Source organism: Amaranthus tricolor, chromosome 12, assembly GCF_026212465.1.
Source record: "Amaranthus tricolor cultivar Red isolate AtriRed21 chromosome 12, ASM2621246v1, whole genome shotgun sequence".
In the NCBI taxonomy this organism is placed as follows: Eukaryota; Viridiplantae; Streptophyta; class Magnoliopsida; order Caryophyllales; family Amaranthaceae; genus Amaranthus; species Amaranthus tricolor.
This window is the reverse complement of record NC_080058.1, coordinates 13,790,605-13,862,693: the sequence shown is the minus strand read 5'-3', so window position 1 is coordinate 13,862,693 and position 72,089 is coordinate 13,790,605. Positions and strand designations below refer to the sequence as shown.

At 34.5% G+C, this 72,089-nt stretch overlaps 3 protein-coding genes across 4 annotated transcripts; 1 reads left to right on the top strand and 2 right to left on the bottom strand.

The window, feature by feature from the left end:
- Positions 1 to 6,519: 6,519 nt before the first annotated feature.
- LOC130828601 (uncharacterized mitochondrial protein AtMg00860-like) lies at positions 6,520 to 6,918 on the top strand. The gene has a single exon (XM_057694565.1). The coding sequence runs from the start codon at positions 6,520 to 6,522 to the stop codon at positions 6,916 to 6,918; it is 399 nt and encodes a 132-aa protein (XP_057550548.1).
- A 25,629-nt stretch (positions 6,919 to 32,547) lies between these two features.
- Positions 32,548 to 45,364, bottom strand: LOC130828813 (vacuolar protein sorting-associated protein 32 homolog 2-like). Of its 2 annotated transcripts, XR_009047395.1 has the most exons (8): positions 44,994 to 45,355; positions 39,042 to 39,141; positions 38,648 to 38,733; positions 38,339 to 38,430; positions 37,582 to 37,696; positions 37,293 to 37,488; positions 33,553 to 33,682; positions 32,548 to 32,930 (listed from the first exon to the last, which is right to left on the bottom strand). XR_009047395.1 is itself a non-coding variant. In XM_057694817.1 (7 exons), the coding sequence occupies exons 1-6, from the start codon at positions 45,066 to 45,068 to the stop codon at positions 37,297 to 37,299; spliced, it is 660 nt and encodes a 219-aa protein (XP_057550800.1). In that variant the 5' UTR covers positions 45,069 to 45,364; the 3' UTR covers positions 32,548 to 32,930; positions 37,293 to 37,296. The 2 variants fall into 2 exon arrangements, 1 of the variants encoding a protein (XP_057550800.1); XM_057694817.1 differs by lacking the exon at positions 33,553 to 33,682 and having other exon boundaries at positions 44,994 to 45,364.
- A 6,495-nt stretch (positions 45,365 to 51,859) lies between these two features.
- LOC130828812 (exocyst complex component EXO70A1-like) lies at positions 51,860 to 71,699 on the bottom strand. The gene is made up of 12 exons (XM_057694816.1): positions 71,226 to 71,699; positions 71,038 to 71,133; positions 65,989 to 66,194; positions 63,026 to 63,265; positions 61,463 to 61,601; positions 59,956 to 60,168; positions 58,346 to 58,551; positions 54,813 to 55,013; positions 54,616 to 54,715; positions 53,150 to 53,265; positions 52,921 to 53,067; positions 51,860 to 52,206 (listed from the first exon to the last, which is right to left on the bottom strand). Exons 1-12 carry the CDS (start codon positions 71,415 to 71,417, stop codon positions 52,089 to 52,091), a joined length of 1,974 nt encoding a protein of 657 aa, XP_057550799.1. The 5' UTR covers positions 71,418 to 71,699; the 3' UTR covers positions 51,860 to 52,088.
- Between the last annotated feature and the right edge of the window lie 390 nt (positions 71,700 to 72,089).

Sequence of the window (72,089 nt, the reverse complement as noted above, 5' to 3'; positions counted from 1 at the left end):
TTTGATCATTACAAAGTCACCATGAGGGTATGCATACTTTACCTCTGACGACCTGCATAGGACGAGCAACGTCTTAGGTCGGTGGTTGCCTTGGGATTTGCTCTCCCAAGTGTATTCCTTCAAAAGGATTGGATTTTTTTTATTGAACGACCCAGACAGGACGGGCTACGTTACAAGTTGGGATATCTAGTAATGAATGTATTAGAGCCTTTGCATGCTAGGATGAACACATTGCTTGTATTCAACCTATTTGACAATTGTATGTAGTCTCGATGTGTTGGAATTGTTCTTTGGAACTTGCTACTTGCTGTCATATGACGACTAGCAGGTTGATTGTAGATGGGGACTGGAGTGAGGGCTCAACTTAGGACCCGTTATCATCAAGACAACATTTTCTTATATAATAAAATAATGAGTAGTAGAAATTTCAATTATGTAACAAAATTTTAGTTCAGTTTCGTTCTCATTTCGTTATTTTTTGCTTAACTCTATTTAGAGGTCAATAGGCTCTCGAGATGTAAGATAGTATTTTTCGTAGGTTTGCTACCATCGTATGTTTGTTTCTGTTTATTCATACTCCTTTATCGATGGAACGTTGACGATCCTAGAGAAGATGTTTCTATAGTGTCCGCTATGTGAACCGGGATCATGTTTTCATATGATTTTCCGGGACACTTAAGTCGGGCCTTTACACTGAGAAAGAAGAGGAGCAAGGTTGTAACACCCCATGATTTATCGGGTTTAAAAAGAAAATATAATACGATAAAAATAAATAAGATTATTAAATTATATTATTTTACATATATAATTATAAGAATAAAGTAATTAAATTTTAACGGTAACGAGTTTTATCACGTACGATGTCATCGCGTAATGTTTCTTTTCTGTTTTAACAATATCATAATAATTACTTAATTAATTAATTAATTTTTTTTAAAAAAATAATAATAATAATTAGGGGAAATTGAGGGGGTGGCCAGTTGGTGGAGGCATGGGAGGAGTCTTGTAACTCCTCTCATAATTATGTATTATGGCACAATTATGGCCATTATCTTAAGTGCCTATTAACCCTTAAACTCCTTTGATTTTCCTCACCATTTCAAAACTTCAAGTAAACAAAAAAATTCAGAAATTCTTTCTCCCTTTTTGCTCCTTGAATTCGGCACATTCAAAAGGAAAAAAAAATTCTTGTTGTTCAATCCAATCTTTTGATCAAAGGGTAAGTTTAATTGAATTGTTAATTATAGATTTTATATACAAAGATTTCTAAAAAGAATTATATTTTATGTATGATGATATCCAATGACTTATAAGAGGGTTGAATATTTTTCTTTTATATATGAAAATTTTCTGTAATAATCCTTTAATAAACTTTAATTTGTTAAAAAGATTAAGAAAAGAACTTCTTGATCAATATTCTTTAATTAAATTTAAACTTGTTATAAGAATTAAGAATTAAAGTTATATTAATATTTAAATAAATTTTATGGTTTACTTTTCTCTAAAAAAATTTCAATTGTTAGATGAAATTTAAATGGTATAAACCAAGTAGTGTAGTTATTCAAGAGATTATAAATCCTTTAGCAAAATTTGATTTGCTTGAAGGATTGTGTTTATACATATACGTTTTGATTTAAAAGGGTGATTTGGGTTTTACCATTCTCTACAAAATTTTAGTTTGTCAAGAGAATTAAGTATTTAATTTAATTATCATAATTTATGAAATTTTAAGTTTCTTGAAAGATTTTGTGAATGTGATCTTGTTAGATGTATTTTGGTCATGGGATTTAAAAGTTAAATCATTTGAATAATTTATATATAATAATAATAATAATAATAATAATAATAATAATAATAATAATAATAATAATAATAATAATATTAATGATAAAAAAATATTCGGGCAGCAGCTGTTCTGTCCCGGTAAAGGTGTCGATCCGGAAACGTTAGTCGTGTTCTGTTATTGGTTTGTGTATCCGATGCGTTAAAAAACTCGTTAAACGCTTGAAATAATTAAAAATAGTAATTGGATGTTAGAAATTATAAAATTTAGTACCCAAGGTAATTGATGTATTCTAGACGCAGTGGTGAAGTTGGATTTTTCATTTGAATTTTCTAAACTATCCGAAATGGCCAATAAAGTTTCTGGTCAGAAATTAAATTTGGAATAATTGGAAATTGGATGAAAACATTTAAAATTATCAAGTCTTAGTAATATCTTAGTAGTATGGAGTGGATTAAATATAAACACGTTCTAATACGTGACCGTTTTGTGTGTGTGTGTTATTTAGGACCTCGATTCATAAGAGGGCGAAATTCTTATCGTGCTTAAACGTTGTTTGGTTGCAGTGCTTAAAGGTACACGCTTAGACCATACTGTTTATGTGGTTGTGCAAGTAGTGTTGTTTCATTTCTAATCGAGGCATTGTAAATCACATAAGGATTAGACACCTCAAATAATATGAAATAATTAATTGAAAATTGAATTTATGTGCTTGTCACCCAAAGGGGTTGACGTTTGGTTATGTTACCCAAAGGGGTCAACGATTGGTTTGGATTATTATAATTATTGTTCCCATGGCAGTTTTGGATCATTATGGTCACCATGGGGGTATGCATACTTTAGCCTTTGGCGACCCGAACAGGACGGGCAACGTCTTAGGTCGGTGGTTGCCTTGGGATTAGCTCTCCCAAGTGTATTCCACCAAATGGATTGGTTTTATACTTGAACAACCCGAACAGGACGGGCAACGTTTCAAGTTAGAAATTATCTAATAATGAATGATTATACTTGAACGACCCGAACAGGACGGGCAACGTTACAAGTTGGAATTATCGGAATTATGAATGTATTAGAGCCTATGCATGCTAGGATGAACACATTGCTTGTTTTTCAACCTGGTTGATATTTGTATGAAGTCTCTGACGTGTATTGAATTGTTTCTTTGAAACCTACTGTTTGTTGTCTTACGACGACTAGTAGGCTGATTGCAGGTGGGATCTGGAGTGAGGTCTTGACTTAGATACTGTAATCATCAAGACTATGCTATTATCTTTTGTATTAGATTATGAGTAGAATGAAACTCTGTATTTATGTACCAGGAGAAAGAGTAGTTTTTCTTTTCGCTTCCGCTACTTCAATTAGTTGGTTTAGAGGCCTTTAAGCTCTCCTTTAGGCTCTCAAGTTGTACGTTAGAACTTCCGCTGACTTATTATTTTTCACGCTGGTACTGTTTTTGTTTTATCTATATTTCTTTATTGACGGAACGTTGACGGTCCTAGAGAAAAGTCTTCTCTGAAGTCCAAAAAGGTGAACCGGAATTTGTATTTTCATATGGATTTCCGGGTCACTTAAACCGGACCGTTACAATTGGTATCAGAGTCAACGTTCCTCAGATGATAAAGGAATAAACAACCTTAGTAGAGAGTTGGGAAGTAGTCCTTAGGGCGTAAATTTTTTATATGTGTTTGTGTTGTATATTGTTAGGTGATAAGTAATGTTTTATTTTTGTTCTTTCGTGTAGAATTTGGAAATACGAATAGGGAAAAACACCTATGGACTCGCTCACCCCCAGTGACTCTAGGGAAACACCAATGTTTAACCTAGAGACTGTCTGAAGAGAAGTCTCTAATGATGATATTTGGAGAATAAGGGATGGTGAATGTATCCGGGATTATAGGGAAAGGATGATAATGGTTAAAACATAGGCCGAAAGGGTATGTAACGACTTAGAGTTGGACCTAAATAGGTTGTATCATATATCCAAGACTAGGAAGGGTGTAGGACTTACACAGGGGGAGCCTAGTAGGGATAATCATCGAGAAGAACCCTTAGAAGAGGAAGAACCCATAGAAGAGGGAGAACTCAACTTAGGGTATGAACCTGAACTAGCGGTGAAACCAATGGAGGAACGGATCTTACCCGATCTGCCACGAGTAGAACCCGAGGTCCAGGTGGATAGTGATATTGAGATGTGGGAGCCTAAGCGGGAAACACCTACATATATGGAGATTCCCAGTGAAAATGAGGAAGAGAATTAGGGGTCGCATTATAATCTTTATGGTTATGGGAATGAATTTGTCAGGAGGTGGTCAGAGGAGGAGGACTCCGAGGAGGAAGTGGAAGAAGCACCAACAAACTACCCTAAGGGTTTTGACAGTGAATTTGAAGGAACATCTTTAGGTTCCGGTTCTGATTCTGGAGAAGATGCTGATGATGAGGATTTCGACATAGCAAGTTATGATGAGCGTACTGACTTTTGGGATGCTTCGCGTTAAATGTTTTACTTCTCTTCTTAGTACCTTTTGTTTCGCTTGCAGAAGATGCCTCCGATTTCTAGGAAAAGACTGTCTAGAAGCAGTGCTAACTGTACACTTAGGAGTTTAGTAAGAGCTCTTGCGGATGTTGGCACTCCACGAGAGAGATCTGTGTCGGAATTAGCCTCTGATATGAGTAAAAGGATTAGTTAGAGCAAACCCTCGACTTTCAATCGTAAGGGGGAACCATCGAAACTCGAGCTCTGGTTAAGGGATTTTGACAAACTTTTTGATGTGGTTGAATGCCCATAGGAACTGAAGGTCAACCAGGCTGCGTTTTATTTTGTTGGTGAGGCCGACTATTGGTGGGAAAACAGTAGATCTGAGTTACTAGAACAAGCTGATGGAGTCCTTAATTGGGATTTGTTTAAAAGGGTTATGCGAGAGAAATTCTACCCTTTGCACGTGAGAAAAGATAAGTCAAACGAGTTCGCTCGTTTGGAGATGGGAGACATGACTGTTGATGAATATTACCGAAAGTTTGTGGAATATATTCAGTACTGTCCTGATGATGTTCCCACTGAGGAGAAAAAGATGCAGCGATTTGAACTAGGATTGTCATATGATATTCAAAAACATATTGGGAGCGATCACTATAACACCCTGGAACAGATGTACAAGCATGCATCTCAAATAGGAAATATTCTGAGGAAGGAGAAAGAAAAAGAGAAGAGTAATGTCCTTGAGAAAAGGAAAGAGGTTGTAGGCCAGACATTAGGAAATTCGTCGGACTTTTATCAGAAGAAAGCTAGAACTTTCGGGAATTTTCAGGGAAGTAGGTCTAGTACAAATTTTGGGTTTAAGGGAGACGGAAAGCCTGCTAAGCCATTACTAGACAGAGATGGCAATGAAAGGAAGTATTTTTGTAGCAAATGCAGGGGAAATCATCCGAGAAAGGATTGTGATGGGAATTTGGTTGAATGTAATTTTTGTCACAAAAGGGGACATAAGGAGTATGAATGCTACGTTAAGAAAGGGAGTGGAAGTCAACAGTCGGGTGGGCAACACCGGCAGCAGAATTCAAATAACTCCGGAAGGCAGGGCAATCTGCATTACAGAAATAGTAATCATAGAAATGTTGCTCAGAGGTTTCAGCGACCTTTAAGTGGGGGACCATGCTAGGTGGATGGAAACCGAATCGAAGGGTCAGGTATGCAACGTGGGGGTAATCAAGTGGGAGGAGTAAATGCACAACCGATTGGTGGACGGGTATCTGCGGTCAGTGCAAGAGAAGCTGACCAAGCAACGGATGTAGTTACAGGTACGTTCACCATTCATTCTGTAGCTGTTAATGTACTTTTTGACTCGGGTGCAACATGTTCATTTTCATGCAAAGAGTAAAGGAGTTTAATTTAGGAACATTTGAAAAAGCTTCTTATATAGTGGTTGTTCCATCAGGAAGATTGTACAATTGTGATAGATTGTATAAGGAAGTGCCTTTAAGAATAGGGAAGGTCATTTTTCCTAGTGACTTGTATGTGTTAGATATGGAAGGCTTAGTGGTAATTTTAGGGATGGACTGGTTAAGAAAATATAAAGCCACTATAAAATGTAGGGAGCAGAGAGTGACACTAGAAGGACCAAGAGGAGAAAAGGTTAGATATCGGAAATTGCAAAGACTCATGAGGCAAGGACACCCTGTGTACTTATGTCATACCAGCCAAGTAGGGAAGAAGGAGGAGGATCCTAAGAATATTGCGGTGGTGAATGAATTTTTTTGATGTTTTCCCTGATGAAATTCCCGGCATGCCACCTCAACGGGAAATTGATTTCACAATAGACTTGGTGTCTGGGACGGGACCGATTTCTAAGGCCCCTTATCGCATGGCTCCGAAGGAATTGGAAGAATTAAAGTCTCACCTTGAGAAATTGTTGGACAAGGGTTATATCTGACCTAGTGTTTCCCATTGGGGGACTCCAGTTCTTTTTGTAAGGAAGAAAGATGGAAGTCTGAGACTATGTATTGAATATAGGGAACTAAATAAGGTGACCATTAAAAACTAGTACCCGTTACCCCGCATCGACGATTTATTTGATCAATTGAGAGGAGCTGGGAGCTTTTCAAAAATTGATTTATGATCGGGTTATCACCAACTAAGAATAGCTGAAGGGGATATATATAAGACAGCTTTTAGAAAACGTTATGGACATTATGAGTTCACCGTGATGCCTTTTGGGTTGACAAATGCTCCAGCCGCTTTCATGTGTTTGATGAATCAAGTATTTAGTGCGTATTTGGGTAAGTTCATGGTGGTCTTTATTGATGACATTCTGGTCTACTCGAAAGACCGGGATGGCCATGAGAAACATCTACGTTTAGTCCTGCAAACTCTGCGAGAAAATAAATTGTGCGCGAAATTGTCAAAGTGTGACTTTTGGTTGGAAAGGGTCTCATTTTTGGGTCATTTTTTTTCGAAGGAGGGTATTTCGGTCGATCTGGCGAAGGTAGAGGCAGTTCGAAGCTGGTCGTCACCTAAGAACGTCACCGAGGTACGGAGTTTTCTAGGCTTAGCCGGGTATTACCATCGTTTTGTCAAGGATTTCTCACGCATTGCTCGGCCTATGACTTCGTTGATGAAGAAAGAGAAGAAGTTCGAGTGAACTGTTGAGTGTGAACAGGCCTTCATGACCTTGAAGGAAAGGTTAGCTACGACCCCTGTTCTTACTTTACCTGACCCAAAGTTGGATTATACTGTTTATAGTGACGCATCAAAGAAAGGGTTGGGTTTTGTACTGATGCAGGACCGTAAGGTGATTGCTTACGCATCACGACAACTGAAAGTACATGAAGTTAATTACCCTACCCATGATCTGGAGTTAGCTGCTATAGTTTTTGCTCTCAAGATATGGCGGCATTACTTGTATGGCGTTAAATGTAGGATTTACACTGATCATCAAAGTCTGAAGTATCTCTATACCCAACCGGACTTAAACATGCGACAACGTTGGTGGTTAGAATTGATGACAGATTATGACCTGGAGTTCATATATCATGAGGGACGAGCGAATTTGGTGGCCGATGCATTGAGTAGGAAGTCTAATCACTCGTTGTCTGCCTTGGACGGAGTAGAAGAGTTGCATCGGGATTTTGCTAGACTGAATTTGGAAGTGGTACGTAAAGGTGAATTACCTGGATGTTTGAATGCCTTGGCTATTCGACCTTCGTTGTTTGAAGAAATTTTGAATTCCCAAGATAAAGACCCGAAACTGTTGAAGTTAAAGGAACAAGCACGGGAAGGAACAGCGGAGGGATTCCTTGTTCATGAAGATGGCAGTTTGAGGTTTAATGGTCGATGGTGTTTACCGACGGGGGAGGAATCTTTGAAGGAACGTGTCCTGGATGAAGTGCATTGTACGAAATTTTCAGTCCATCCGAGTGGTGATAAAATGTATCAAGACCTTAAGCTAATGTTTTGGGGGTCTGGGATGAAGAAGGATATTTCGGATTATGTCTCGCGCTGTTTGACTTGTCAAAAGGTTAAATGTGAGCATAAAAGACCAGGAGGTTTACTGCAACATTTGGAGATACCGGTACGGAAGTGGGATGATATCTCTAAGGATTTTGTTGTGGGTTTACCTCGGACGAAAGCAGGAAATGATGCGTTATGGGTCATAGTGGTTCGTTTGACTAAATCTGCACGTTTCATTCCTATGAACTGTCGTTGGGAGATGGAACAATTAGCTCGAGCTTACATTAAGTATGTCGTGCGATTTCACGGTGTGCCCCGTACTTTTGTGTCGACAGAGATACACGGTGGTTGTCACAATTTTGGTAAACCTTGCAACAGACAATGGGCATTACATTGCTTTATAGTACGTCTTTCCATCCGCAGACGGATGGGCGGACACAACGGACAAATCAGATACTAGAAGATAAGTTGTGCGCTATTGCCATGGAATGGCAAGGGTCGTGGGATGAACATTTGGACCTGGTCGAATTTTCTTACAACAACAGTTACCAGGCATCTATACAGATGGCTCCATTCAAGGCTTTGTAGGGATATTGACTTCATGGGCCCCTTTACATCGTCTTATGGGAACCGGTACCTTTTTGTAGGGATAGATTATATATCTAAGTGGGTGGAGGGCACTACCTCGCCTACAAATGATCACAAGGTAGTTATGAAACTTTTTAAAAGCATAATTTTCCCTAGAGTTTTTGTTCCCAAGATAGTCATAAGTGATGGGGGGTTCCCACTTCGCGAAGAACGAGCTAAAAAAGTTTTTGAAGAAGTACGGAGTCGTACACAAGGTTGGTGCGCCCTACCATCCCCAAACTCAAGGGCAGGTAGAGATCGCCAACAGGGAGATTAAGAAGATCCTAGAGATGGTGGTTAACCCGAGCAGGAATGATTGGTCTCTCAAGTTAGATGATGCTCTTTGGGCACCCCGTACATGCTACAAAACCCCAATTGGAACCACCCCGTTCCGGCTGTTGTACGGGAAGTCTTGCCATTTGCCAGTGGAACTAGAGTGTAGATCTTGGTGGGCAATCCAAACCCTCAATTTGGACCCTGCCTTATCCTATGAGAAGCGAGTTGAGCAATTAAGTGAATTGGAAGAATTGAAGCTAGATGTGTTCCACAACATGCACGTCTACAAGGAACGCACTAAGCGTTGGCATGACCAACGGATCCTTAAGCAAGAGTTCCATGTAGGAGACAAAGTACTACTTTTCAATTCAAGAGCAAATTTATTCCCGGGAAGCTGAAATCGAGGTGGTCTGGGCCGTTCGAGATCCTACAAGTATTTCCTTATGGAACAGTGGAGCTGAAAGATCATCATGGGGGTAGTTTCATTGTGAATGGGCAACGGATAAAATTCTTCCATGAAAGCAGACTTCACGAGGTCAACATGGTCGAGCAAATCAAGTTAGTTGATGTTGACGTCGAATGAAGGGTGTATTCCTTGGTTTAAAAAGCATATCTGATCTTTAAGGCATCATTCTATTGAGTTCTGTTGAGTTTGAAGCATCTAGCTTCGTTTTGGGTTTTGTTTTGTGTTGATTTTTGATTGATGGCCCCAACTAAGTCGAGCTAAACGACGTTAAACAAAGCACTTACGGGAGGTAACTCGGTTTTCCTTTGGATTTTCTTACTCAATACAAATTGTCAAACATGCTTGGTTTGGGAGTGGAAGTATCCTTTAGATCGAAGTAGAAAAATGAAGGCATGGAGTGAAAGGCAAAAGGTTCGAGACGAGGGAGAAAGCCTGATAATACCGAATGAAAAATCATTGGGGCGAATGGCTATTCCACTCGGGCGAATGGATGATGTAATGAAATTTTTTTTTATCAAGTTCAGAAAATCTTCTGCAAAAGGCAAATAATGTGTCATTCGGGCAAATGAACATCTATTCGGGTGAATTGTTCTTTATTTCAAGCGAATGTGCTTCAAAGATTGATGGGAATTTATTTGATATTCGACCGAATAGGGCTTTCCATTCGACCGAATAGGGCTTTCCATTCGACCGAATGGACCCCATTCAGGCAATAGAAGTCCATTCGGGTGAATGCGGCTACTGTTCTATATATACCCCCGTTTTCACTCGACTCCTCCATGTAAAATCCCATTCTCACTACAAGTCTCTCCTTCACAAACCCCCAACTTACTCCGCTACTCCACCACCTTCCTTCACCACTCTCACCTCCAACCCACCTCATACACCACCATGGGACCCCGTAGGAGCTTGAGACTGCCATTCAAGTGATCTAGAACACAAAGGGAAGGGTCCTCCTCAGGGGTTGCAAGGGATAAGCAACCACAACCACAACCACAACCCGAACATCCACAACGTCTCCCAGGCCAAGAACTTTGGTTTGACGACGAGTATAGAACGGTGGTCTTTGCATCTTTGGAGCAGTTTGAGCGTTTTCAACGCTTAAAGTACGTAAAATCAATTTTACCCAGTATTTAGATCTTCAATTTTACATCGTATGGGTATTTATGATAATTTTGTTGAGCTGTTGACGGCATGTGGCCTTCAAAACTGGGCAACTATGTGGCACCCCACTCACAAGCTTTTAACATAAGAGTTTCTCAGTTCTCTTAGCCGATGCCAACGCGAGGATAGGCTGCATTTGTCCTTCCGGCTAAGGAATACAACCTACTATCTTGATTATGCTACCTTTTTTACTGTATTTGGTTTTGCTCATGAACCTATTCCGAATAAACAACCGTACAATGCACGTGTTTCTGAGTTGTGGCCTAAGATTGTTGGCTGGCTTGTTTATGCGAATAGAAACATTTATGCTTCTGATATGCACCACCCCGTCCTTCGAATGTTTTTCAAATTTGCTCGTGAGACGTTGTTCCCTTCTCCTAGCCATCACCTCGTCCGAAACCAAGAAGTGCACATATTGCACCGCTACCTTGCACCACACGCCGACTCGGCAATTAGCATTCCCATGCCCCTATGGAAATTTTTGAACACCACAGCCATCCTGGACGTTAAAACTGAGTTATGTGTAGGAGGGCATGTATATCGCATTGCTGAATTCTTAGAAGTGATCAATCTAGTGGAATTTAGTGATAGATTTGCAGTCAAACCACCCTCCACGAGCAGTGTCTCGTGAGAGCTGACCAAATCTATACCGACCCTCTACGATGGCGGTACCTCAAAGACCGAACCATTCCCCTCCCTTCTTACCACTTGCCTCCCCTCTTACAATTTGCCAATTTCTACCTCATAGAAGGCAATGTGCTGAGGTACGCAGTCGACCCCCCTCCTCGTCCTCAGACCCTCGCTATGCGCGATCGCCTCAGCGGCAGCACCCGGGCCTCTACTTCAGCGGTACCGGATGACGAGGATTCCGAGGATGAATCTGAGATTATGTCCTCCCAAAGTCGCATTGAGTCCCGACTTGACCAAGTCCTCACCGCCTAGGCCCATCACACTGCCCGGCTCGATCACCTAGAGCAAAACTTTGAGCGGGCTGGTTACCCGTGGTATGACTTCGCTTACCGCTCCCACATGGTCGGCGAAAGCATGGCCACCCCCTCTTGGTACCCCCGACATGACAACTATTATGAGATATCCTTTGTCCTCTACTCATCATTTTGTTGTTTGGCTTTCGGTCTTTTGCCCTGTATGGCTGCTGGTATTGTTGTTGTGTGGTTTTGCGTTGCTTTTTTGGTTAGTTCTGCTTTTTGGTGTTGTTTTCAGGTTCTTCCACTCTCATCCTTGAGACGAGTTCCAGCTGTTGTTTCTGCATAATCATCGAGGTGAGTACTTGTTTCACCTACTTTTCGATACGACCTGTTGCTCCTGCTTGAAAATCCAAAGTTGTTAGTTTTTAGTGTATATATTTTTGTTTTTGTTTGCTTTTCTTTTTCTTATATATGCTTCTGAAACAAACAAGCAAGCTTCTGTTGTGTACTATATAACGGTTATATGCAAACTCGTGTTTTCCTAGCCATTGCCTGTTTTGGAATTGAGTTGATTGACTGCTTTCCACTTAACTTGGGGGATCTTTGTTTGCTTGCTTGGTGGTTTGGATGACTACCTTTAGAGGCACATTTCGACTAGCCTGTGAGGATTGAGCCTCTTTGGACTCCTTGCGAGTTCCATTAATTTTGAGTGCTATTTAGGAGATCTAAGTATTGTGTCGGTTCTTCTCCAGCATAGTCGACTTTTCCTAAGACCAAAGATGATAACACGTTCGCTAGAATTAAGCTACATAGCCAAATAGCCTACCTTTAACGTAATTTGACTTTAGGTTAAGCCAAGTTTTTGCCTTTTCCTTTTCTTTTGTAGCCACATTAGTTAACCTCCACATGAGCCAAATGTTCCCTCTTTTTACCCAAAGGATAGCTTAGTTATGGTGGGGTCGTTGTGTGCCACAGTGATTTGTGGGCTTTTGGTTATGATATTGGTTGTTGGTTTCGTATGACTCTATTCATTTTTTATCCAGCTCATGTTGTTTCCCCCTTCATCTTCTCGTGCTTATTGTAGAGATTATTCATACATGTTCTGTGAGTGAGGAGACCTTCCTCTTATTCTTCATCGAGACTTACACATATGTATTCATTTGAGTGAGGAGGTTATTATTTCATTTGGGAGATGAGCTTTGGGAACACATGTGATGAAATTTAAATTTTTTTTTTGATGGTGTTTGATGATGGAGATCATTGTGCTTACATGAGATTTTTGGGTAAAAATAGTTGTTGGATATGGTGTTTATTGGTTTGTCATGAGCGACTTACACATATGGTGTTTGTTTGCTTCCCGACTCATCTTTAGTTGGATGATTATGAGCGAAACACGAACCATAATCAAACACATGAGCGTCGTTGCATATTTCTCACATCTTTTGAGAAATGACCCCAGAAGCGTAGAGTTGTGACCTCTCTAGGTAGTGGGTGGCATAGCCTGTATTGTAGCTTACCTTATGATCTCAAGTCTGTGGAAAGCGTTGTTCTTCTTGGTATTATGCTCTCCTGAACCCATTGTACTTGCACACCTATGGCTAAGAAAGAGTTTGCACACACACAGCTTGTAGTGTTTAGTTTCTGCTCACCTTGTTTCTTTTTGCTTCAAATTTTTTTTGCCTTGAGTTCTCTCGTTGTCATGATGGTTGGTTTGCTAGGGACTAGCAACGGTCTAGCTTGGGAGAAGTTGATGTGCTCATTTACGAACACGTTTACTACCGCTTTATTGTGCCAAGTTTTATGCTTTTCAATCGTTATTATGCACATTACGCACGAATTTTACCTTGTTCTTGTCTTTGGGGTTCTTTTGTGGTTATTTCAGGAGATTCGAAGACAACAAGGTCAACATCAATACATTGTGAGACGTTGGCACGCATATCGAAGACTTCCCCGGAGAACACACCGAGCTTGGAAGCCTCTAATCACTAGTTGTTACTCCATTTAGGTTAACCAAGACACCATTCAAAAAATTGGTGTGGATCTTGCTCAAGTTAAGAGAAAAAAGAAGCTGAAATTGTCTATTCAAGCTCCATTCGGCCAAATGGATAAGACATTCGGTCGAATAGCCCCTGTTTTCTCAAAAAAGATTCACCAAAGCTGCTGGAATAGGCGAATGACACACCGTTCGGGCGAATGGTCCCATTCGACCGAATGGACCTTTCATTCTGGCGAACCAACCACAGAGAAAGTTCCTCAAATTATTCAAACATCTAGATCGGGCGAATTGACCTATTTTCTGCGGGAACCATATTTCTTCTCAAGCCAAACTCAAGGGCATTTTTGGGCATTTGAATTTCCTTTACTTAGAGGGTATAAATACCCCACTTTATGTAGAAACAAGGGGAGCAAGCCCTAATACATTCTCTAATATAGCTTTATTACTTAGATTTTTAAGTAAAAACCCTAGTTTATCATAGTTTTATCATCTCAATCTTTTATTTCAAGTCTTTACTTTCTAGTTTGGATTTCAATCTTGATTATTAAATCTTTGGCACCTCCTAATTGTAGCATCAACATTTGGTTGTAAGTATCAATCTCCTCATTGCTTCGAGTTCATTTAATGCATTTACTTTGAGTTCATTTATTGCATTTATTGTCTTGCCTTATATTTATTGCTCATCTAAAATAGTTTCTACATTACTTTTACTATTGTTGGTTTCTTTTGATCACTATTATCTATGGTTTTTGTTCTATTGATTATCATTGTTTCCTATATTTCAATCATGTGTGAGTAGTTCTCCTTGGGGATTGACTAGTGAAACCCTAGGAATGTTTATGCTCTTTATTGTTTAGGATTAGGGAAAAGATGATAATGATTAGTTCTTGAAACCCAATGCGAATCTTGTCCTGCAACTCCTCCAGAGACATAGGGCGATTATAGGTCGTTCGTTGTGATTTCTGGAATCACCAACTTCCTCTTGTACTCTTGGGTATCTAGACTAGTTATTGTTTGATTTCCTCTTACCCAATATATGCTCTTTTAAGATCGCCTTCCTAGGGTGAATCTAATCTCAACCCCTTTTTCTCCCCTTTGATTTATATTGTTAATCGCTTGTTATTTCCGTCATTAGTTTTAGATGCTCTCCACCCTACAAAAACTAGTTATGTTGCGACGCAGAGTTTATTGTTAACCTTGTCCTCATGGTTCTATCCCCTACCCCACTATACTTGTGTAGTGCGTAGGTTGTTATAAGTATTATTTGGTTCAAGGTTTAGCATAGACGACTGTGAAAATCTTGCTATCAATCTCCTATATGAGTCAAACCAACTCACTTTTCTGCTGTGTCTTAGATAGACGGCTTTGGAATCATCCATACAGTACGGACAAGCGTGCACGCCAGAAATACTCCACCCCGACATCATCGAATAAGCTGGAAAGTCATTGATTATCCACATTAAAGTCGCACGAAGCTAAAAGTTCTCTCTCTTAGATACGTCAAATGTTTGGATCCTATCTTCCCACAACAGCTGCAACTCGTGTATCAATGGCTGTAGATACAAGACAATCTTATGTTTTGGATTGCTGGGACTCGGGACGATCACTATTAAGAACATATATTGTTTCTTCACGAACATATACAAGACAATATTGTTGTCCCAAGTTCCCAAATGGATTGAAACCATCTTTACACAACCCTACTCTCACATTTCTTGTCTCCCTAGAAAAATCCGTATGGGTCGTGTTGAATGTCAACCAGGCTTCACTGTCTGAGGGGTAACACAACTCTCCATCATCTGAATGGTGCTCCGCATGCCACCTCATGTGACTGGTAGTAGTCACAGAAGCATACAACCGTTATAGCCTAGGACCGAGAGGAAAGTAGTGAAACCGCTTTCTAGGGGTCTTATTTGTTATCCATCTAGAAACCTCACAATCATCTTATTGTGTCATACTCGCTGTGGGGCCCTAATAAATCATACATCCATTAATTAACAGTCAATCTTCTTCATCGGCAATCCAAAGCCGAAATTTGTTTCTTTGTATCATATAAACTAGATGTCATCCGATTATCTTTTGGCAACTCTTCATAATCAATTGACAGATTTCATCATAAAGTATCTCAGGAATACGAAAGTCCTTCTTCAGACTCGCTATCCTTCCTATTATCGTCATCTGAGTAAGATTTTCACAACCAGGGTACAGAGGTAAGTTGGCGGCTTTTAACATTTCAAAGAACTGTCTTGATTAAGGATTCAGATCTTCTTCAATATGTAAGGGCGAGTGTGGTACATTAGCGACAACAGCATCACAATGAGGTAGAAAATGATGATGTGTATCAGGAAAATTACTCGTGGCTGCATCGTACACCATTTGTGCTTACGGATTTTGAACTGTGTTTTGTTGTTGCTCTACCGGAGCCAACACATTTATTGTTGCACTTTCAGAACATATATGGAGGTACCAATCGTAGTAGTTTTCAACAAAGCCCTTCTTTAACAAATGATATATAAAATAAACATATAGTTCGTAATTTTACAAAGAATGATTTCCGAATCAGAGCTTTAATATTGCGCAATTTTGCGAATGACATCCTTAAAAAATAAACACATTGGCCGTAATTAGCACAAGTGCCCAATTTTAAAGCTCCAATTCGCTAATTATTCTTTTACTAATTTTAGTAAGATTTTATTGTTGCAACTCAATATAAATTATTAACACGATGCTGAATTTCATTAGATTTCAGAAACATATTTTCATCAATTCACTAGTGGAAAAAACCTCGTTTGCTGCGATTTTTTTGCCATTATTTGCTGCGGTTTTGGCCCCCAGCAATAGTGATAGCAGCAAAATGTCCTACTTTAAATGCTGCGGTTCAAAACCGCAGCAAATAAGGGCATTATTTACTGCGGTCATGGGCTAAAACCGCAGCAAATAATGGGTGTTATTTGCTGCGGTCATGGGCTAAAACCGCAGCAAATAATGGGTGTTATTTGCTGCGGTCAGTGGTAAAACCGCAGCAATAAGTGTCTTTTTTTTTTTTTTTCTTTTTCCGTTTAATCCTTATAATAATGCAATAATATTACAATGTAATAACAGTGATTAATCCAATGATAATCACAGATAATCAACATTAATCTCTTTGTAATAATAAACTCTCGCTCGTATATATATATAATATAATATGTACGTACATATATATATATATACATTAATTAAATAAACTATAAAAAATAATCAATACTAATTACAATTTATCAAGGACAAATATTAGCAAGATACACGGCAATCTTGTCTTTTAATTCGCGCATCTCTTCACTTCTCAAAGCGCGTGTTTCCCTCAGAATGTCGTTTAAAACCTATATTATAATATTAAAATAAAAGCTATTAATATAGAAACATTAGATTTTACCAATAATATATTTAATTAAGAACGTAACAAATACTTACGGCATCTATATTTTCGACTCCAAATTCCTTCACGGAATTTATAATATCGTCCATAAACTTCAGCGCGTAGTAGCCGCAGTCAACGGAAGAAGGAGGTTGTTGAAAGCACTAAGAGAAAATAGAAGTTAGTGTCAAAAACGGTTAAAAACGCATAAAATCGCAACTTAACACATAACTTCTAGAATATGACTATGATTTTCAATTAACTTCTACACAATAATATATACCAAATAGTGTTGTGTGCCAAGTTTCGTGCAAAACAAACAAAGTTTGAGCTACTGTACGCGCGGAATTGACAAAAACGCTTAAAAACGCATAAAATCGCAACTTAACTTCTAATTTCTAGCATATGACTATTATTATCAATTCTAACCATTTCAACACAATAATATATGCCAAATAGTGTTGTGTGCCAAGTTTCGTGCATAACAAACCAAGTTTGAGTACTTTACGCGCGAAATTGACAAAACCGCTTAAAAACGCATAAAATCGCAACTTAACTTCTAATTTCTAGCATATGACTATTATTATCAATTCTAACCATTTCAACACAATAATATATGCCAAATAGTGTTGTGTGCCAAGTTTCGTGCATAACAAACCATGTTTGACCTACTTTACGCGCGAAATTGACAAAAACGCTTAAAAACCCATAAAATCGCAACTTAACTTCTAATTTCTAGCATATGACTATTATTATCAAGTATAAACATTTCAACACAATAATATATGCCAAATAGTGTTGTGTGCCAAGTTTCGTGCATAACAAACCATGTTTGACCTACTTTACGCGCGAAATTGACAAATAAAAACGCGAAATTGACAGCATCAAACTAGTGACCAGACCACCTTGCACGACACGTGGAGACCAAACCTATGCATCCAGGACCTAGGCTAAAGTGGAAATGGAATCTTGGTACTTGGATCTAGCTATCAAGGTCCTAAAACCATTCTAACAATCCCCGTGGACTCCTAGAAGCTGAGCCGAAGGAGGGCTGGTCGACAGTTTGCTAGATCAGAATTTTGTTTAAGTGTTTGTGGTTGTTTTGTGTTCTTTTCATGATCATTTGTAGTTTTTGACTGTGTCATTAATCAAAGCTTACGCACAACATTAATCCTTGCATAACCAAGGCCTTAATCAGCCCCGGTTTCGCATCAAAACCAAGTTTAAGTACTTTACGCGCGGAATTGACAAAAACGCTTAAAAACGCATAAAATCGCAACTTAACTTCTAATTTCTAGCATATGACTATTATTATCAATTCTAACCATTTCAACACAATAATATATGCCAAATAGTGTTGTGTGCCAAGTTTCGTGCATAACAAACCAAGTTTGAGTACTTTACGCGCGAAATTGACAAAAACGCCTAAAAACGCATAAAATCGCAACTTAACTTCTAATTTCTAGCATTTGACTATTATTATCAATTCTAACCATTTCAAAACAATAATATATGCCAAATAGTGTTGTGTGCCAAGTTTCGTGCATAACAGACCATGTTTGACCTACTTTACGCGCGAAATTGACAAAAACGCTTAAAAACCCATAAAATCGCAACTTAACTTCTAATTTCTAGCATATGACTATTATTATCAAGTATAACCATTTCAACACAATAATATATTCCAAATAGTGTTGTGTGCCAAGTTTCGTGCAAAACAAACCATGTTTGACCTACTTTACGCGCGAAATTGACAAAAACGCTTAAAAACCCATAAAATCGCAACTTAACTTCTAATTTCATATACCTGACTATTATAATCAAGGGTCGTCATTTTTTATGCATCGTCGATTATTATCTACCCACTTACATTTGAAAAGACCAATATTGAAAGTAGAGTAGTCAAGCTCCCATATTTCATGTACCCGCCCGTAGTATACCAATTTAGCATCAACCGGCGCTTGATCCTTCGCACTCGCGTAAAATGTAGATGACGCCAAAATAGAAACCCCACTATTCTATAGATACGATGACTTCTTGTCTTGACCCTCAGTCCAAAATGTGAAGCCATTGACATCGTAACCCTCATATTTGTTGACATCATCACGAGGACCAAAAGCTAACCACTTAACAATTTTGGATACACCCTTGAGTTCTTCGCATATTACTCGATTATGAAACCAATTAATAAACGTCTTGTTATGCAACTGCATCAATGCCCTATCCCCTTTAGAAGGATGTTTTGCGCGCAATATATCAAAATGCTCACTTAAAAAAGGATGAACTTCCGGAATATGATGCAACACATACAAGTGTGCTTGTAGAAGGCTTTCTCGAGGAGGTGTGACCGATTTGGAGCCAATTGTTCCTTTTCCCTCAAGCCTTCCTTCATGTTTAGAGGTGGGAAGTCCAATAGTCTTTGCCATGGCCAAATACTCGGCTATAAAGTTACTAATCTCATCGCTCACAGTGCCTTGAATCATACTCCCCTCGGGTTGTGCTGGATTCCTCACCTTGTTTTGTAAAACACCCATGTGTCTTTCAAAAGGATAACACCACCTTAAAAAAACTGGACCCAAAAGTTTGATCTCACGAACGAGATGGACAATAAGATGAACCATTATGTCAAAGAAAGAAGGTGGAAAATACATCTCAAACTTGCATAAAGTTACAATCACGTCGAGTTGAAGTGCATCAAGTTTAAAGGGATCAAGAACTTTACTACAAATTGTGTTGAAGAACGAACATAGCTCGGTAATAGCATATCTCACATGTTTTGGCAGTATTCCACGGATTGCAATTGGTAAGAACACTTGCATCATTACATGGCAATCGTGAGATTTCATGCTTCCCAACTTCAGCTCACCATTTAGGCTAACAAATCTCTTCATGTTGGATGAGTACCCAGACGGAACCTTAATGCCATACAAACACTCACAAAATGTCCGCTTCTCTGCTTTAGACAATGTGTAGCAAGCTAGAGGAAAATAAACTTTGTCATTAAGCATCTTCTTCTTACTGCCACCAACTTCATCATCAGCTCTATTTCTTTTCTTACTCACCTTAACATGTGCCCACAACTCCGGACGAAGACCCTTACATTCAAACCAATCTCGCACGGCCCTAACATCTTTTGTCTTACCCGGAATGTTCATGAGAGTCCCGAGTATGGCATCGCATACATTTTTCTCTATATGCATAACGTCAAGACAATGCCTAACCTGTAGATCTCTCCAATATGGAAGCTTCCAAAAGATTGATTCTTTTTTCCATAATCGGCCTTCACCTCCTTGCACTTGCCCCGTTTTACCAAATACAGTCTCAACTCCCTTAACCTGTTCATAAACCTCATAACCGGTCAACGGTCGACGAGCTACACGGTCCTCAACCTCCCCATTGAACAACTTCTTCTTCTTACGATATTGGTGGTCTCGTGGGAGGAACTTTCGATGGTGCATGAATACGTGTTTGCACTTAGGAATCCACGTGGATTCCATGTCATCGATACATATCGGGCATGCTTTCTTCCCTTTGTTCTTATACCCCGATAAGTTGCCATATGCCGGAAAATCATTAACGGTGCATAAAAGCATTGCACGCAAGGTGAACTCCTCATTAGCATATGCATCAAACACTGAAACGCCTTCATCCCACATCTTTCTCAAATCCTCAACGAGAGGTGCAAGATACGCATCTATGTCATTGCCAGGTTGTTTAGGACCCGAGATAAGAAGCAAAAGCATTATGTACTTACGCTTCATACACAACCAAGGTGGCAAATTATAGATCACTAAAAGTACCGGCCAAGTACTATGTTAAGAACTAAGATTGCCGAATGGGTTCATTCCATCCGTACACAGTCCGAGCCTTAAATTACGAACCTCATCCCCAAAAGTCTTATGCAACCTATCAATACTCTTCCACTCTGGAGAATCAGATGGATGTGTGAGCAAGTGACCTTTCTTCACCCTATCTGCATGCCACCTCAAATTTAACGCATCTTTCTTTATAGAAAACAAGCGCTTGAATCTAGGTATTATTGGAAGATACCACAATACCTTAGTCGGGGGCCCTTTAGCATCCCGAGCCCCTTTACGCTTATAGATTGATAACCCACACCTAGGAAACTCTTCTAAGTTCTCGTTTTCATTCCGATACAACACACAATCATTCGGACACGCATGAATCTTCTGGTACTCTAAGCCGAAAGGACACATGAGCTTTTTGGCATAATATGTCGACTTTGGAAGTTCATTTCCCACAGGAAGCAACTCACCTAACGCTTCTAATAACATTGTGAAACTAGCGTCACTCCAATTGAACTTTGACTTAATGTTGAAAATTGTCAACACTGCTGTTAGTTTGGTGAACTTTGTACATCCAGGGTACAAAGGCTTTTGAGAAGCCTCTGTCAACAAGTCAAAAACACGAGGACGTTTTCCTAACTCATCCTCGACTCCCTCCATCATCTCATCAACACGATCCACATCCTTATCGACATTCTCTTCATCTGTCTCATACCCATCAACATGATCTACTACATCCTCATTGACATCGGCCACATTATTGACGTCCTCAACAACACTTTTCTCTTTGTAAACTCCCTCCTCACCATGCCAAACCCAAACATGATATTGAGGCCTAAACTCACGTCGAAGTATGTGCTCCCTAAGGATATCAACACTATCTACCTTTGATACATTGCCACAACTGACACATGGGCAATAAAAACCAACTCCCCCCGTCCTAACTTGATGTTCAACCGCAATACTACAAAATTCTAATACGCCATCAATAAATTCCGACGATTCAATGCTTCCATACATCCAAGAACAATCGTTTGTCATCCTAATTAGTGTGATTAATTGATTCAAAACAAAATTAATACACAACTTTTAAACATATATACTTAACGAACTCTAAATAACCACAAAATTAAGTAATAATCATTCATTTAACACTAATTAATCCAAATAATAACACAATGTTCATTTAACACTATCCAAATGATGTTTATTATAGTAACTATAATTAATAATATTCAGATAAAAAAAATAAAAATAAAATCACATTCATAAACTTGGACAACTAATTAACATTCATATCAACAACTCATTCATTCATTTAACCATAAACAACGCTAATTAAACCTAATTTACAAACTAGAAATAAATTATGATAAATTTAAAACATAAAAAACACACACATTGATAAATAAAATGAAGAAACTACTTAAAAATATAACAAACCATGATATATATGATAAATTTAAAACTTAAAAACAACAACAACATATACATTCATAAAGTATGACAAATTTAAACCTAACTTACAAAATCAAAATGAAAATGATACCTTGAATTTCGTGGGTTTTGGTGGGTTAGTATAACCTATACAATGAAAAAAAATTAGTATAAAAAAACTAAATCCCTAAAACATAATGAAGTTGAAGAATTTAAATTAAGCTTGAAAAAATAATACCTTGAAGAACAATATAAGAATGTTCGATAATGAAGTTTGAAGTTTGAAGAATGTTCGATGTTTGAAGTTTGATAATGAACAAGAGAAGTTTGAGAAAATTCTGGAATGGAACGGCTGTTTGAAGAAGATGATGATGTTCGATGTTTGAAGAAGATTAAGGGTTTGAAGAATTCTGGAAAGTTTGATAATGTTCGATGATGTTTGAAGAAGATGAAGTTTGAAGAATTATAGTTTATGAATGAAACAGAAGAACTGCTGTGCGTATGTTTGAAGAACTGCTGTGTGTGCGTTTGTTTTGAGCGTTTGTTTTGAAGAATGAAACAGAAGCTTAAGGGTTATATTATGAAAATATAAACGTTAGAGCAAATGCAAGGCGCCATTTTGAAACCCTATTTGCTGCGGTCAATAAGATAAACCGCAACAATTAATGCTGATGAATTTTAAAGGTTATTGAATAAGGGTTATTTGCTGCGGGTAATGAAGAACCAGAGCAATTAAATGTGATTTTTTGCTGCGGGCATATACCTAACCGCAGCAATTGAAGCTGCTCATACGTATTTGCTGCGGTTAAGTCCCAAAACCGCAGCAATTAATGTTTTCTTTTTTTTTCTAATTCTTTTTCCTACTTATTGCTGCGTATGTACATAAACCGCAGCAAATGATTAGCAGCAAATACGTTTTTTTCCACTAGTGATTCTTACACATTTTTATAGTACATACGAGAATATAATTAAGAAAAACTACTATTTCGGGTAAGTACTTATAATTATTATAAAAAAATTGCCACACCTAAAAGCTCATTAAAAAAAATTTTCAACATAAATACAACATATAGTATAACATAATTAATAATGCATATATTACATCAATGAAAATATTACTAAAATTCATGAAACGATAAATAATGTAATTAACAAAAAAAAATACCTTGATAGTGTTAAGAATACTTGTTAATTTTGAAAGATAATGTAAATATGATAATTTTGTATGAAAGAAATTAAATTATTTAGGCGAAAGAAAGGTTTAGAGAGAGTGAGATGTGAAATGAGTAAAGAAAATTGTTTTGGTTGGTTGAGGGTATTTATAGAAGGAATAAGATTTCTTTCGACTAATCACCGAAAACCCTTCAACTAACCTTTTCTTTCCAAAAATGCCGACTAACGTTCGACCACTCTGGCAGTTGGAACCGTACCGACTACAGTTCAAGTTGGAAATCAGTTGGAGGTTCCTACCAAGAAACTGTTAGTAGGAATACTGAAATTCCGACTGTTGATGTTTAGTGGGTAAATTAGTCGAAAATTACCGACTGTAAACAGGTGGTTGGAAATTAATTTCAATTGGTATGTCGTGTTTTTCATCGCCGTATTTATAAAAGGAATATAATATGTCACTATACGCTTCGTCGCTAAGACAACTTTGGTTGCAATTTTCATCATCGTCATAGATTAAAAAAACTCCTTAGCTTGCATCACCAAACTCCTCAGATTATATCTTTGGCGACAACAGAGAACCGTCGTGTGTTATTCCAAGCCCTTCTGGCGACGAACTTCTTCGTCACAATTTCCATTGCCACTGACAGAACCATAGACACGATGACATCTTGTCATAGCGCGTCTGTTGCCAATATTCATATATATATTTATTCTTGGATTTATATTTAATTATTGACATTAAATTGAAAGTCAACTACTCATCAACATCATGTAGGTGAATAATCTCTCTTTCCTTAGTATGGTGCTCTATATGCTATCTCATGTGAATATTAATTGCCACTAAAGTGTATAATCTTTATAATCTGGGGCCAAGTGGAAAATAATGGAACTTTTATCTTGAAACCTTATCACCAATTTTGTTTCTTTTCTTGTCTAGATGTATCACAACCAAGTTTGTAAGGATTAAGATCCTATTCAGGATCGTTGAGGTGATAGCATCGAAATCGATAGAATCGGATCGTAGGATCGTGCGATCGACAAATATGCATTAATATGCATGGGATAAGTGATAGGAATGTTTTTTTTTTCTTTTTCAAGCTTTAAGGTGTAAATAAAACTTATTTGAATTAATCTATTAAGTTTTGAAAAATAATACTTTTATTTCAAAATGCAAATCAAGAAAGACATGAATTTTATAGTTATATTGATATAATTATTTTAATTATATATAATTACACAAGTAAAATCTAGATTATATGAAAAAAAAACTTACAATTGAAACTACATTTATAGATTGAATCGCTGGACCGTTGGATCGTAGAATCATGTTATGATCCTACCACCTAGATTTTTGAGCTAAATGGGGTTGCACGATTCTACCAACATTAAGATCATACCTACAATCCAAATCAATCATCTATTTTGAATCGTGTGATTCTAATAACCATGATCACATTTATGACAATGATTGTCATTTGCATGGCTGATTCCCCAATATACCATGCAGCCACTAGGACAACAATTAATCTTCTGTACAGGTAATCCGAAAGCATGTATTTGTTTCTTTGTGTCATAAAAATTGTTTGTTCACTGTATTTTCTTCAAGCATAACTTCTTTTATCAACGAACATATATCGTCGCATAACTATTCTGGAACACGAAAGTTTGTCTTGAGGTTTGTCGGTCGCCCTATCATAGACATCTTGGTGTGATTCTTGCAACCAGTATACAACGGCATGTTAGTAGAACTTAGCATCTAAAAAAGTTGTTTGTACTAAGGATTTGGATCTTCATGTATCGGCGATTGTTCATTATTTGCATGTACTTCACTTAATTGTGTAGGGAAAAAATGTTGGTATGTACAGTAGCAACTGCGTCCTACACCATATGTGAGTACAGATGTAGAATAATGTTTTCTGGTACCGAGTCATTAAAAACTTGTGTCTGCACTACCCTTGAACTTGTCCCAGCCGCCAAGTTATTCAGTCATTGTAACTCTCAACAAATTCTTTTCTCAGTAAGTGTTTTCTAACTTCATCCGGTTGCTAAAATGATCGATTTTTTCATTTCATACACGGGCATCTTATTTCTGTGTTTGAACTATTTATACGTGTAAAATTCAAAAAATCTTCAACCTTCTCATAAATATATAACTGAATTGTCCATTCTTAACTCTATTATACATCTATTTTAGATCATTACGTGAATCAATTTTAACATATATTATTATAATAAAATAAGCAGTTAAATAAAAAAAAACCAAACATTAAAGTGCACTAATATATAAACATAAATTACACATGCAATTATACTATCAACAATTATAAACATAATATATATACATAAAAATAGCAAACTAACAACAGTTATATAACATATAATAAACTGAAAAAAACAAAGGACTAACCTGTTGTTTATCCAAAATGTAACCACAGTCAAAGATTTTTTGTAAACTTTTCGTATTTGTGATTTAAAGAACTTAATCTACTTAGTTTTTTTAAACAATTATTGCAAGTGACTACCCACGTTCAAAATGACCATTAACAACACAGCGACGGAAAAGCGACGAACCAATCCATTGCTGTCTAAAGTTTGTAACTAGTGACGGACCTGCGACGACATTACAAATATGAATTTGAATTGAGATACGGCTAGGGCGACCCAATACTCTGTCACATGCTTTCATACTCACAAAACACAAGTTTGTCGTTGCCAAAATCATCGTAATATATGAAAAAAACCACGCGGATTAAATTTTTTGTTCACACGTCACAGGGTGTTAGACCATCACATTATCAATCACCTACCCTCCCCGATTGTATGAAGTGCAATAGAGCTTCACAATTTGTTAAGGTGGAACAGAATGATGAGCATTAGTTTTGTATATAATTAATTTGTACCTACTTTTGTATATATTGAACATTTGGAGAATATATATATATATATATATATATATATATATATATATATATATATATATATATATATATATATATATATATATATATATATATATATATATATATATATATATATATATATATATATATATATACATACGGGCAAGATCGGGTGAAAACACTTAAAGTGACGAAAACTGAAAACAAACAAATCTAACCGTTAGATTAAATGAATGGTTAAGATTAAATTACACAATTTAGGGGTTTTTGACAATCATTTTTTTTTCATTTTATTTTCTCTCTCCTCTCACACTCCTCACAAATCAGTTTTCATTCTTTCTTCACATCCGGGTCGATCCGATATCCGGTTTTGAACACCCCTAGTTAAACATTTGTTCGCTCTTATTAACAGCGAACAAAAGTAACGGCTAGTTTGAAAAGTTACAACGGCTACTTTAAAAATAGAAAACGTGAATAAAAGTCAGTATGTTAGTAATAGCAGCGAACAAACATGTTGACTTTTTGACTTTTATTGATCTGCTGCTTTATTTGCTGTTAGTAATAGCAAACACGCTCCTTACCTAAATTTGGAGCAACAAACCTTTATTTTGGAAATAAAGTTTTCCCAAAGCTTATTTAGAAATTTTTAGTATAAGAGCTAGCAGGCATGTTAGTTCTTACCAGTAGATTTCCTAGGAGCTGGCCGCTGCCATTACTCCATCTCTTTATGCATGGCATAAACATTCGCTTTGGTTTCAATCAAGGAAAATTTGAAAAAAATAAGATCATTTAACAACTTATTTTCCAAAATAAGCTTCGTGAAAACTTTATTCCCCAAATAAGCGTCCGTACATCCAAACCTAGGATCGATGTAAAATCGCTGTTACTAACAGCGAAAAAAAAAAATTAGAAAAGCCTTAAGTCGTTGTTACTAACAGCGACTTAAGGCTTTTCTAATTTTCTTTTTTTTTTTTTTACAAATTAAACTAGCCGTTGTTAATTAGAAAAATAGTCATTACGAACTTGAAAATAGCCGTTGTAATGATGTTCTATAAATAACTCCATTATTTCCCTACTTCATATATCCAATCTACATCATTCTTGTTCTATTGAATCAATTTTTAAAGGTAACATAAGGTATTATGTTAGTCTTACTCTCAATTTATAAATGTTAATATTATTTTTGAATGTTTACTTACGTTACTATATTATATGTGTTCTATAGATGTCAAAGGAGCATTGTATTGAAGAGCTTTGTGATTGTGGTTATGAAGTTGAGATTAATACAGATTGGAGCGACTTCGATCCTGGGCGTGATTTTGTTGCTTGTCCTTTCTACTTGGTTGAAGGATTAGGATGCACATACTTTAAATGGATTGATCCGAAGGGTACCAAATGGCAGAGACACCTAATAATACGGCTTGAAACAGAAAAACAAGAGCTTAAAGATGAGGATTTTAATCTTAAGAGACAAATAGATGATATGACACATAGGAAAGAAGAGACTGAAAGGATTATGAGAAAGTTTAAGAAGCAATCTTAGTTAGCGTCGGTGGTTTAATTTAACGAATGAACTATGTAATTTGATATGTATTCGTTGAACATGAATGAAATTGTGTAGAATTTTCGAGAGCATTTTCCCTATTTGAATATGATTATCTGTTTTTTTTTAATTAAATTCATACTGCATTCTTGGCGGAATGATTCATCGCCGAAAACTCTGAGTACCTAACATCATTTCATTCATAATAAACATGTGATAATACGATAAAAATATATACATCTACATAGATATTACAAATTATACACAAAAGTCCAAATGTTACAAATACTGAATATGTACAAATGTTCAATATATATAAAATGTCACTAATGTATAATATATACAAATAGTATACTAATGTTAATCCTCCTCCTGTACCCTGTCTAACTTTAACAGTTTACGACGCCTCCTACAATAGTAAGAGGTCGTCGCATGACACTCGGGTAAGGGAGGTGATTGATACTGTGATGATGTGGCACCCTGTGAGGACCCGGCACCGTAGTCGGGGCACGTTAAGTCAACCTCCTCAAGATGAACGTCAGCATGATGAGGAGATGACCCGTACTGGTACATAGTGGTGTCGGGCACAGTCACTTCCGGAATGAAGTGCTAAAACTGCGTCCCTAGGAGTATGCCTTGGGCAATCTCCCGTACAAGCTCCTCTTTGGTGGAGCTGATGACAGATGCAATGCCCTGTGCCTGCATTAAGACTTAAGTATTAATGAAATGTATAACGTGTAAGTGCTATAGATAATAATCAACGTTGAAGAATACTTACAAAGTGCGTCATCGTCGGTGCTGCGGGAGCGTACTGGGCTGCCGCGATAATACCTCGTGGTGTCATCCATCGACGAGTGATGGAGAGGAACCATAGCATGTAATCCGCCAAAGTAGGTGCGCCTACAGCCTCGATCGGCGCACCTTGGGCCAGCAGCTCTAGCCTGTGCTCCCAACGAGCGACATGGCACATGTTGATCTCGAGCCAGTTCTTGGGCTCCCGACCCTTGCGAGAGTGATGGAACTCCACCTCTGTGTCACATGGCGGCGGGATGCTCTGTACCATCCCAAATTGGCGCAGTACGCGCTCAGGGAGATGCACTTCAACTATGTCGAAGCAGATCAGAGGTGCAGATTCTCTCCACACCCCTGACAATATGCCTGAGTGTTGAGGCAATACAGCGTATGCCTCAGCGGGGTAAAGGTCCCAGCGAAACTAAACGTGAAAATTCGATTAATAAATTACGCAATGTGATAGTTACAAGACAAGTAGTAGTGAAGTTATTACCTGGTCAGCTCGTAGTAGATCGAGTTGATCGCGGTAGAACCCCACGCCTGATCCTGTGTGGGTCCTTGTTCGTCTATCAAAGGACCACCGCGATCCATACGGCACAAGTGGGGGTGGAAGAAATGGTGGCGCAAATGCACCACGTCCCACACTTCTCATCGGTTGACTAATGAGAATGTGCTCCCACGCCCAAAGCTATGAATTACAATTATAAGTAAGTAAAAGAAACACAAAAACATTTAATAAAAGAAACAAAGCGGTAACATGTAAAGTTAGTATTACCTACAGAATAATCAAGGGCCCAGCAATCTCCTTCACGTTCTTCCGTGAAGCTTCACAAAGTCTCCTGTACAGATACGCTAGGGTTGCGGAACCCCAGCTGTACCCGGAGATGATCTCCCATGGCACATCGAGCAACGTCAAGTACAATAGTTGTACCCGGGTGCCAGTCTTGTCGGAGAACAAGACAGCACCAATCAGATATAAGAGATACGCCTTAGCGTATCTCTCAATGGTGGCCTCATCATCACCTTCAGGGAGGTGCGAGAAGTTTTGCGCAAGCCATGTTACGCGCAGGCTACTCTCTTTGGCTACCTCTGCGGGAGGTCGGACTCCTAATAATCTATAGACTTTGTCTTGCCAACTTTCGAGTCCACATCTTATCAATCAACGGCAAGAATATGGATTCAAATGTGTTGACATAGCTCTGGGTCGTGTAGCAGGAGTCCACAAAACGCTCATACGATAAATGTCTTTTAATACATACAGAAAGAACATGAGAACAAGGTAAATGATATATGGAGGGATTGTTACAAGTGCATTTCATCTCTCTCATATCCACACTTTGTATTTTACCACCCTTGGCGGATCCTCTATTACCACGTCCAGTCTTAACTTGAAAAAGGTCTTGTCTGTAGTCAAATGCGACAATCTCATGGTAGTTTGCCTTCTCAGTGTTACGGGTGATAATTCTAGTGGCGTGTGAAGTGTACTTATTTCCCCCAATTAACCCCTGCTCCCATCTTGGGCAATCGCAGTCAACAACGTATGGCGATACTTACCATACAAATGTGTTCCATCAATGGCAATAAGGGGTTTGCAATACTTGAATCCCTCAATACTAGGTTGGAAAGCCCAGAACACACTTTGGAAAGTTCTAATACTAGAACGGACGTACACACCAACATCATTATCTTCCTTAAAGAACCACTCAACTACAGTCCCGGGGTTAGAAACTTGCAATGCCTTCAAGAAGCGTGGAAGAAGAGGATAAGAATCTTCTCATGTACCATAGATGGAGAGAAGGGCTTGCTGTATAGCACACCATGCCCGCTTATAGGTCACTTCGACACCAAATTGGTCTTTCACCATTTGACGCACGACAGAGACCTTTATTGATGGGTCTTGAGCAACACAATTTCTAATAAGATTGTTAATCACGGAAGATGTCAAATGAATGTGTCCAGCTGACACATTTTCAGTACTTAATACACAACCCCCATGCTTTCCTTTATATGTAACAATCTCCCATGATGGTGAGTAGAAGCTCTTCCTAGCCCTAAGCCTCCAAGCACACCCTCTCTTACACTTCAAGGTGAACACGGTTTGATTTGAAGTCTCAGTTCGGTACTCAACGTTCCTACGAATATGATACAATCTAACAGCGTCCAACAAGGCATCCTTGTTATCAAACATCATACCCTTTTGAAACTCTCCTTCATCGGTGTAGGTTGTGTCACAATCCCAAGATCTCTAAGAGTTGTCCTCAACGTGTTCATCTAGAGGGGGAACCAGTGAATAAGGTGTAGGAGCAATGATTGTTGGAATGTTGCCTAAGCTCATGTCATTAGCTAGAGCCTCCTCGTCAACACCCACATCGTCCTCAGAAGGAGCTTTTACGAATTCATTATTCTCACTATTAACATCACCCCACGGCTCATTTGTATCTTCTAAGTTAAAAGTATCATCATTTGTGACTTGAAATTGAAGTTGATTGGGTTCATTAGAAGGATAAGAAGAAGATGGCATAAAGGGGTTTTGGGTTTCTTGGGCATGGAAGGGCATATGAGAAGGAGCAGAAGAAGTTATATTCGGGAATGCATTTGTTTCCACAGCATTGATATCTTCATTCCCTAGGGGTACCTCTTCTATATATAACTCTAAAGAAGGAGTAGGGGTAGACTTTGAATACTCCCACATTGCATCTATAGCCTCCTCATCCTCAACCGGAAAAGCTAACAAATCTTCACTCATATTGTACTTAAAACTTAAATTAACAGTACTTCTTGTAGTGTCAATGCCAATCTTAGAGCATATAAAATGTTTAAGTTCATTCAAATCCATGTATGAGTTGCATGCAAACAGTTTACGTCTTCCCCCAACATACTTAACATTTTTACTACTTGATTGAATTGAACTATTGCAAAAGCATATAACAGTTACACGAAATGAATCCATTTCTACAACAATACATACAAAATCAACATCAACATCAGGTTCATAAATATGTGACCACTATAGATGACATACATTTTAAATTCAACAACAAATTCACGAACAAACAACCTCATTATGAAGATCAAGGTAAATAACAACTACATTGGACATATTCATAGAGTTTAAGTGTAAATGACCACTATACATGACATACATTTTAAAATCAACAACAAATAAAAAAAATTATAATAAAAACGTAACTCAATAAACTGTAGATCAACAAGAATTAGTAAATTGCAAGTTTATGAACCTACATTAATGTGAAAGTTGATTAAAAGTTAGTAAACCCTAATTTTTCGAAAATGAAAAAAAAAACATAAAAAATAGTACCTTAGGTCAATGTAGGAAGATGACAGAACTAATTAGTTGTACAAACTTGGAATTTGATGAGTTTAGTTAAAGGATTAAAGTTGATTTTAATGGTGGAAAGAAAAGGGAGATCTCGTAAGTGTCGCAAAAGGAAAACAAAAGGCGTGAACTGAAATGAGGAAGAAGGAAACTGGAAAAAAATATAAGCATTAAGTCGCTGTTACTAATAGCGACTTAAAGAGACTTCTTAAGTCGCTGTTAGTAACAGCGACTTAAGGCTTTTCTAATTTTTTTTTTTCGCTGTTAGTAACAACGATTTTACACCGATCCTAGGTTTGGATGTACGAACGCTTATTTTGGGAATAAAGTTTTCACGAAGCTTATTTTGAGAAATAAGTTGTTAAATGATCTTATTTTTTTCAAATTTTCTCATTCAAGAGCTAAGAACATCTATGCCCTGTCCTTTTAGGATTCTTTCCCCTCCTGATTATGTTTATTTTAACTTTCTATATGGCTTTTCATTCTGGTCTTTCATTGCCCCCAAAAATGCCTTTGAAGTCCTCCACATCAACGTAGAACTCAACGTATTCTCAAACCGCCTTAATATCTTTTAAGAAGGTTTGGAGGTTGCTTAACTTTAGCACTCTACTTTCAGCCACGAATTCGTCTAAACCGTTCCTAAAGGTGAAAAATAGCATGCTAACCATTACATGAAGAGCTCTTTGTCAAACCTGATAAGATAATCCTAAAAAGCATTATCTTTCCTTGCTTCACCCAACAACTCTATGGATTGCTTGTTTTGGGCAAGCGCAGGCAAGAAAAGTGAAAATGGATACTAAGCAAGAAAAGTTTATATATGTAATAACAAGCTATAAGATATAAGTTTAAATAACTCTTTAGTTGGAGAATAAGTAAGTTCCCATAACCACTTTAGCACTCCCTAACCAACACTACCAACTAGACTTCCTGCTCCTGCTGCTACATACCCACCCATAACAATGCAAGCTAATGCAGTGAAAAAGAATCACCAAGTGTACGAGGGAATACTTGATTAGAATGAGTATAAGAAACGTATTTTAAAGTGCAGAAAGCCATGATCAGAGATGACTTGTATTCGACGATTTACATCATAGCAACGTTCAGCTCATTAGAGAATGATATGCATTTCACAGAAATTTACATTGAAAATAAAAGTATATTCCCAGTGTAACTACGGTCTATTAACAACATCAAGAAACCTATACGAGCATAGTTTATTACCAAAAAACCAAGACTAATACGTGCCAGCAAAGGTGCTTCAGCTTCACAAAGCATGACAGCAATTAATAAAAATGCTTCATTATACAGCTACATCGATGTCGACTATCGGAACCAACTCCTGTCTTTCATCGTCGAAAAATAGAAACTGCATTGAATGAAGACAAATATTCAGAAAGTTTACTATACAAACATAATAAGCAGTTTCTGCAGCATTTTACAAAGGTAAAGGGGGCCAATTGAAGCATGAAAAAGAATCTATTGTATTGTTAGACCTGCAGAAAGAACCCAAAGAGAGAAATAAATGTCTATTATTCAGGTTTAATTCAATTTCCAATTTCCTCTAAAGACCTAGAGGAAGATCAACTAGAAAACCCTCCTCTATAAATCAGTAAAAGGCTAGTAAGCCATGACAGTCAGCAATATGTCAAATACAGAAATGTAGCTATTAAGTAAAATGTGTGACCTGGATAAAGATGAAAATGTAAATGGATATTGTAATACTGTACTGTAAATTAAAGATTACAAAAGTAGATCGAAAACGTAAAGATATTGCAAGCATTCGAGAAGCTTGTTACCCTCCAAGGAATGAGTAGACTCACTTTATCTGTATAAAAATATTTGATGCTTTCCTCATTTTCCCCCTTTCCTATTTAAAAACGTTTTTCCCTCTCTGAATTTATCCTCTTTTAGAAAATACTTTCTAACTAACTCAAATTATAATACCAAGATACACCCCTCTATCCAATATATGACAAAATCTTCCCTACCTCACTTCTAAATTTCTGCTAATTAGTATCCAACACTGACATTAGTCCAACACCCTCCTCTGAATACTATGCCATCTTCCTGCTACCTTTCTTCTAGTCTCTGAGCACATGCTTCATTCAATACCAAAATCTGAGGTCAAAAACCATCAATTTGCATCAGCCAACAACCAATAGGTGGTTTACATCCCGATCCATGTGTCCTAAACAGCAGTAAGGTCAATGAGTTGTCACAGTACTTTCAGTAATAAGAGAATAAAAATGAGACCTTTACGTTACACAAAGACCGCTTTGTAACAAATTTTGAACTTACGGAAACGAAAAACACTGACTTGTGAATTAAAATCATGGAGTAACAACCATTATATGGGTTATTCCAACATATGACCCATAATTATCTTTTTTTTCAAAATGTATTAGGCTCTAAAAAACCTATAATAAGCTTTAATTTAAATATAAGTTCATGAAAACATGAATTACCAAAATAAAAAGATTTTTTTCAAGTTAAAAGTTCACATAAAAATGCCTGTGAAAAAAGTCCTAATACCGTGAGGCGCTACGTCAGTAACATCAGGACCCTCACGACAACTTCCGCGACTTTTTTTAGGGAAATTATCAATGGTACCCTTGAATTTTGACTAGGAATGGGCATGGTCGGATCTGGGTCGGGTCCAGCAAGACCCGAATCCCGACCCTATTTTTTATTGGACCCAGACCCGGATCCGGATCTGTAGGGTCCGAAAATTTTGGACCCGACCCCAGACCCTTAGGGTCTGGCAAGTCCAGGGTCTGGATCTGGTTCCAGAACAATTCTTTTTTTTTTTTCTTGAAAATTTTTCAAAAATACATTATGAAGTACAATTTTCGACCATTCGCATAAAATTATTTACACATTTTCAACTAACGAGGATCTTCTATACTATATATACTAATTGAGCGAAATATATGAAGTTTTTCAAAATTCAAGTTCTTATAATGAAATATTTATCAAGTCTTTAATTTTTAAAAGTATAGATACCAAAGTGTAAAAATGCGATAACAGTTGCGATCGCGGTAATAGAACGCGGATTCGGTAACAGGAGTGATGCGGTTATCGTATTGTCTAAATATCAGTCGAAACCATAAGATATCCCTTAATGAGGCTCAAAAAGCGGTTTTTTTACACCTTTATAACGTGGGAAACATCAGTTCGTTTGTTTTGAAAACCTTTACAATGCGGCCGATGCAATGCGATGCGGCCTTGTTTTTTATTCTATGATAGATACAACGACCACATTTTAAATTACATGAACCGACAAAGTTCAATATCACGTAATGTTCAAAAATTTTAACAAAATTTCAAATCAAACAATTAAATACACATAATAGCTAATATATAATTTTTTTTTTTTTAAAAAGTAAATTGGTCCATGGGTCGGATCTGGTTCTCAAACATGTAAACCCGGACCCGGATCCGGACCCTAAGGTCATGGACCTAGAACCGACCTAGATCCATAGGGTCCAAAAATAGGTGGACCCAGACCCTTAAAATTAGGGTCGGGTCGGGTCTAGACCCTGAAGGTCCAAGACCTATGCCCATCCCTAGTTTTGATTCTTTATCAATGGTACCCCTAAGTTTTTTTTATTATCAATGGTATCTTTGTATTATTGAGCATTTTACAACAGTACCTTTTTAACTTTTTCCGTTTAAAATCTTTCAAAACCGTAAACTTTCTTTTAAATTGAAAAATAAAAGAAAAAGAAAAAAGTTAACGGTTTTGGACGATTATTAACGGAAAAAGTTTTAAAAGGTTACAGTTGTAAAACGCTTAATAGTACGAGGGTACCATTGATAATAAAGAAAACTTAGGGGTACCATTGATAAGTGTCAAAACTCAGGAGTACCATTGATAATTTCCTTCTTTTTTATATGGGTGGAGCACCTTCAATTTCCCGTTTCTGGTACTTGCATAATTTTAGATAACTTAATGACAAAGGACGCGCTATTGAGAATTTAGCTCAACCACTTGAATGCCCCTTGAAATGGATGTTGGTAGCCATCAACCAAAATCAGGAAAGCTAAGAAAGAGGCTAGGAACTTTAGGACTCACGCTCACGCATAGGCATTAATTCAACATATTGGATAAAATCCATTCCACGGTATTGAACACATGATGTAAGCGTAACCTATAGTCTTCTTGACAAGTGTATTGTTACATCTCCTCAACTTGGCAGAAATTAGCCATTTAGTAGATAAAAATATCTAATGATGTATAGTGCAAATATATAGTTTTTGCCATATTCGAGGTCAAGGTCGCAAAACGGCTTTTGCAAACAATATAGATAGTTTTGCTATAATCTCAATCATAGTGCAAAAATATGGTCTCCAAATTAACAAATTCTTAAATGAGATGGTCTAATAGTGAGACTATCTCTATTGGGTTGGCCCGTATATATTTAGTCTATTAAAGTAATCACTTACAACTTTAAAATGATCAATTAGAAAAATAGGCTCAGTGTCACATGATTCGCTAATCCAAAGCAGATTATGGTCGGTTTTAGGCTATTATTAAATCATTTTGAGCGAATCGCGACTTTAAAAGGAGAAGTAACTAACGAATTATGTTTCACTGAATGGGCTAATTATATGGATTCATCTCATGGTGATATGGTCTCACACAAGACGAGGTGTTTCAAATTTAATGAAGTCATATTACTCACACACTCAAAGTGAAAAAAACAGCATTCAAAACTGGTTCAAGGGATATCTCATAATGTCAACCAATATTAGGCGGTACCACATCATTCCTGTTACCACATCACTCCCGTTACCGCATCACCACGTTCATTTTTTCACCAAGGTCTCGATGTTATTTCGAACACGGTAAGCTCAAAAGCCTTTACAATACGGTCGCAATAAGGTGATGCAGGTGATATTTTGCACTATGAATAGGATAGTTATCTCTTTACAAATAAAAATCAACACTTAAGAATGAAATGTCACAACACAAGATAAAAAAATAAAGATTAAAAAAACATCAAAAATATTTAAGTATAACAAAAATAGACATTTAAATCAACAAGTTATACTAAGTGCTCATCATAAAAGGTAAACAGAATTAATAATGACGAGAGGTAGTTATAACATCTAAAATAAACACAACTTCTAAAGAATAAATCAAAAAAGAACTTCACATTCAAAGAGCATAGCTTGGAATATACTTTATAATGAATATCATGTATCCTATATCGACACAATCTTTATATAATGTTTTAAGAGACCAATAACATCTAGACAAGTACTCTAGTTTTCATTTTGATGAGCCATATACGTAGAACACCAAGACTAATTTATTATGAATAATATTTGATATTGAATTTCAGATAGATGAGGATACTCCCAAAACAAAAACTTAGAATTTTATAAATAATTTCTCACAAGTTAAAGTTGTGCACTCCTTTAAGACTCATTTGTGTAAATAGTTCAATAATTAAACCAGTCCTGGTACTTGGAAATTCTCAGTGTTTTTGCTCGTGAATTAGGATAAGAGATGCATCTCAACATAATGTGGAATGGGCTAAAAACATTTTGGTAAAATCCAAAAGGCATTAAAGGAAAGGCCACAAGAGATAATTCATGAAGTTGACAATCCAAAAAAGGGTTCCAGCGCTTCAAACTCGTACAGGATAAGAAAACTGAACATTCACTGCCACAGTGAGCCATTTTATTTCAATCTTATGAAAAAGGGAAAGGGAACAAGAACCTTTCTAAAGTGCCATCTCAGCTTGCAATGCAGCAAGCTCTTCCTCTTCAGCAGTCTGCTTCTGAGGTGTAGGGTGTACAGGTTGTCTTCCAGCTGGAACATGCACTGGTGCGGCAGGAGCAGTTGTAGCTGGCTGAAGAAGTTGCTCCTCCAGTTCAGCACCTTCCAGCTCTTCAAGCTCTGCTTCTAATTCATCCTTTTAAGAGAGACGCGTAAAACATATAAATAATGATATCATTATAAAAAAAAAAATTTAAGTCAAAACAAATAAATATTTAAAATAAAGTACCTCATCAAAATCAGCCGCTGCACCAATTGGGGCTGAGAGAGCTTCCTGTATCATTTTCAAGTTTTCCGTCTGTTCATTGATCTCGTCCATAGTTTTATCAACGTTATCAATGTTTCTGTAAATTAAAACTCTTTCAGTATGAATCATATGATGCCTCCTTCTCATACATTGTTATAAATCTTTAAACTTTATTTCACTTTTGGTCATTCGACATTACGTTACAATTCATGAATAAAGTTCACAAATATTTCAAGTTAATAATCATTAAATGTGTTTTAACTACTAGTCTAACAATACGTATCTTTCTAGATCACATATATCTTCTAGATAATATATAAACAAACACTTTATAATTTCCATATAGGCTCCTAAACAATTGGTCAAATTCTGAAATAACTATCAAACAAGAATAAATAGGAATAACACAAAGCAGTATCACATTATATTACAGCAATTAAAAAAAAATAGCTTTTAACACAATTCTAAAAATTCTAAAACAACTCACCTTGCATTATAACACAAGACTATCAAATATACAGTAAATATCCCAAAAGGTTGCAATAAATATTTGGAGGTGAGACAAGTTATGACCACTAAAAACATGATATCTCTACAGTCGGGACATTACATTTCAGTCAATCTAATACTGGACCGATGATCTCAATCAGAAATACTACATTTTTTGTTCTTACAGAATCTTGGCCAATTCACATTCAGCAAACCCACAAATTCAAAGGCTATTAGATGAAATACTTACGTTGCTTTTTGCATAGCTTTCATAGCTGAGGCACCAGACCTTAAAGCATCAACAGTTTCTGTTGTTGCTTTAGCCCCTTCAAGCAATATCATCTGCCAGCCAACACAGGAAGCAAGTAAATAACAAGGTGAATACACTATTCAATTAGCAACAGCACCCAAACAAGGAAGGAAAAGGAAGGAACAATCCCAGAATGCCTAGATGCAATGACAAATGTAAATTGTAGAACTCTCTTGAATTACTGTACAGCAGAAAAGCAGACACAACTCAACTATAAATACCATAGGCGATCAAAATCATTTAAGCAACCTGATCATGGATTCGCAACTGCATATTTCCAAGCTGCTCAACTTGTTGTTCATATAGCCTCTTCCTCTTCAAACATGTTATGGCAGCTTCATGGAGATATAGAAAGGAAATCAGCATATGCCATAGGTTAGTTCATAAAAAATAACTAAATCAAAGAAAAAAAAAAAAAAAAAGCAACATGGCACTGCAAGAATATAGAAATTTGTATAGCAATCTATTAGGTAACATGTTCAGAGAAGAACCAGCCAAACTCCTGGATAATAACAATCACAAGATATCCTACGACAAGCTACTACATTAAAATGACAAATCTCTTAAATAACTGTACAACAGAAAAGCAGACACAACTCAACTATAAATAACACATATGCAACTATGAAAATGTCGAACATACCACGCTTGTTCTTTGCTCTTGTGAACTCCTTGGCCTTTTCAACCTCCGCAGCAGCCTTCTTCGTAAGCACCTGCTCCTTTTTCTCCAACATTTCAAGTGTCTACGCAACATACGTAATCAACAAACTAATTAGGTTTCAAATTAAATAAGCATCGATTTAAAAATGTACATACTAACAAACAAAAAAATACTACAATACCAATCGTAGAGAAAACAGACACTAGAGACTTGAAAAACAAACATGAACTCAAATTTGACAAGAGTGATATAGTTGATGAGATCTATGTACGGTATGTACATGAAGAAAGTAGCCTCAATAACTTTAATAGAGAACGAGGGATGCTTTGACATACAAAGTTGTCTCATCTCACAACACGTTTCTCACAAATGCTTTGTTTGTGAACTTCTTGAATATGATAGTGAGGCTTATCCAACAATCTTATCCACTCATTTAAGTTATAATTTGTTCAAGAAATGTATAGAAAATGGAAAGGAGGTTTATGTGAGTGGTGTGAGGAAGATATCTAGGTGAAAATGGGTATTCTAGGTATGAATGTAAGAGAATAGGACATGGGTATTTTCTTCTCATTTTTAATGAAGGAAGAGAAGATGAATTGTTGGCCATGATTGAGTCCATATCTACAGCAAACAACCACAATAACATCATCTTAAGCAATCACCACCCAAATTAATTGAACAAAACCATAAAAACCACCCATATTTTTCCAACAAATTGCATAGAACCCTCAAAGACCCAGGATCATTCATCGTCATACTCACCTAAACAAATTTCTACAAGAAAACAAAAAATCCAACAACCATCAACACTGATTTTCCCTTACAACCCAACCACTTTACCCATAGTTGTTCGAAATCTCCTAATCTTGTCTACTAACTCGATCTTATTCTCTTCAGAATGTGAAAATACCCAAGATAACAAAACACGCCTTCAAACCATAACCTTACTAACTCTTTCAAAACCGTCAACCAACCCAAAATCTTAAAGAAAAAGATTATATTGGGAAAGAAAGAATGAGAAAAGAAAGCCCACACTACACCTCATTAAGAAAAAATTGAAAAAAAAAAAGAAAAAAAAAAAAGAAAAAAAAAAAAAAAGAAAGTTAAAAGGAAAAAAATAAAGTGAGGAAGAAAAGAATACATGGGTAAAAGAAGGGTTACCAAAATTAATGGCATTACAAATCATAGTGCACAATCAAGGTCACATTACCACATTGCAATTAAAGGTTTCTAAGTATACCCCAACAAAAATATAGGTCTATTGACCATGAAATCAAGCGAATATCCATTTTGCGACTTGTACAGAGACCTTGACCGAAACCGTAACTTTGCACTATGGAACGGATGGACTTAACGGAATCTGTGGAGGTCAGAGGAGGATCGACATAACTCTGAGAAAGTCGTGGAATCTTTTGAAAAAATTGGTGTTAGGACAAAGACGCATCAAAGTTCATTAATGCAAAAAAGGACGAGAATGAAATGTATTGAGGCATTAAAGGCAAAGTTGGCAAAGAAAGGTTTTACAATGGCATAGCTCTTAATGAGAGGACATGGTATTCATTATGGTTGTAAAAAGAGCAATGTAGGCGAGGTGAGAGGACATGGTAGTAAAAAAAAAAGTTGTGGAAAGGTCAAACGAGTGACGTCAGGAGTGACATCATGAGCAGAAATGGCAGATTTTCATACCCATATACTACAAGTTATAGCCAAGCAACAACGATTTTAGGAGTTCAGAACTTGGAGAAGGTGATTAAGCTCTTTTAATGGTGGACCTCATGTTGAGAGGTTTTGGACTTGCGCGAAAGAGATAAGAGAAGCAGGAATGAAATCGATTGAAAATGAAACCCTATTTTTATCCCTACCCAAAAGACAACCTACTTGCATTTTTAAAGCGCAACAGAAAAGACAATGAGGTAAAAGAGCATACTCCTTTTCTTACTGCCAATACAGTTTTGTCCTCTTTCAAAAAATTTTTTTGGGCCTACTCAACAATATCCAAAGTACCTTCACCCATATAATTTAACAGCAACCCACCACATCATAGACTTTCTCAAGGAAAAAAAATGCAGCATTCTTTATAGAGAAGTAAATGCGAAATTGATTTTTTTAAAAAGGATCACACAATTTTTTAGGCCCACAACTAACTACTACTCATCTTTTTTCCAAGCTAGTTTTACATAGAAGCTTATGCTCAAAAGAAACTCATCCAACACTAATTAATACATTCTGGTCTTTTCACCTTCGTACCAGACAAACAACACACTCCTATTTTCTTCCATTCCATATTGAGTCTCAACCTATTTCAACACCGAGAATGGTACAAACTACAAAGAATATCCAAATTGCGCCACTACTTGTCTACATTGCACTACTTGTCTACATTGAAGAGATAATCAACCACCTTAAGGACAAGTTGAAACTTTGGGCGGTCAATAATTTGACGTATGCAAAAATTACGTAATCATAATGTTGATGACTTAGCCAAAGAGTGATATTTTGCTAAAGTTCTATTTTAACTTATATGATATGGGTTGTTAAATGAGTTTGTTAGAGAAGAGGTCATTCAACAAAGAAAGTCTTTGTAACAAGATTTAGTATCATATGATGGAATAAAAGAATGGTCGGCTCATCAATGAATGAGAATTAATATTGGGAACAAGCAATAGCTAAAAGCTGCATTATCTTTTCCTTTCTCTCCCTTTCTTTCTTTTTGTCTTTCTCCTTGTACTTTCTGCCTATTTTCTCTAATTTACTGAACTGTTCCATAAAAAGAATGTCATACTCAGTATATTCATAAGGTCTTTAGTAGAGTAAATGAATAAAAGTTAGTTAGAGTTGTATTTTAGGTTGTTATGTTAGTTAGTCTTTTATTAGCTTGTATTCTTGTTTGTATTTCCCCTCCCATATCTTATAAATGGAGGGGAGTATGGGATGTTTTAGGAGGAAAATATCTAGAGAGAGAAGTGGAAACACTTAGGAGTGTCTGGGAGACTTGAACGTCCCTTAGTATCGTTCTTGTTTTCATTAATAAAGGTTGTTTTGATTACCATCTTGGTTGATCTGTTACAAAGAACTATATCTATTACACAAAATAAGGGTATGATCATTATTGCCCTCTAGGAGAAAGGATACCACAACACTAGGAAACATATCCTCTCATAATTGATTATGCAAGACCATATCCAGTGGCAAAACTTAGGTAGGGCAGGAGTGGCATCCCCCCTTCCTCACACACCAAAAAAAAAAATAAAAAAAAAACCTTTTTTTGATGATACAATATATACATAATAAGACCGTATAAATTCAAATAAAAGCAGTTAGTTAAGAGGTAAAGCTAGTGTTATAATAAAAAAAAAATAAAAAGTCACAAGTTCAAACCTTGCCTTCAATTTTTTATCTCAAGTTTATATTGTAAATTTTCATTTCCCCCCATAAAAAAATTGTACAACTTCCCAAATTACATTGGTTTCCTTTCTTTCTACCATTGACATAAATTCACCCGCTGAAATACTCATCTTCTCTAAAATTACATTTCCCCCAATTTATTTTTTTTTTTCCACTATGGAGAGAACTCGAGAAATAGCCATTAAATGTAAACTAGTGAAGGCATTGTTCTTCACTTCTCTATAACTTTATCTTACTTTTTTTTTCTTGTTTGCAAAGCTTCTGAATTTTGAAATGGGAAATTGAAGGGGAAATTATTTCATGCAAAATTGATGGGGGTACTAGGTACAAAGAAATTCAAAAATTATTTGAGAAAATTTCATGCGAAATTGTTTCATGAAATGGCAAAATTGTTTGGGAAATATTAAATTTCATGTATTTGTGGGAAAATTGTTTCACGCCAAATTGTTTGGGAATTGGGGGTACAATGAAAAGGCAAAATTGTTTGGGAAAGTTAATTTCATGCCAAATTCAGAAATTATTTGGGGAAATAGTTTCATGCCAAATTGTTTGGGAATTGGGGGTATAGTGAATGAACGAAAAGGTTGAATTGCTTGTTGGTTTAAATAAAAATAATTTTTTGGAGGAAAGTGTTGTTGGTTTGAATTATTTTTATAAATTTATCATTGACAAAACAATAATAAGGCTATTAAAAATGATACTACCTTTGTTTCTTTTCAAACATCATGTTTGCTTTTTGAGTACTATTCATTAGTCAATCTTAATTTGTAATTTATTCTTAATCTATGAATTAAAATATAGTCAAATGAGATCTTGTTTGATTCATTTTAACATAAGATGTATTAATATCTATTTTTATAATTTTTAATTATGCATATAAAGAAATATTAAAGATTGAATTAGTACATTGGCAAACGTTCAAAAAGCAAATGGGACGTTTGAAAAGAAACGGAAGGAGTATTATTGATAACTTTGCATAATTTTTGAAAGCTCGCTATCAAGTTGTTAGCTCCTCTTTTGATTTTTTATTGAAAATCTGTTGTTGTGGGTGATTAATTTTTTTTTCATTTATATAAGGGTGCACATTTGTTTTTAGAGGGCCCGTGTTTTACTTTTTGCTCAGAGCCTCTAAAATATCGGAGACAGCTTATCTCTAAGTGTAATTCTCTAAAACCCCAAAGCATCGTGCGAGAGAATCAACACTAGAGGAAAGTTTCTATATGGGTGTCTTAGAATAGTATCTAAAGTACTTGGGCAAGATCCCAACCAATTCTTCATAACATTGCTCTCTATGTTTTGTGTGTTTGTCATTTGATAGATTTTAGGTTCGTGATGGATCGTGCGGTTGTTCATGATTTGAACATAAGGATTAGGAGAAAACTTTCTACTTGCCAATGGTGATATTTTTGTCATTTCATATTGTAATTACATGTAAACTACTTCATATTTGTTTAAACTTCTATACAAAAGTTAGGCCTTCAAAACATATTCATACCAAAAATTTGCAACTTCTCAAATGTTTCGAATGAAACCTGATACTTTACTCAAGAAACTAAAATCATTAACATTCAGTAACAGCTTAGAACTCTCTAAAACCCTACACAACCTCAATCATCAACAAACTACTTAAATTGAATTTAGTCAAAAGAAAAATTCAAATGTTTTATAGTGTAAACTAAATAGTCAAATGAAAGTATAAAAAGCCTATTGCATCACCTGCTTTATTTGATAAGTTTAAAATATTTATATACAATATTATGTTATGTCCAACATATTCCTCATTCCCTTATCACCTTGTCTCTACTCCATTCCAACAAATCCTAATTATGATTTCAGACCTTGCAATCTCACACTCTAACTCACCATCAACACTAATTACCTCAAACAGAAATGCTCATTCTCCAGAAAGCTACAGAGCAAGATATTATTGAAGCTTAGACTTAAAGTGCCTTTACAATTCTGGTAAACAAGTTGCTATATTCACATGAAAGGGAAACACAGATACCGTTAGCTAGTATCTTCGAGCTAGTTTTTTTTTTTTTGCCTCAAAAACCTTGAAGGAAAGCTAACTATAACTAGTGTCAAGAGACGAATTTAATCACTAATCATCACAATTTAGTCTGAGTACGATAGCGTACTGGTAAATTATAAACTTCACCTTTACATAAGTATTAATAAGTTCCGTTAAAGGTTTCGCAAACTCCCAATAACTACAAAGAGCTCTGAAAAGCGTAAATAAGTATAATAAATTCGGACATGCCAAATTGAGGGGAAGCAAACACAAACCTAAACCCTAACTGAAAAGGGCTAAGAAGATTTAAACACCACCAAATACACTCAATCTAAAGATACGTACAAGGCCGCAATACAACTATATATCAATCTAGAAATAAAATCTGAATAAAATGATTTAACCTGCTCCAAATCAAAATCATCAATTGAAAATGAAAGAAAATACCTCACGACACGCTTAAATCAAATCAAAAACTTAGCACAACGGAGATTGATCAAGTTCAAAAATATACAAACCTCACTCAATTTGTCTAAGGTGGCCACAGCACTGGTGGTTCCTTCTTTAGGTTTCCCGAAAATCCTTGTAAACATTTTACTTGAATATTGATCCCTGAATTCAAACGCAAACGCAAGAAGAAGAGGAAACCACTTGAATGTGAAGGAAGAGTCTGATGAAACTGATCTGTAAATCAAACAAAATTAGTGATTGATGAATCTGGGAAAACTGATGATCGAAATCGGAAAAAGGATTTGAATAGCCGAAAGTGGAATCGATGGGCTAAGGGATGGTGTTGGTACTTGGTAGGCTGGCTAACCAGAAGAAAAAGCAAAGTAGGTGCTTAATTCGACAGTTTTTCTATTCTTCGATAAGGATTAAAATAAAGAAAGGTATAAACCCGATCTTCGTAGGAAAAAAAAAATACTAATTATGTAACCACCGTTTCTAAAAAATTACATATTCTAAATTTTTTTTTGAAAAATTATCTTATATGATTAAACGTATGCAAAATACAATCACGTGACATTATTAATCAATTTAATTATTAATTCATTCAATTTAATTGCTAATTCTTGATTTATTGAATTCTAACTTCATTCAATTCCTAAAATGTTATTGTTTCAACCAGTCATTCTTGAAATTCATATTGTTAATCAATTTAATTTCCAATTCATTTCCTAATTCTGAATTTATCTAACTTCAATTCCATTAAATTCCTTATTCTTTCCCGATCTCTTAAATTATTCCAAATTTGAAACTTTAAATTCTTATTATCTTTAAATATTATTTTAATTTTTTAAATATTATTTTATATTATGAAAATTTCAAAACCATTTAATTAATTTACAGTTTTACTAAACCTTTGCGTTTAAAATTCATATTTCTTAACTAATTTCATTAACAATTATTTTAATGATTTTAAAACTTTTTATTTAATTATTCTAAGCTTAAAACTAGTATCTCTAACTTTAATTAGTTTTTAAGCTAGTTTTTCACTTAAATTAATTTTAATTATCCGAAATCTAACCTAGTTAAAATCTAACCCAATTAAAACCTACCCTAATTTGTAAATCAATCCTCCCCTTACCCTTATGTTAAATGGTTATGAGTTTAGATATGCACTCATGATTTTTAATTTTTTAATCCAAATTCTTTAAGATTTTATCCCTAAATATCCATTGATATATACTAGCCCATTTTTAGTATCCTAATTTGTAAAATTGAAAGCAAAAACCACCAAATCTTTCCCCTCTTAGCCAAGTAAATCCAAGTCTTAAGGTCACTTATTTTTTCCTTCCATTTTCCTCCTAAATTCAATTCATAATATCACTTAGTAAATTTTTAGTATTAATTAGTTGAAGAATATTCTAGAAGATGGAGCATAATCTAACATTTTTCTTGCCATGAACATCACATTTTGAAGTTGGATTTATTTATTTTAAGAGCTTATAAGATATAGCATCATCATTTTGGAAATTTAGAGTAATTACCTTTGAAGCTTTATTATTTATTTTGGAGGATCTTATTCTTATTACTTTTTTAATTAGTATTTATTACTAATCTTTGGTGATAAAAATTGTATATATTCTTAACTTGCTTTTTTTTAGAATTTTACATTATAAGTATTTACATTATAATATGAAAAGTATGAAATATGTTGAGTATGCTAAGTATGAATTAAGTTAATGAAAATATAATTATGATTATATTAAGTGTGTTTATACTAAAAATATTGTTATTATGTTATTAGAAATTTTTAAACATGTTTAGGAAGTTGGGTGAATTATTATGTTCTAGTGAAAGTAAATATGATTTTTGTTATAGATTAATGTTAGTATGTTTATGAGTTATGTATTATATTACGAATTTTGTTATATTAGAGCATGTTTTATACTAGAATCATCATTACTATCATGTTAGTCTTTAAACTAGTTTATTGAAGTTGTATGTTATATTATGAAAGAGGGTTATATTTAAGTATAAGTTATGTTTAAAATTTTGTTATTACATTTTAAATAAACAATAATGGAACCTGTTTTTAAAATTGTGTAAAATTTGTAAGCTATTATGTAAAATTTCTTTTTTTTGATGATTATGTTAATTATTTAAATTTAGTATTTACCATGATAAATTAAATTAAGTTGTCTTTGAGTGAAAACTGCCTAATAGATACTAGGGTCATTTGCCATAATAGAGAAAAAAATATATATGTTTTATTTATTATTTCAAGTTACTACAAGTTAAAAAAATATTTTTGAGAAATCTTTTTAAGTTATTGAATATTAAAGTGCTTTTTTGAATATATGGAATTTTATCATAAAAAGTAACTTTGTGATATTAATTAGCTATTTGTACAAAATATTTTTTAGTCGACTATTTTGAACGAAGTTAGTGTAAAAAGTTTTAGAAATACTTTTAGTAAACCTATCTTTCAAAATATGCGAGAAATATTGATTTTGTGAATTTATAGATTTTTTTACTTAGAGTAAAGTTTTACTTAGCTTGTTGCCTATCTAGAATATTGATTTTGTGGAAAGAATAAAGTTTTATTTGCTTTTTTTTAAAAAAATAGAAATGTTGATTTTGAGAACTTATTTTAAAAGATATAATTATTTAGTAGCTACATGTGATAAGTATTTATTTTGAGATTATTAATAAAATATTAAATTATTTGTGTGATTTTTTATATTCAACAATAGTGAAGTATTAAATACAAGGTTATAAATCAAGTTTAATGTATAAAGGTTAAAATGTGAACTTATAAGGGCAAAAGGGTAAATTTAATGTCCATGAATTCAGGGCGGAACATAGTTTGGTCAAAACCGTAAACCAAATTGGACTAAACCGTAATTTAAGTATTTGGTCTGATCTACAGTCTAAATGGTATGGTCCAGTTTTTTTTATTTACAATTTTCGGTCCGATTAAGGTTTTAAAATTTTAGACTAGATCAGACCAGAAACCGTAATATATTTTGGTCTGGTGTGAACCGTAAACATTTTTATCAGTATATATTTTTACATATACCAATAGCTATTGTAATGAATATAACAGACATTTTTATCGATAGAAGTAGGTATTTTAATGAGTCAGAGTAGTTGTTTATATCGGTAGAAGTAGATATTATAATGGTTCACTAGTAGACATTTTGCATGTACAAGGTACATAATGGTTTATAGTAGATGGCTTTATTAATAGAAGTAGGAATTTTAATGAGTCATAGTAGATATTTATGCCAACAGAAATTAATATTTTTATGATTTATATGATACAATACAATGCAACATTATATTTTAAACATCTACTTATTTATCATAAGATATCTTTAATATACTAAAACATCTTTTTTGGATTTTAAAATTCGTACTAAGATACTATAAAACACCTAATATAAGTAGTTAAAATACCTACTTATTATCTTGCAAAATCAAAGAATTAAAAACTCATACTAATTAAAACTCCTACTATATATAAGTAGTTAAAATGTCTAATTATTATTGTGCAAAATGATAAAACTAAAAACTCCTACTATAATACTCCCTCCGTTGCTTAAAGATGTTTCCATTTGATATTTTAGATTGTTCTATTGTTATTCCTTTAAAGAATTTTTCTATTTATATCATAAATATTGAATAAAAGTAACTTTACTAGTCCTCATTTAAATATTTTAATAATATCCATGTTCCCCATATATTTTCCACTAACTTTATTTTAATGTTTTTATATATTGTTTATGGTCCTCACATATTTCTCATTAACTTTTAAAAATATTTTTTTATTAGTTGTGGTTCCCATATTTTTTTTCCGAAATTTCTTTAATTTACATTTTATTAATATTTATGGTCTCTGCTTTCTTCCATCAAATTTATTATTTAATAAAATAATGTATCTACCATCTTAAAGATTCTATTTTTCTTAATTCTCATAAACGATCTTTGTGGGAATTTCTTTGAGAAACGAAGGGAGTACTATAAAACTCATATTATAAGTAGTAAACAAAAACACCTACTATATTTAGTTCAAATACCTACTATAACTAGTTTAAGTGCCTACAATAACTAGTTTTAATGTCTACTTCAATTATTAAAAGTGCCTACATCTACTTTTATATGCAAAAACATCTACTATGATTATTTAAAATGTCTAATTTAACTATTTAAAATGCCTACTTTTATATGAAAAACACATACTTTAGTATGTAAATATACATACTATGATATACAAAAACACCTACTTCAATGTACCTACTAAATAACTAAAAATGTCTACTTAATTATTTAAAATACCTACTATAACTAGTTTAAAATGTCTACCTCAACAATTCCAAATGTCTATATCATTAGAAAACAACACCTACTACAATATGCAAAATAGCCTATTACAACTATTTTAAATGACCACTATAACTTGTTCAAATGTTTAGTACAATATGCAAAAACATATACTACAACTAGTTTAAATGCTTGTTATACAATTGCAAAATGGAGGAAATTATGAGCGAAGTAAATGCGATTGCAGAAACTTTAAAACTCAACCTAATCTAAATCTTATTAATTGAATCATAATTCAAAATTTCTTTATGAATTTAATGGTGAAAATTAAATTAGAGAAGATGCTAGCCATGAATGACTTGATGGAGAAGAAGGAGAATAGTTATTGATGAAAAAGGAGAGTAGCCATGAAAATAGAAACTATCATTGCCATAAAAATAGAAACTGTCCTAGCCATATAATATAGAAACTGTTGTGAATTGGAAAGCACTTTATTTATATTTTTTAATCATTATTTCTTTTTTAAAACTAAAATTAGTCTAATTAAAGTCACTTCTTTCAAGAATTTGTGTTTAATTTATTCTAAACAACAAATTGAATTACTTGAACACAAATTACTTGAAACTATTTAATGAACACGGATGAAGGTGGAAGGAAAGAACTTCTAAGATTGTTTTTTTTTTTTTTTTTTCTAACTTCACAACCACTAACTTTCTTTGAATCCACAACGTAATTATTGGACACCCTTAAACACAAAACGCCAACAATAATGTTAAGCTAAGCACTTTCTCTGAATCTCTCCCAATTCAACGAAAAATATAAAAAACAATGATAGAACAAAATTCCATTTTAGGAAATACTTTTATAATCTGAAAATTTTCTAAGTATATATTCCTTTCAATTTAATTTTTTTGTCTCATTTGATTTGGACACAAATATTAAGAAATGAGGAAACCAACTAAAATAGTAGACTCATGTGCAATATTGAGTGTTTTTAATATTAAGAATTGGAGGGACCACCTAAAATAATATGCAATATTGGGTATTTTTAATATTAAGAAAATGAGAGAACCACCTAAAATGGGACAATAAGATAAATTGTCCAAATAAAAGAATAAGACAACTAAGGGAGTATTTATTTTTATTTTTTTTGGGGGGGGGGGGGGGGGGGGGGGGGAGTATTACATATTCATAGACTAAGAAATATTGGAAATCAGGCACTAAAGAGCAAGACACGAAACTACGAAAAAAGTAATTTCCTCTCCTCATTTCAAAATAATAATAATAATAATAATAATAATAATAATAATAATAGTATAAGTAACCTCCTAAGGGAAGTTATAAATCATCCACTACTCCACTACCTTCTTAGGTAACTTTCTTTGCTCTCTTTTGGGCGTAACTTCCATGATTTAATTTTCACTTGTACTTGCACAACTCTTTTTAGTTGTAGTTTAGTTTGGACTTTATCTCGTTATTTTGAAGCTTGGACACTTCTAAGAGTTATGAAATCTTCATTCCTAAGTTTAAATGTAATGTCTAATAACCACAATATACATTGTGCAACTTCCATGCTTGCATACCACTATGGATATTGTTGTTGTTTGTCTTGATTTGCATACTTAGCTATATAACACCATTGCAAAATATTACTAAAATAGTAGAGTTTAACTTATTATACAATTAAAATAAAGTAACTAACTAGAATTAGAATAAAAAATAAATAAAAAATAAAAAAAAAATACTTAGATACATCTAGTTCTTTTTATCTTAAATAAAAAGGATGATGGATTGAGATGGACTTTGAGAAATGAGGGTGGAGCAGTTTGCTTGACCATCTACTTAACATGAACCACAATATATTTATTACATTATATAATATAACGTAATAGAAAGGGTAGCTTTGAGTGTTTGTAATTATCGTCACCAATGGTAGTAAGTAAATTATGTCCATAATAAAACATCTCTCACCTTATATTTAGTGCCCAACATCTTCTTTTAAACTAGGTTCACACATTTTGTCCCCCTGTAGTATTTTTTCTTTTTTTTTTTTTATTTTTTATTTTTACATAATTAATCAGAATCTATACACTTCAAATTTATCTCTAAAATACTAATAAAAATTCATGTGTTGCATTTACATTGAATAATCATTAAGTTTGAACAAATTTGGAAAAATCATAATTTTTTTAAAAAGGAACACCATTAAAAATTTAAGGAAAAAAATAATAATTCAATCGAAACGATAGCAAACAAATAAGAAGTGGGTTTAAACAATTCCATAACTAGTCAGCACACTATGTAGACTTTAATTGAGTATTGCTTCTATATATCTTTTAACTTCTAAACATGGCACGCTTCACAAGCAAAGCCCTTTGATAGCTCTCCTATAACTTATGTTTATCCTTGTTTTAATTTTTATCCACCTTTTAATTTATCCCATATAAAATATTTTTTATTTGCCTTAGATAAACTTTTGTCTATTGCATAAGAAAAAAAATAATTTGTTAACTTGATAGAAAATATTAAAAAAAAAAAAGTAAAATTGTCTAATATGTAGAGAAGAATATTTAGAAATTCGATTACTAATCGCAAAGAGGATCTAATCATGTAATTTCAAGGAAGGAATAAGCAGAAACTTTGTTCCATAAGAATTTGAAATAATATTTTGCAAGTACAAATACTAATTGATTCAGACAAGGAGAGTAGAGGAAGATACACACCACTTCGACATCTTATAACTTTTTTTACTCAAACCAAGTAAATCGAATGTTCAATAGTTCCTCGTACAAATTTACAAGGAAACCAAAAATCTTCTACAAAGATTTCTATACATTTCAACTCTACCTCTTAGGCTCATTTAAAGTCTTACCCTCAAAGAACTCCCCCAACATTCTTTCCAAATCTTCTGGTGTGAATCTGATGTATTTCGAAGAGTTCTTCCCAGCCTCGACTAACGCCCTGAATTCACAGTTATAAACAGTGTGGGAGATAATTCCATCTCTTTAACCCATCAAATAAAATACTTACAAATTCAATCAAAGCATACAATGAAACCAACATGAGTGCATGAATAACTAAATGGCTCGAGTATAATACCATAAGGACAAAGAAACTACGTCACCCCTATATTTAGAAAACACCACTGACTAACATCATCGCAGTCAAGTTCAGAAAGGGGTACGGGCATGAGCCTAAGGCTAGTACAACAAATGCATCTTTGGCAAAATGAGATGCACATATAATCGAGTCATGATTAAAACTACTCCCAATTCTCTTCCCAACGTTTTTCTTGGCGGTTATACAGGCACATTACTACCATTTCGAGTTGTCATTGCGTTTAGATTAATGTGACCACAATAGACATTATTCATCGAGAAATCAATTGTAATATTCAACTTCAGTTCTTTTTTTTAGTGATGTGAAAGGACAAGGAACGTCTTCCAAAAAGGTTTTAAACCCAAGGAAAAATCATTAACAGAGGTATAATATACATGAAAAGAAGCCTTCTCCAATCTCCACTGAATTGAGAAAGCTCTGTTCAAGTTATACTTGAGGACTGCTACCAAGTAAATACCCACAAAAGCATCCTCCATAAATGGTTAGGAGACAGATGTAGGGTGGACCTTGTGGAATACAAGACACAGAATGAACAGATAATAAAAGAACACATACCCAAAACGTTTGACAAATGATCGATATGCAGGAAGCAAGACTTCTGCAACGGCAAGTCTCAGAGACTCGCGCAATTCTGTATCAGGAACTGTCCACTGAGATTGTCTCTGATGAAGCTCTTCAAATTGCAGATTAAAAGCTTTAAACCTGTAAATACAACTATACTATTCAGCAAAAATGTATCAAAGCTGAAAGAAATATATGCTAGCATTTATTATACAAAGCCAACCTGTCTTTAATTAACGCTCTTGATGCTCCACTACTATTTCCCCCATCAGCTGCAACTCCACTACCTCCCCCTCCCCCTGATGAGGTTAACCCTTGTGCGGAGAGTGATTGCAGAATCTAACAAGAAAAAACAGTCTATTAAAAGAGTGGACAGGAAGCGACTATCAGAGAAACACGAATAATCCCAGCAAATAAATCAAAAGAATGAATTTGTAGAAAGATTAGGGAAGCACTTCACGTCCAAGTATATAAACTACCAGTACCATAGGAACAATAATATTTCATGCTAGCTATAGCAATAAGTCTCAACAAATTAAAGGGAAAAAGCAGACAATTCACATTGAGTTTTGTAGCACTACATGATAGAGTTGATGAAGACACATGCAAGATGTAACAAGACCATATGCAATGGAAGAAAAAAAAAAATTAATTCCCACTTTAATTTACGGAAGAAGCTCAATCAAGCTTACATTGTCAACTCTTTGTATTTTTAGAAAATGGTGATACATAAATGTTGGGGTTCTGAATAAGAAAAATGATGAACACTTGTTCAAAAATCATCCAGGCCCATTCTAGTTCACTATAGAATTAGTCGAAACAGCCAAAAAATAAAGCCCACCATTTAGCAATATTTTTTCCTTATTGTAGGCATATATCTCCTCCACTAGTCTTGTCTCTTTTTGAGAGTTGAGACTTCTAAAGGCCCTAACCAAGGGGCTTACTACTTTAAACTTAAACAGATAATCCAATACCCTAAAAGAATATCTACTGTCGGAACTCACAACAGCAAAATCTTTATTCTCTATCACAAAAAAAATTATACAATCAAGTATTCAAATTATTAGATTGACCTGCAGAAACAAAATTCTTCAAAATCATAATGCTAATAGTTACCAATATAGTTTCAAGACAAACATTTGGTGAAACTAACCTTAACTATCAAACAAATTAGCTGCAATAGATTGTACCCTTGTATTCCTAAGGGTAAAATTAACTGATGAGAAAATGGGAAACTAATTGATGGGTTGCCAGCTAGAGTCACACCATTTGTCTTTTATTTCGTTATTTGAATCACCTTTCAGTAAAATAAGAAAAATTGCACAAAAATCACCTTTCACAGAAAACAGAAGAGTGAAGTAATAACCGAATAGAAATAAGAGGGTACAACTTGCAAACCATGAAAGTAAAGCATTTAAGGAGAAATAATGACAGGTAAAAATATCAACCAATGGAGACCTAACTGGTAGGTAATTATCAGGAAACCTAGGGCAAAAACTATGAAAATCTGATGAGCGAAATATCAGATGTCCATTAATTTAAAATTACATCTACACTATCAACCCATAAGCAGACCAAGAACAAGATGTCGTAATTGATCATGAAAAATAGAGGAACAAGAGCATGATTGAGAGATAAAGAAATTGAAAATGAAAAATAAAACTCTTAGATGTCTCGGCAAGAACCTACCTTCGCCCATGCGATTCGTTTGTATTGATTTGCATGCTGCTGAACAACTCTTCGATGCCTTTGCACCCAATCATCACCCAAAAGATCTTTAGCTTCCGATCTGAAATTTAATATGGCATGTTCTAGAAATGTCACCATCCCAAGCTAACTCAATCGAGAAAACAAAAGGCTAAACAACATCTACTTGCATGACATACCTGCGAACAGATCTTACAATATAGTGAATGTTATTCATTAAAAACAAGTGTGTCAACGCGGGATCTTTATATTGTTTGGATTTGCCATCAAGATTGGTTTGAAGAGCCTGCATTATTCGCATAGTCACACTGGCTAGCTGAGAGTTTGCATCTTTTGCCTCCTCAAACTCTTGGAAGAGTTGCTTCAAGGTCGATTGGTAGCTATATAAAAAAAATAATAAATGTCAAGAAAATTTACAACAAATGTATCTTTTCCTTACAGGTGGGAAAACATATAAGGGAGATTCGATAATGGTACCCAGATTATAGGTTTATTCATATTTTCTAACACAAGACTAACATCAGTTCCATCAAATTCAAAAAATGAAATATCTCGATAAGAAAAATAAAGTTTAATAACAAATTGACAATTAAAACGCTCACCGATCTTTGCTGCTATTAACAAAGCTATGACCATGATAATATAATATCTCTTAGCTATATTAAAATTTTTAGAAGCAAACACATCATATTATGGATGTTGGTGTAGTAAAATGCTCAAATGACTATGATAAACATGGTATAATAGGTAAAATCCGTCTCACGACCGTTACCGCATTAGTGACCGAAATTATATTTTAGCTCTATGCTTCTTGTATCAGGTAATTTCCATAATATATGTCAAAAGACTAATAAAGGGCATCAAATTTGAGTCCATAATTCCAAATTTTATTTCCCCAACCGTATGTCCATTATTTTGATGCGCCAAAGATTTATAATTCTTTGGTTTTAGATTATAACGGACCAAAAAATAACTCATTAAATCATGTTGCAAATCAAGGTCCACCTATATAGCAAAATTGGGAGGAATTTTAATCATGACTTGTTTTATCCAAAAACATCAACATCATATAAGGGCAGCTTTTGTGTGGTTATATTAAGCTATCATTCATTCTTATTTGCAATGCAAATTCATCCTCAACAATTATTTGCATTAATGTTAGCATGGGCACACCATCCTCGGTCAATAATCAAGTTTTCAATCCACCCTTCAAAGACATTCTTAATGATCCTAGTTAATCAGTCCTAGTTAGTATTATTTACCTTATTATGTCTTGTGTATTTAATTCTAGTCATGTGTTTTAGTCCTAGTCGAGTGTGTTTAAATTCTAGTTGTGTTTGTTTAGCCCAAGCTGGTTTGTGATATTTTAAACTCTTAGATTTATGTGAGCATATCGTGCATCGAGCAAAGAAGTCATCCATGAACATCCAGTGAAGCAAAGAAAATTCGGCGAAGAAGCAAGTGAAGTGAAGAAGTCATCCAAGAACATGATTCATTCCGCCAAGAAGAGGTCAAAAGAAAGATTAGTGGTTGGTTATCACAAAGGAAGTTTTATAACTTCTCATATAACTACCCCATTATTCCCTCTTAATTTTCCCTCCTTAATCTTTGATTTAGTTATTTATTAATTAGAATTCATTTAACTTCTTTGATAGTGATGTATTGTAATTAGGAAGTTACAAAGATAGTAGGAAGTTGCAAAGAAGTTCCTTAACTTCTCTAATAGTGGTGTAGTGGAATTAGGAAGTTATTCAAGGTCATGGGGCAACTTTTTTCATACGGTTCTCTCTAGGAAAATATAGGTTCTTTTCTTAGTTTTAATGGCGTATAAATAGCTTAATATGTACTTAATTTGAAGGTTGAATTATGATATTAAAATTTTGAAACTTTGTGTGTCAAAACCTTTGTTGTCTTATGATTCTTGGATTTGAATTATATTTGCAAAAGTTCTTATGCGTGTAAGTACCGAATACACTTGTGCCTTAAGAACCTCCTAACTTGCTAATGGACATATTTAGTGAGTATTGAGTTTAGCCAAACTTATCTCTAGATCATTCATCAAACAAAACTCAACTTGAATTCTTTGGTGGTGAATTTTTCATCCTTTGAATTCATTTACTTTCAATCGCAAGCCATCTCTTATCCTTCCATTAGTCATCTCACATTCTCTAAATGATTATTATCCTTTATCCTATCTTACCTATTTTGCATAAAAACACCCTTAAACAATCAAAATAAACCCAAAAACAAATTGTAGGAAATCAATCCTATTAATTAACCATAGTCTTGTCTTTTTCTTTTCGATCTTTGCTCCTCTCGTGTTCTTGTAAGTCCCCCTAGGGTGTAGGCGGTCTTACAACAAATCAAGTGCGCTTCTTCTTTATGTGAAGGTACACATGACGTTTGTGCCAAGGGTCAATCGGAAATAATCTCTTTGTTAGCTTTATCACTAACATGGGTAAGATTGCATACATCCGACTAGGTAGAAGCTACTTAATGGTATTGGGATAATGGATTGTTGTTTTTGTTGTTGTTTTTCCCCAACCATCAGGTCTCAACAGCGAACATTTCTTTTCAGCATAAAACACTAATCCAAATTAGCAAAAATTAAGCATTAACACCACTGCATTATGAAAACATAAGGAGTATTCATAATTCCATGTAGTTCAAGAAATGGTCTTTAATTTGGTTAACAGGGATCAGCTAAGTGCATGTATTTTCGATCTCATGAGAATTTAGAACTATTTTGGAACATCAAATCATATGCTAAAACAAGGTCGCATCATATCGTATCGTCTGTATCGTAAAGGTTTTCAAATTTACCAAATCAGTAATAACTGCATCACAAAGGTGTAAAAAAACTGCATTGATGTCGTTTCACACGATATTTCATGGTTTAGGATGATATTTGGCGGTACGACAACCGCATCATCATGGTCATTGTTGCAAGTGTGACCATTACCATATTTTCGCACTATGCGTCAAATGAATTTTATAGAAAGCTTATCTGACTGCAAATGAATTGCCATCTAATTCAATGTCGTGTTGTGTAAGAAAACTAAAAGAAGCACTTTATGTTATTAAAGAGAAGCACACTAGTTCTAACTAATGAGAAGTAGTTCTTTTTAAAGCGAAGTGATGAGAAGTATTCTACTCTAGCCATATAAGTTAAGACCAATTTCTAAAATGGCAATCAGTTTTTTCCTTTTAACATACGGTTAACCAAAAGTATGTCCTATGTATTTCAACTTCAAAGCCTATTTTGTATGCTAAAAATACCAGTTTATGAAATATGTGATATGTTTCATGACAAGTTCTGATTTAAATTCATCATTAAAAACGGGTATATAGAAACATGCAGACCCTCCATTTCTTTTAGCTTTTCTGTGTTGAAGTAGCAACAATTACCGGGAACACAATGTAATTGTCATGCGAGTGTAAAGGGCAAGGAGGGAAAAATAAGTAGCGGAAATACAATGGACCAAAAAGTAAAAAGTAAAGGTAAAAGGGAGAAAAGTGAATAATAAAAAAGAAAGATTCAAAAGTGCACAAACAAAAAGGTGTGTCGCAGAAAGATGTAGTCAAAAAAAATCAAATAGAAGCAAAAGTGTAGCACGGAAAGATTCAAAAGTGCACAAACAAAATGGCGTGTCGCAGAAAGATGAAGTCACAAAAATTTAAATAGAAGCAAAAGTGTAGGACGTGTTCATACTCAAACAGAAATTTCACATAATTGATCACATAGCTTGTCAGAGGATGAACAGTTCCATCAGAAACTGCCGTTTTTGTTGCATCTTTTTCAACAGCTTCTTCAAAATCACCAAACGTTTCTTGGGCAGTCTGTGCAAGGCGCTTTGTAAGACCTAATGCAGAATCTCGCATTTCTGCACAAGCTTTACCACTGAAAAGCAATTCAATCTGCAGTGACATGAAAGGACAAGCCTCAAATATAGGAAAAAGAATATGTATGGCAAAATTAATTACTACTTTGTCCGACAATACACATGATATTTCAGTTGAAGTTTAATATAAATGGCTGTATTAGCATTTTTAGAGAAAAAAAACTTTTAGATAACTCAATTTCCAAAGATAGGAGAGCAAGTAGCTATCACCTAAACGTTCCTATCCATCACCAACTTAATGTTAAATCATATGATCCTATATGTATTTATGTATGAAGAAGTACCATAAGATACCACATCAAGACCCCTATGCGACTAACAGGAAATATGTATTTATGTATGAAGTGAAGAATGTCCATAAGATACCCCATAAAGATCCAAATGCAATTAATAAGAGATTATTAGTTTCGACCTAATGATGGTAGCAATGACCATTATTTTGACGGGGCAAAAGATTTACCCTTTTTTGGTTTCGGATTACAATGGACTACATTAAAATGACTCGTCAAATCATGAAACTTTTTATTTATGTGAAGTTGCAAATGATGTTTGCAACTAAGTGTCAATCGCAAACCTCTGTATCATCACTAACAAGGGTAAGATTGTGTATATTTGTGCTGCCTAAGTGGGAGCGACATGAAGGCATTGGGAGTAGTGGAATGTTGTAATAATGTGAGCAAGGGAAGGGGTTTAGATGCACTAAACCTTAGCTTAGGTTACAAAGAGTTGCAAACGACTTGGATCCCTATGTACTAATGCTCTTGGAAATATTGTGTCAAAACTCTAATTGACATTAAGTCGTTAAACAATAGGTCAATAAAAAAACCCAATAATGAATTTTTTTTCATTGAATATACCCTTCTTTTATTTCATTACTTTACCATATTTACCTTATTTATTTATGTTCATTTAATTTGTAAACTATGTTAGGGTATTTTATAGGGAAGAAAAATGAAAATGCTACTTCATCCCGAAAAAAACATGATACGGTAAAAAAAAGTCCTTTCTTATACTCTTTTGTTGATTTCACAACAAGAAATCTTTATGTGACAACTATATAGAAAGTGCAACAATCAGGTGAAATTTGGAAATGTATTCTAATTGAAACGAGGTTGAAGTCATAAACGTCAAAAAGTTATAAACACAAAAAAATCTTTGGGAGTTAAGTATGAATAAATTGCTTTGCGCGTTCAAAAATGATCAACTTTTTACCTTTTACGTTACCACCAAAGCGTCATTGCTACAATAAATAGAGATTTAAAGCCAAAGTATTTCAAAAGATATAACTAAAATGATTATGTTCAAAAATATAAATTGATCCAAGGGCATATACAACTACAGATTTGGTATGACGTTGGCCCCGTGGCCTTTTTTTTCCTTAGCTTCATTTAAACTAATATAAGGGCAACTTTATTCATACCTCTGAATGCAATTCTCGCATTATTTCATACATGTCAAGTAGTACAAAGAGCTTCTCTGGGGACCTTTTACTTTTGGCTATAGCATCTCCAAAACTAAGTAATAGCTCAACACTACTTCCAGTAACATCAGCAAAGCATTGATCCCTGAGGGTATCAATGCCTTCAAATATCTGATCACAAACTTTTCTCTCAGCAGCAAAAAGAAGTTTAACCTGTTGACAAGACGAAGATCATTGTGACATATCTTAATAGTAGCAAATCAATCCCTTCTATTAATTGTGCAATTTGACCCCTTAACTCTTGATTGAAGCAAATTAATCCCTTAACTTTTTCTTACATGTAAGTGAATTCCAATTTTTTATATTAAGGAAATTTCATCAACATTTGATTGCAAAAAATTTTTTTTTTTTCGAGAACTTCCTTAAACCACTAAAATTTGCATTGCACTACATGTTGCTTGTATTTAGGGAGTTGACCACTTGATCTTGTTTTCAAGCCTACCTACTCAAGTAGCAAAGTTGTGAAATTTTTCCTTTAACTATTTTATTGGAAACTACCTCAAACCAATTGGTTATTTGCACATTATTACATGTTGATTGTTTTGGGGATGTTGACAACTTGACCTTGTTTCAGACCTTTACTATGCACACATATCATGTGCCTTAGAATTTTGGTCACAAAGAAACTTACTTCTAAAGTTGCAGAAAAATACTTTTTATAATATTTTGTTGCAAACTATCCGATCAACGACCTGAAAACAAGCTCAACTCCTCCCTCCCCCCCCCCCCCAAAACAACGTTCATACACTATGTTAGTTTAATTTATGGACATTCTATATGATAGCAACATACTTTTATGAAACACTAGTGGTAGCAAATCTTAAAAAGTTTCATAGAATAGCATTGTAATGATGTAAATAAAGCTACAGTTTCATTAATGGGCTAAAAACGTTTAATTGGCCGTTAAGTTGTGAAATATCTTAGGATCAATCTATCTGGTAGAAACATACTTTTATGAAACGCCAGTTGTAGCAAATCTTAACTATAAAATGTATTGTAGCTTTAAGAAAAGAAGACAAGGGCAAATAAGATATTTCACAACTTAACGACCAATTAAACGTTTTTAGCCATTAATGTTACTATAGCTTTAAGTACAACATTACAATGCTATTCCTGTGGAACGTTTTTAAGATTTGTTATCACTAGCCTTTCATAAAAGTATGTTGCTACCTTACAGAATATCCCTTTAATTTATTAAGTTTCTACGGAGACATTTCAAAAAAGATGTCTTTGGTAAAAGAAATTAAAAAAAAAAAAACATTTTAAAGCTTTATAAAGGAGATGAAATTAGTCATCCATTCATAAAAAGAGCAAATGGAAAATACTCTGCAAATATTAAAAAAGTTGATCAGCCAATTTACTCCAATCAAGGGTTAAGGGATTTGATTGCAGAATTGCTAAATAAAAGGAAATTTTCTACTTTGTCACATCAGATATTGATCCTTACAGCAATCCGCATGAAATGGATCCAATTGCCAATCTTAGCCTCCAAAACCTCCCACGGCATTTTTTGAACATCTTCTTTACTAAGCTTTTCCACACCCAATTTTCGAAGGCTTTGCTCTAATACTGAAGCACGGGTATCTCTGAAAAGAAAATTGCAATCAACATTCACACTTATCTGGTTCAAAAAGAATCAAAGTAAACTTATACATAAAAGGTTGGTTCTATTGCTCAGGTTCAAATAGAGAATTAACCACAATATTTTGTCACCACAAATGCATTTGTACTGTGAATGCTTTTTGGAATACAAAATAAAAATTGTACAAAGACAAGTGTTTAAGGGGCAAAGATATCCATGATCACAAAAAAAAATCCACAGGAGGAAGCTATTCTCAATAACAAGACATTGAAACTAACTACACATCTCGGAATCTTCAATATAGAGTCTCCTAGGTGGGCCACTAGCACTATCCCACAAAGAAGCTAAGTGACATGTATTAGATAATTGTGTGTTATGTTATACCAAGAAAAATAAGTAATCACAAAAAGAGGAGAGAAAAAAAAAACAACTCACTCAAAATGCAGTCAGAAACAAAGTCACAACATTTTTATCTATGCATGTCAAAATCATTCACATCAACTTCATTTTAGGCACTATAAACATTAGTAAAGCACTCGCAGTACAACTTCAAAACAGCAAATAGGTAAAGAAAAAGTTTCCTAAAATTGCAAGTCTACAACCAAATTCTCCCAACAAGACATATTGTGGTAGAGAACAAATAAGTTTTAAGATTCAGGCTTCATAAAGTATAAAAATCTTATAAGGGTATCCACTAGATACAACTTCTATAACACTTTTACAGTAGAAGCCATCTTTAATTCCAATGGCAATCAAATCTCTAATTAAAATCAAAATAAAATAAAGTTCTCCTTTGGGATCAACATTTATCTTTCACCAAAAATTAGCAATACAAAACAAGAGTTATTAAGATGGCCAAATAAGAATCTCCAAATCATTTTAAAAGTCAAGTATTCGTTTCGCAGAGATTGATATTTGTATCCAACGAACAAAATTTGGGTGACTTTACCTTAGCTTACAGCATGACTTAGGTCAAGGATAGTGGCTCCTATTCTCAAGGCGTATATTATAGCAGTGGTAACAATAAAAACCTTTACAATGTGATCATGATACAGCCAATATTTTGCACTATGATCCTTACATCACTATATATTTTATGTCCTTTCATTCCCTCTGCCACACTGCTTGATGGTTTGACTTTTGAGCCAGATTAAAAAGATCCACAACTATTATTACATAATGAACAACATAATCATGATTTTCAATCTACCTATATACACTACATACAGTAAGGTGTCCAAGATTCCTTTAACCCGTATTTGCAAAGGGTTCCCAAATAAAGAAAATGGACTTAAGCAATGTAAGGATGAATGAAAAGCATTATAGCACACAATCTAAGCTTAAAAAAAAACAAAAAAGACTTAATTTGTAAATCATTGTCACTGCAATAGTACTATTCATTGAGATTAAGATATACAAGGGTTGCACCTGTAAATTTTGAGTATTTGTTGACTATGCCCAGCATGAACCATTTGTTGTGCTAAATTATGCAGCAAAGGAAGTATGCGAGGAGGTATCAGAGCGGGTGGGGTATAAACAGCATTCTCTGAGCTTTTAGATTCACCATGCGTCTTGGAACTTGAATCAGCCTGATCACCATTTGAACCAGATGAAGGTCGCATCGAGTTGGGAAGACATTCAAAAAGGCGATCTGGTTCAACAGGCTTACTGATATCCACCCACCGTATAGACAAAATAAATCAGTAAATATTCGAACAATACGATAAAGTATTAGACGCAGCTAACCAGAAATGAAAATAAACATCAAACATGTCAAAATTGCATATGTAACAGGTATAAATAGGAATAATTTATGTCTATTGAAAAGGAAGAATACAAGTAAATAATTATTGTTTCAAGTCCAATGAAGACATGCTAGAAACAGCTTCAATTGAGAAATCTATGGACCAGCTTTGGATGGTGGACACTTAAGAGAAATCTTTAAGCTGACATATGATAGTCCTTACTCAACACCGTGAGACTGGTGAGAGCGTGCCGGATAATTCCCCTAATATATGCTAAAAAAATTTCTTAGTGCTTGTAGATTATTAAGGAAAACTTCAAAGAGAAGTGAAACCATTAAGCTTGCAGACTACCGAAGCATTTGAGTGTCAATAATTTTTATGTTTCATAAAGATCTTCTCCCCTAAATTATACTTTTTTCATATTGTAATTCAATGGTCAACATGGACTTCCATGAAACACATAAAAGTTTTTTTGCTTGACATAGTTTTCAATCTTCATAGATATGTCACAAATCTCAAGATTTTCGTAATATGCACATTATGTCCATATTTTCAAGTAAATATCAAAAAAGAAAAAATAGGAAGTTTCTTGTATAGTTGATGAAATTTGTGTTATAAGTTTGAAATATGTTACAACTAACACTATCTAGAGCAATCGTGCACATTGTGCAATATGCTTAATGGAATTAACCGTCATAAAACGTAAATGTTGCACTAAGCTCAAAAATATTTATTATAAAATCACAATATGATGTTAATGATATTTTGCACTATAATCGTGCATGATGATTAGTCAAAGTCTAAGTCATTCAAAGAATTAGAAAGATTGAAACAAATTTAGAGTGAAATTGAAGAGAGGAAGAAAACAAAACATGTCCACAATGGCATGGAGAAGCTAAAAATCTACATCATTAAATTCAAATCAAAGTCTTTCATCCAGGGAAGCTAAAAATCATAATGTATTTCACTACACTTCAAAACAATAAACCTCTAAATCTTCCTTTTCCTTAACTTCATAGTTTCTAGTAAGGATGCTAAGTCCATTTCTATGCTCTTTCTTTTATGTGGATATTTTATGCCTCACCTAACATATCCTATCGTAGATATACATATCCATAAGTTTTTGTATGTTTTACTCAATTTTGCATGAAAGACCACCTTGATATCCCTCCTAACGTACTTTCTTTTGTACTTCATTCAAGTAAATTTAATTGTATCCTACATTCATAAAATCATTAACTCAATTAACGTTTCTTTCTTATTCTTTTATTTTTCCCACATCCACTTCATGAACTCAAACTTACATTTTTATTTGATAATTTGTATCATTAAAACATAGCCATGTCACATGTTGCCCGAGCCGTGAGCCAAGAATCATGAGCAGTGAGCCATGAGACCCCCCCTTATGATTATGGCTTGTAAGGGAGTTCATTGCAACGTGATCAAAAACATCATTCAAACTTAATAGCAATGATTCTTATTACTATGGTTTGTAAGGGAGATTGTGGTAAAGGATCACTACCTCCCTGTGTCAGGATTTGGTAATTTGCGCGCCTGTTGCCTTCCTTGGATGTGGTAGCCGTTTCTCAGGCTCCCTCTCCGGAATCGAACCCTAATTCTCCGTCACCCGTCACCACCATGGTAGGCTACTATCCTACCATCGAAAGTTGATAGGGCAAAAATTTGAATGAAGCGTCGCCGGCGCTTAAATACGCGACGGGGTATTTTAAGTGGCAGAGTGGCCTTGCTGCCACGATCCACTGAGATTCAGCCCTATGTTGTTTCGATTCATCCCCCCCACACCCCCCCTCAAAAATCGCTATGACGCAAAAAAGGGGGCTATGGTTCTGTACTTGACCGAAAAAATTGCAACTTTTGAAAACCGAAAGATGGCATAACTTAACCCGCACTTGAGTTTTCCCCTTGGGTAACAAGGCAAAACACACGCTATTTGCCTTAGGGGGGAGCAGGTAGCATAGAGCCATGGCCGGAGCCTCGCCCCGAATCGCGAGCCGTGAGCCGTGAGCCGTGGGATTGGCCACGAGCTCAAAAAGGAAGTGCTTGACCCGAGGGGTTTTAGTGGGATTCATTTTAATCTTTTAATTAAAAGCCATCGACTTTTCATGATTTGAATGATGCTCAAAATTAACAAGGCAGAAAATTTTTAGTCATGATACACTAGTCACTGCATTTCTAGTTAATTTTTGTACTTTGAGTCGATATCTATTTATTGTAAAAGCAATGCATTATTCCTTTTTATAAGAATTTGTTTCGTAAAACAAAAAATAGTTTCTTTTACTAGGAAAATTTTTAAATAAGAATTTTTAAAAATCATCCAACCTAAAAATAACTTGACCCAAACGCGATCGAAAATGACCCAAACGGAATCCACCGGCACAAAGAGAGTATGTATGAATGTAATTATCTTCTATACATACCAAACCCAAAAATAAAGGTTAAAAGAAACAAAAGGATGTGCATAAACCAAAAGATGATAAAATATCCTAAACATTTCATGAATTTGAAATATAGTTTTGTTCCCAAAGCACTATAACTAAAAAATAATGCATTTTTTAGTTAAACACAATGAAAAAGGCAAGGAGCAAACCAACTTTTACTTCTTTTACTCATAAACATACAACATACCTGTATGATGATAGTAGTTGTTTGAATTCCTCCTCCAGTTTAAGAGTTGCCTTTGATAGTAAACCGTTTACATGATTGACCACACCTTCATTATTCCTAAACCCTTTACAGCTAGCAAAAAATCGAATGATGCTTCGAAGATGATCAATAGCTTCTAAATAACTTTCCAAATCTTCATGTGGTCCTTTCAGTACTTTGGCCTCAGCCTACAAATGAAACAAATCTTAATATTGCTTTGCCTTGAATGCAAGAGAAAAAGACAATAAAAAAGAGTGCTCAAAGATATCAGTTACATAAATCTAAAGAAATTCACCTAGACAAAATGTATAGCATATAAAACAAAAATTATGTACGAGTCCAACGATTATCAATTTTTTCAGATCTTCTTTCTCTTAACGTCTTTTCCTTTTAGGGAAAGGTTATGGATCATGGGTAAAAGCTTATTCAATTGTCAAAAGATTATGGCACATACAACACCAAGCTATCGACATAGTGTGATGCATTCCTGGTATATTGATGATGAGCCTCTTTATCAAGAGAAGCCCTAATAGCTAATCCAATCGATTCAAAAATCCTAAAAACAATAAATTTAATCCCAAAAAGGTGTGACAAAACTAAACAAAAGCCAAACTTAAACTCTTACTGAGCAATTATGCTTTATAAACTCATGTACTATTATTTTTCCTTAAAAAGATTATGTTGATAACATAACTAAACAAATAACTACAACACTAAACTTGTCGGAATTTGGAGTATAGGTTATACTATAAGAAATTAGTTATACATTTCTCAGCAAAAGTACCGAAAAAAGAGTTGATGAGTCATCAAAAAGATCTCACATTCTAAAAACTGAGACAAGCTATAAAAAGAAATTTGTGTAAAATTTTGTGTAGAAAAGGCACAATGAATGACGAGTCAACAACAAGCTTTGAAGACTCAACAACGGGCATCTCAAACTTTTCTCTTTGTGTTATTTAGGGTCAAGCTTGTTTTAAATCGTGTGATTAAATTTGGGCATGTGAGAGGGAAGGAAAAGGTACTTTAATAGGGTACATTTTTTGAATCGTGTTTATTGAAACTCCATAATAGAGTGTGCAAACCATTGCAAGAGTTTATAAAACAAGCACCAAGATCATGTCTAAAATTCTCAAAAACATAAAATTGTTGAAACCTATGGTCTTAATAATCATTAGAAAATATATTTATTTAACTAGTTCTTTTATTATTATATAATTTATCAAATATTTAATAGATTAAAGTAAATGAACCATACTTCGTTTTACTAGTCAATTAAATAAGTAATGTCAATAGGTGAGAAACTAAGTCCTAATACAATTACTCAATTTTACTATTCAACTAACTTTTAGGTCATGCTTATATTGGTAGTGAATATTTACAGGTAAAATAAAAGTCGAAATAAGAAAACAAGGTTATTAGAGTAGAAAATTAAGTAAATATTGTTGTCAAAAGTAAAAAAACAAATAGTTGTAAAGTTATGGAGAAGAAAAAGCAAGCCTCCTTATTTAGGAATAACTATTTACCCTAGTGGGATGGAGGGGAAATATTTGCCTCCTTTTCCCCTGAAAAAAGGTTGAATATCTTTCTTTATTTTTATCTTTTTCGTACCATTATATTCTTTATCATTCTTCTCTCCTTTCAAATTCACCTCTATTAACCTTTATTTGTATAGTTTGATTTTTATTTCCCCCTTAAAAATTTACCCACAATACAAGCATGACCTTAATACAATTAAATACTCAAGAAAGGAAAAGGTAAAAAATACGAAGATAAGCTTTTCGGAACCGAACACACTTTTTTTTCTTCATTTAAAAGACAGATTTTTTCTTCATCTTCATTTCCAAACAACAAAAGAAATAAACTTCTTTGTCATGTGTATCACCCATTATCCTCAAACTTTTTTAATGAAAAACTAAACATAAAGGATCTTTAGGATGGAAGCTTTTCTTTATGGTAAATTTCGGTGGAACTTCAAATTTGGGTTCGTATTTTGTTTTGCTTTGTAAAAAAAATCCTAACACTTTGAGATTGATAAAATCAGCGAATTGAATCATGAATCATGGCGATTTTAACCGCAAACTAGCCTCGGTTGAAAACGATCAAATTGAATCACGATTCTTGGGTAGTTTGGGCGAATTTTGTGAAACAAATCAAGACATCCATTTTAGGGTAGCTTGTCATGTTAGCAATTGTACGAGAAAGATGCTCATAGCTTAGGGTCTATACTATGTTTGTTGGTGTGGCATAGGGAGTTTCCTTTGTGATCTTGGCATCTTCGTCGTTTGTTTATCCCTTTGTTATAAAAGTTTAATTTGTCTAAAATGGAAATAAAAAAGATATTTTGGAGGACTAATAGATTTATGGACCCATAAAAGACACTTAGTCATCACTTTAATTGTTTAAGTTGTATGTATAGGTAAATTGCTCTTTAATAACTCAACAACTAGCCTAGCCTCACCTTCTATAAACTGGTGACAGACCCTCGGTACCCTAGTCATACAATCGTCATTACTTGTCAAAGAGAATAAAGTAGGAGTTCTTGCCCATATGTCAAATAAAATAAAGACAGTGAAATTGCTTCAAATATCTCAAACTTAAAACATTAGGGCATGAACATTACAAGTCTTAGAGTCTTGCAATAGTGTCTTTGACAAAACTTGGCTTTAGTGAAGTGGAAAGAATGATGTGTCTTTCATTGACTCCTCAAAAATAAAACTTATTGCAATACTATTAAAGTGGGGCAAGCTTATGACTTTTTTCCTTGCCCAATGATGACTTGCCAACTCATCCAGCAATAAGTTTTTGATTCTTTGAAATGTGAAGAATATTTCAAGTTTAGTCATGAATTTTAAATTATTGTTCATTTAAATAAGCTTAATTTGTAGGCATTTTTCAATGGTCCAATCTTATCAAAGTAAAAGCTATTAACATGTGGAAATTTTTGACGTCAATTTAATACATGTAATATTATCATTATAAATTTGATGTGATTTTATTAATTGAGTAAATTTGTTAATTGGGTCTCTTAATTTCATAAATCAATCAATCACAGTGCATAAATACAGTTACAGTTATGGTAATGGTTGCAAAACACAATTTGCAGTCAATATGGCCTAAATTTCTATCACGGTGAACTTAAAACCTTTCTAATGCAACCTTATTTTTTGCACTATGATACCAACTATTTTAGCTTTTCTCTTTCTAATTTTTCATACGGTGTGACATTGGTCTTTTTTGCCTATATTTCTTTAATTTATTTGAAACAAACTTTGCATGATATAAAGGTATATAAATTCAATATTATAAAGAATATATAATAAAATCAGATACGTGAATAAAAAATGTACAAGTATTAACTGAGATTGAAGTGACCGGGAATAATGTGCAAAACTAGAAAGAGTATGTATGAGTTTGAATAATAAAAGCGTGGATATTGGTGGAATCCTAATGTGGCAAAGTCTAAATTCTGATGTGAATTATAATTTTTTTAGTTTTGAACTATAATGGACTATATAATAAAATGGCTCAACAAATCATCTTTTTAATTTATAATTATATGTAAAGTTATGGATAAGGTATTTGACATCTAAAGATGGTACAAAGAAACTAAGAAAAAAAAAGACAAAATGGTTCGCCCTAGATCAAGCGGGCCATGCTCGACCGATCAGCCGAATTCGAGCCTATGGCTATGCAAGATCGACAAACCTCTTGCTCTTTGCGTTTATTCATGAACGGAAACTTGCTTTGGCCCAAATTGCATGTTGTTTTGTCTTATGGATGTCTAGGTGTTCTAAGTATAGGAAATTTATTTGCCCATTCTCTATTTTTGAATGCATCAAAATTTAGATTGATGCCAAAATCATAATTTTCATATTCTCTCACAAACTCTTTGTTTAGTTTCTTGCTAACTCTAAACAACGTTTACGATTTTCTTATTCTTCTTTGAGCTCAAATGCATCTAGCTATGTGCATTGTACTATGAAATATTATGAATGATTGTATCTCTGAGTGTTTCTTATTTACATACACCCAAGTCCCATAATGAAAGCGTAGCGTCTTCATTCCAAATAAAGTTTCCACATACATTTTGTCCACCTAATTTCTTTCGGTTAATATTGTCTTCTATAAAAATTTCATGATCAAGTTTGGTTAGGATCAATTTCAAGATATTTTCACATTGTGATAATATTAAAAAAATTCAATTGTAAAGGTCTCACCTATAGGTGATTTTCCTATCTTTTAAAGGTCCAACCTATTATTTATCCTACAAAGGTTCGACCTTTGCATGTTTTTTTCTTCTAAAGGTCTAAATGACCCTCATAGAAAACAAAACCAAGTGTCACGTTTTCATTTGTTTCTACATTTATTAAAAAAATTTGAAAAAAGAAAAATAAATAAATTAAAGACAAAAAGATAATTAATTAAAGAAACAGAAAAATAATTTGTAAAAAAAAAAAGATTTAAAAATTAAAAAAAACGAAAAATATTTTTAAAAAGAGAAAAATAATTATATAAAAAAAGAAAAATAGAAAAAAAATGTCGATCAGAGAATGCCACCAAATGTGTCTGCCCCCACCACCCAGCACTCACCCCTTTCCCTGCACTAACAACCACTTGCTGAAGGTGGAAACTTAAAGGTTCCTAATTACTATTAAATTGTAATAATAATTAGCCGACATACACTAATATAATATGATAAGATGTCCATCAGATTCAATCGGAAACAGGCACTACTAAGGTTAAGGTTGTATCTATCCAATCCCCCTATGTGAGGGGCCCTTAATGGCAATGGATAATGGAATGGATTATGGATCAATAGCCATCCAGCAGCCTATTATATTAGAGATCAAATACTACAAAACTTTGATGAAAATATATGAAGGACTTTGAAGCTAAAAACATAAATAATTGTATTAGCTAAAGCAGACCATAGGTATAATATTGTATAGGAGATCAAATGGTACAAAAACTAGAACGAAAATGGTTCATGAACATTGAAATTAAGATGGACATCAAAAGATTAAAACAAACCTGACGACTAAGGTCAAATTGGGATAGAATGACTTCAGCAGACTTCAAAGTGCGGTCAATATTATCAGTAGCTCTCCGAATTGAATGCGTTCTAATCTAAAAATTCAAAAGAACACAAAGATCAACATCAGAATGAAAGAGATAAAACAAAAAATACAAAGAAAATGAAAAGAAGTGATGAAGCTGACCTGAGTAGGACGCATGGCGGTTTCAAGTGCAGAGAGACGATGGTCAAAAGAACCTAAAATAGAGACGATATTATCAGTAATAGTCTGACTTTTCTGAAGTGATTCTCGCATTGAAGCTGCTTTGGAGCTCAATGAATCCATGGATGCTCCTCCTCCTCCTCCAACTACTACTGTATGAATTAGAAGCCCCATCTTTACTCCAAATCAACGACTGGAGATAAATCCCTCTCTTCTCTCTTCGATTTGATTTGGTTTGATTTAATTTGATTTGATTTTTACAGATGGAATTGAAAGAAGAAAATAGGGGAATTTGTTTAGATTAGTACTTCTATTTGACTTCGCCGGTTGACACTTTTTGAAGCGACTCCAAGAAGGCACCAACTACTCCATTTTTCCTGTCTTTGCGGTTGGCTTAGACAGGTTGTTTTCTGTATTCCCGATCTCATTATTAGTAATTTTCAACCTATTGTGCTGTTTTATGTAAAGTTAGCTTTTTTTTAAAAAAAATAATAATAAAAAAAAACAAAGATATTATATTAAATCAAGGTAAACCAAAATTACAGACTTTTCTTTTAAAAAAAAAAAAAGTTACAAGACTTCGAGTAAAATGTTGCAAAAACACAAAGTCATCCACCAAACTTAAGTTCAATCTTGCTATAAGATGGGTCGCAATATTTTTATTTCTACCGACAAGATTACACTTAAAATCAATTAAAGAAGCTTTAAGAGCACAAATTCTAATAACTAAAAGGAAAGAGGGAGCTAAACCTCTAACAGTGTCTTCAAAGGGGGGAAGGGCATTCAACTAACAGTGTCTTCAAAGTCTTATAAAATGTCATACAATGTTTCGAAACTCAACACACA

Coding starts and splice junctions, on each gene's coding strand:
- LOC130828601 (XM_057694565.1), top strand. CDS start 6,520: ATGTGTTTGATGAATCAAGTATTTAGTGCGTATTTGGGTAAGTTCATG.
- LOC130828813 (XM_057694817.1), bottom strand. CDS start 45,068: ATGTTTACAAGGATTTTCGGGAAACCTAAAGAAGGAACCACCAGTGCT. Junction 39,142..44,993: donor CCTTAGACAAATTGAGTGAG/GTTTGTATATTT, acceptor TATGTTGCGTAG/ACACTTGAAATGTTGGAGAA. Junction 37,697..38,338: donor AAAGCTATGCAAAAAGCAAC/GTAAGTATTTCA, acceptor TTTAATTTACAG/AAACATTGATAACGTTGATA.
- LOC130828812 (XM_057694816.1), bottom strand. CDS start 71,417: ATGGGGCTTCTAATTCATACAGTAGTAGTTGGAGGAGGAGGAGGAGCA. Junction 66,195..71,037: donor AATTTGACCTTAGTCGTCAG/GTTTGTTTTAAT, acceptor TTTCATTTGTAG/GCTGAGGCCAAAGTACTGAA. Junction 53,068..53,149: donor AGAGCGTTAATTAAAGACAG/GTTGGCTTTGTA, acceptor TTGTATTTACAG/GTTTAAAGCTTTTAATCTGC.